The 60,948-nt window shown below is 34.1% G+C and overlaps 1 protein-coding gene across 1 annotated transcript; it reads right to left on the minus strand.

Annotated features, from left to right (window-relative positions):
* Positions 1-22,924: 22,924 nt before the first annotated feature.
* LOC134701177 (uncharacterized) lies at positions 22,925-59,627 on the minus strand. The gene is made up of 5 exons (XM_063562316.1): positions 59,399-59,627; positions 45,583-45,704; positions 38,312-39,499; positions 32,154-32,211; positions 22,925-23,736 (listed from the first exon to the last, which is right to left on the minus strand). The coding sequence occupies exons 1-5, from the start codon at positions 59,625-59,627 to the stop codon at positions 22,925-22,927; spliced, it is 2,409 nt and encodes an 802-aa protein (XP_063418386.1).
* Between the last annotated feature and the right edge of the window lie 1,321 nt (positions 59,628-60,948).

Genomic DNA, 60,948 nt, shown 5'->3' on the forward strand with positions numbered 1-60,948 from the left:
ATTATGTAACACCTTGTTGAAAAAGAGTGTACATTGTATAAACTATCAATATATTTCTGTATTATGTATTGTGAAATTGTGTATAAGTATATACTTATCGTATATGACATAGAAAGTAACTTTTACATTAGATATTATATCTTTGTTTTTTTACCCAGCTACTTTTGCATAGGAACTATTTCTGTACCAAAAATCAGTAGTACTGGAATTCTACTGTTGACATTCAGTATATCAGCGACATAATATTTGAACCGAGGTTGATAAATTTGACCCAAACTTATAAAGTCATCTTCTGGTTGCTGGTTAAAATAAGAAAACACTCACAAAAGATGCAAATACAGTCGAATAGGTCTTATATCAGGTTATCTGCATATTGGTATTATAAAATATTAGCTGTTCGACACAATGTGAAGGCTTTTGGATCTCGTTCGCTGCAATCACTCTACAAAACTCGCCATTTTGTGACTCACAGCTGATATTAACATTGTCAACATGATGACAACCTGATAATCGGTACTTACAAAAGTTATTATGTCAAAAAGCTTAATAAAAGAAGAAGATATTGTATGATTGCTTATCGTTCAAATATCCACCAGAGACCGAATGATGTAGATGTAGGCCTTCAATAGTCAGAAAATTCATTCTGTATATAGTAAGCAACAAAAAGCTCCAGCGTGACAAAATGTTAAATAATTCAAACTAGAACCAAAGGTTTCAAGTGGAAAAACAAAAGCAGAGATTCTATAATAAAATCAACGGTACCAATTTTGTTGCACCAGTTGCGCATTTCGACAATACATGTCTCTTCAGTGATGCTCGTGGCAAAAATATTTGAAATCCAAAGCATATATAAAAGATGAAGAGCTATAATCCAAAAGGTCCAAAAAGTATAGCAAAATTCGTGAAAGGAATCAGAGCTTTGCATGAGGGAGATACATTCCTTAATTTATAATAATTTCTAATATTTTGCAAAAGGAAATTTTAATAACACAAAACATTCGTATTTTCGTGCCAGTACCGAAGTACTGGCTACTGGGCTGGTGATACCCTCGGGGACTAATAGTCCACCAGCAGAGGCATCGACCCAGTGGTAGTAATAAAATCAACGGTACCAATTTTGTTGCACCAGATGCGCATTTCGACAATACATGTCTCTTCAGTGATGCTCGTGGCCAAAACATTTGAAATCCAAAGCATATATAAAAGATGAAGAGCTATAATCCAAAAGGTCCAAAAAGTATAGCCAAATTCGTGAAAGGAATCAGAGCTTTGCATGAGGGAGATACATTCCTTAATTTATAATAATTTCTAATATTTTGCAACAGGAAATTTCAATAACACAAAAAATCCGTATTTTCATGCCAGTACCGAAGTACTGGCTACTGGGCTGGTGATACCCTCGGGGACTAATAGTCCACCAGCAGAGGCATCGACCCAGTGGTAGTAATAAAATCAACGGTACCAATTTTGTTGCACCAGATGCGCATTTCGACAATACATGTCTCTTCAGTGATGCTCGTGGCCAAAATATTTGAAATCCAAAGCATATATAAAAGATGAAGAGCTATAATCCAAAAGATCCAAAAAGTATAGCCAAATACGTGAAAGGAATCAGAGCTTTGCATGAGGGAGATACATTCCTTAATTTATAATAATTTCTAATATTTTGCAACAGGAAATTTTAATAACACAAAAAATCCGTATTTTCATGCCAGTACCGAAGTACTGGCTACTGGGCTGGTGATACCCTCGGGGACTAATAGTCCACCAGCAGAGGCATCGACCCAGTGGTAGTAATAAAATCAACGGTACCAATTTTGTTGCGCATTTCTGCCACCAAAGACACACACTGCATCACTGCATACAAGTGAGGGATTTAGCTAGCTATAAAACCAGATCTAATCAACCATTGTTTACATAAGACAATCCCATTTCCAAGTCAGGAATATGACAGTTGTTTTCCATTTGTGTGATGTGTTTGAGCTTTTGAGTTTGTCCTTTGATTAGGAACTTTCCTTTTTTTTTTTTATTTAATGCGAAGTTCAGTACGTTTGTGATTCTACTTTGTACAGGCTCCTTGCTATCATTTTTCGACTCTCGTTGGTGCATTTTCTTTCAAATGTTATACATACAAATAGTTATAAAAGAAATGAACCAGTGACTCTTCTGATATGATTTTGTCTTTGTAAATAAAATATATTTTTTTTTTTAACTTATGTTTCAATTTATATTGAAAACTGCAGTTGATTTTGAAAACTGATAAGAAATAACTTACAGGAATAACGACGTATTTTATGATATCTAGCCTCTATAGCCACAACAAATATCATGAAAATTATACCAACAAATTTCCATGCAGACATATTGTAATACTGGAACATGACTGTATGTTCACATGTAACTCAGGGAAAAACATCAATTTATTTTAACATTATATGCTGATCAAGTTTTTTTTCGATCACGTGTCAATTTAAAAATTCTCAACTGAAACACATTAACATAACAACTAAAAAAATACAAATGACGTGACTAATTTAATGTATGCAAATGATACGCAACATATATTTTAAGAGGCACTTAAATGATTGATTTCGTATTTTGAAGAAATAATTTAAGGACCGGTTTGACAAGATGTTTTTAAACAACTGTATTTTTTTGCAGTTATTCAGGTATTGTAATTAAAAAAGTAAAATAACAAAAATTCCGAACTCCAAGCGGAATTAAAAAGTGGAAAGTTCTTTATAAAATTGTAAAATCCATCTAACGAATGGAAAATAATAGTAACAATTCTTACTTGGTACAGGCATTTCGTTAGGCAGAAAATATTGTATTAAACCGTTTATAATTAGAAAAACCTCTCACTTGTGTGCCATTAATTGTTATCATTATCTTATCGTATGTCGAAGAATTTGCAATAAATATTATCCGATATGCTTGGATTCTTGAAAAAAAATACCAAAACATTTTTTAAAACTTTTTTATTTTAATTGGATGCATTTCCTCTGTTTTAAAGATTAATACAATGTTCAGCCATATATTTTGAATTTACAAAATGTGTAGTGAGCATTAGATATGTACAGTTTATTCTGGTTATTTTAATTGATAACTTGTGCATAAACCCGATTGTTTTTTTCAAATAAATTGTTTGGTAGTTTTCACATTAAATTGAGCCAAAAGATTTAGCAGAGACACACTGAACTCATAGAAATAATCATAACGAAAAGTCCTTAATCAAATGTCAAAATCAAAAGCTCAAACAAAGTTACTGGATTCAAGTGATGGCCGAAAAATCAGTGATGGTATGGAAAATGAGGGACTTTTTTTAAATGACCTTTCCCAAGCAAGTTTGTCAGCACTTAACGAACTCTCATTTAGTACTGGACTCGTGTTTATACTGATGAAGGATATCTGTTAACCGAAATATTTTACATTTGTTTGTTTTATTGTTATTTTTTGGTAATATTGTACCCTTTTAAACTTGTGATCAATTTATTTGGCGATTGTCAATGGCAGTCACCATGGTTTTTTAAACGAACACCAGTTGTTTGACCTGTAAGTCAAATGCGTTTTGTTTAAATATACTTTTGCACTTTTTAAGCCTTTTGGAAAATGTTGTTTGTGCTGTATTTTGACTCCTCTACAACGAAATTTGTTTTACACGCACACGAATAAAATTTGCGGTTTTTTTCAAACGCAATCATAATTTAAAGAATAAATAGTATTGACTTCACTAGTATTTTTGATGATATTTGCAACTTTATGATAAATGTAGTTATAGCTGATTAAAAATATGAAAAGTAGCCAGTAGAAGATATACATAGAATTTAATGTGTGGATTAAAATGTCAAGCCTTTTTTTAAAAGTCACGTTACAAGTTTCAATTTCATTGCTTGTAAACATGCACTGGAATAATTATTATGTAACACCTTGTTGAAAAGGAGTGTAACATGTATAAATTATCAATAAATTTCTGTATTTTGTATTGTGAAATTTCGTATGAGTATATACTTCTCTTATTTCAGCTTTGTTTGCAGAGGAACTATTTCTGTACCAAAATCAGAAGTACTGGAATTCTACTTTTGATATTCAGTATATCAGCAACACAATACTTGAACCGACATTGATAAGCTTTACCCGAATTCATCAAGTCATCTCCCGGTTGTTGATTCAACAAAGAAATCACTCCCAAAAGATGCAAATACAACGATACGTCTTTTATCCGGTTATCTGTATATTTGCATCAATAAATATTAGCTGTTTGACAAAATCTGAAGGCCTTTTTTACTTAAGTACTTTGATTTCTATAGCCGACCAACACTATTGTTAGTTAAACACGAGTTATCTCCCGAAGATTTTGAACTTTTGGCGATATAATAATATTGATTTCACAAGTCTCTCTGATATATTTGCAACCGTATGAAAAATGCAGTTAGTATAGCCCTTATTAGATACCATATGTTAAGTATCTATCGGACATGGGATCCTGGGATACTTGGTGTCATAATTAATAATGCACACTATAAGGACATATCATTAACTATAAGAAATACATATCAAATTGCAACAAAAATAATAATTTAATGAATAGGTTGTCACAACACCACAAGTCCAGTTTCAACACTAAAACGTGTCTATTATAAGTATGGATCCTCTGAGTTCGTTATGCATGATACTGTTGTCATTTCACCTAGAAAACGTCCATTACAAGTCTGTTTACGTTCTCCATAGTTCAGTATTCTAAATCGGGTAAAACAACCAGACGAATTGATGCAGGCCTCAACCCTGCGTCTCATCCCTCCGGTTAGTCGTCGGATTTCCTACTGGGGTATTTGTCGCCATTCTAGGTGCAACGCTACTTTCAAGTGACGTAAATTTTATACAGGTGGTTCGGTTGCCTGTACCTAATGGCCTAAAGTGTCCTAAATATGCTCTTTCGGATTTAAATCAGGGCTCATTGCAGGCCATAAAAGAGCAGTTACTGCTTCGCTTTGCAGAAATGCAGTAACCACCCTTGAACGATGCGGCCTAGCGTTGTCATATTGAGTATGAGGCTATATGGGCGGTTGGTCTATTAATCGGGTTGGTTATACGTCTGTTAAGGGTAAAACGCTCAATTTTATGTTAAACTCTGTTAAATATACACATGTTTGCCATTTTATAAGAACCAAATCAAAAAAAGAAAAGTGTCTGACAATATGATAATGATTTTGACGTCACGAAGGTCTAATGGCTGCCTAAAAATTGCACGATCCTTCAATGCAGGATTATTATATATTTCCGTTGATCTCATGACTTTTAAAGTGTTGAAATTTTCTAAAGCATCGTTCAAAATTGTTCGAAGTTATTTGTTATTACTGGACACTCCTATAGTGTATTCTACATTTGAGACGAGTTACAGTGGTCCGTTGTGGATGTTTTTTTTTTTGGAAAACTCGATTCGTGATTTACGATGGATTTTACTGTTTGATGGACTTCAAAATGTATAACGGTACAGTCAATTATACTATTTGTTATCAATATTAACATTTTTATCGTAACAAAACACAAACAAAACAATATTTATAAATCAAAACCATGTCCACCACGTCATATAAGAAAGCCCGCGAAAACAACGTTAACGTTTTCCTGAACTGTTTGGACATTTAATAATGGAAGTATACATTGATGGAGCATGCAAGAATAACGGCAAGCCATTGGCAAAGGCCAGTTATGGTATATTTTGGGAACCAAATAATATCAAAAATATAAATGGTCCAGTTCCTGAATCTAACAAGCAAACAAACAATACAGGGGAACTGTATGCTGCCGTAAAATGCCTTCAACAAATACACGAACATCAAATATCAAACATTATCATTAAAACCGACAGTGAATATTTAGTTAGAGGTAAAATAAATGACATTGTTTATTGGAAAAGCAACCACTGGAAACTTAAATCTTCCGGAAATGATGTGAAAAACAAAGAACTCTGGTCAGACATAGACCATGTGTTATCAAATATAAAAGTAACGTGGGTGCACGTTGCTCGTGATTCTGAAATCGGTCAGATTGAAGCTGATAAACTCGCAAAACTTACACCGTTCAAGCAAATAATCATTGTGGCGTAAATGTGTGTAACAACATTGAATGGACCGACGATGAAGAAGAGACTATACCGATGAAGGTAACAACCCCGCGTCGAAGTATCTCCATCAATAAATTTCGCAAAAATTATAATAAGGCAAATTCTCCGACTTCCTGTACCATGTCAACACTCAGGAGAATTGAAAGTCTTTTATTGTCAACTTCTGAGGAAGTTTTAAATTTAAATGATGCCCTTAACTGTCATATTGACTCGTCAAACAATCAATTTCAAGAGATAAAAGACAAGTTTGCATCATTAACAAATACGGTCAAAGTTCAAACCAATTCAGCTTTAACCTCCGTCCAAGAAGTTTTTACACAAACAGAGCTCATTAAATCGGATATCGATGTAAACAATAAGGCATTTATAAATAAATCCAACAGTTTGTGGGACAAATTAAATGCCGTTTCAAATGAGATTGAATATGTAAATTTAAAATCATCTCACGTCAACGATTTGACAAAAAAAAGTGACCGAAACACCAAATCGTAAAAGAGAGGAAAACATTTTAGCTTCAAATAAATCAACACCTGGAACATACAGCAACACGTTCTGAGAATATCTCGGATTTTTCTGGACACTTATGGTGTTTAAAACTTTATAACATTCCGAAAGTTTTACTTTGTAGGACGAGGCGCGGAGATGATTGCCTGCGAATTTTTTAATGAACAACCGTTCACCATCACACGCTACAACAAGGTACCGATCTCGCGATCGGGTCTATGACCTATCGGTATTTAAAGGTAAATCAAATCCCATATTGTAATATCAGGGTCTGACGACGGGGTAGACTGCATTTAGAAATTGCGCTAAATCCGTGATTTTTATTTCGAGCCTCGTGCTGTGCGCCAATAAAGTTCATGTCAGAAATCGCCAATTGTGTATGCGTAGTACATGTAGTAGCAATAACTAGTGTATTTTCAGATCGAGGAGAATGATCGCGTTCCACACGAAGTAACTCGTTTTTGAGCACAGCGATGGCATTATCGGCAAATGGATTTTTGCTCCGATTTTTAACACGGCCAATTTCAATTGATATGTTGAGTTGCTTTAAATATGAATCGTCACATAAGGGGCGTAAACCCTGGGCCAGGTCAACTCGAACTACAACACTGGGACCGTTTAAAGGCTTTAAAGGTATCAATAAGTGTATTAGCCCATCTCGCAAGCTACCCAGTTTTACGTCTTTGATAAAGCATGTACTAGTGTACGACGTTACAGTATGAGGGAACCATTTTATAGACGCGCATGTCACGTGAATCTAACAATGTATTTATATTTTTAATATTTGGGCCCGGTTATCAATTGGTCCACATTGAGCATTATTTGATTTAAAAAAAAAATGAATTCTTGGGGTTCTATAAAAGTAAAAACACAGAATACTAAACTCCGAGGAAAATTCAAAAAGGAAAATCAAAAATCCAAACACATGAAACGAATGGATAACAACTGCCATATTCCAAATTTAACATACTAATTTTGTTATTCTTATACGTCTTAATTTATGTGTGTAAAGTCTACCCGTAAAGGATAGAAGGTTTTCAGTACTGGTGCGTTTGAAATTCGTACAGGTAGACATAAAACTAATTTTGTTGTTCAAAGTATGACGGCATACATACATGCAGAGTCACGTAAAGTAGATATAACAAAAACAGATTTAACAGTAAAAGTAATAATAATAAATAAAATAATTAAGTACAGTTTCACGTCAAATGTATATCATAAAAAAACAGACTTAACAGAAAAAGTAGTATTATTGAATAAAATAGTTTTGTCATTTATTCATAGTATTCAAGATTCATACGTAAAAGTAATATAAGTAAATGAAATAATTGTGTCGTTCAAAGTATGATGTTTTACATAACCACAGAGTCACTTCAAAAGAATATCACAAAAAACAGTACAAGTAAAAATTAATAAAGACAAATAAAAGAATGCTATAACACGTTATTAAGATGATAACCAAACGTCAGTACGCAAATTCTCTACTTCAAGACCATCTTGTATTATTTGTGAAGTTGATACGGAATATTTATCAACAAGTTCTGGTTATCTGCCGATGAACTTTTTTAGAAAAAGGATGAGACGTTCTTTGACATACCCATGGTTCATAAACTTTCTGCCTAGACACTGGTGACGTTTTACAAAGTCTGAATAGGAGCTGCAAGCTCTTGAATACCTAATAAGTTGGGAAATGTATATTCCATATGCAGGTGAAGTTGGTATATTACTACTAAGATGGGGAAAATTGATAATTTCAAAATCAAAATCGTCTCGTGTGTCATAGATTCTGGTACTGAGATGACTGTGTATGTCAAATTCGAGGTATACGTCTAAAAATGAGGCGGAGGCAGCCGTGTCTGTGGTCTCTTATTTTAAAAATTATCCAGAAATTTTATTTCTTTAGAGTTTTTCAGAATCCACATATAGTTAATACCACTACGTGAGTAAACAGTTTCACATCTTTTTATTATCAGTGTCGTAAGAGTATTGTCACATTGACGTATATTCCACATCTTTTTATTATCTGCGTCGTGAGGGTAAAGTCTCATTGACGTAAATTCCACATCTTTTTATTATCTGCGTCGTAAGAGTAAAGTCTCATTGACATATTCAACAAATCGTTTTATTATCCGCGTCGAAAGTGTATAGTCTCATCGACGTATATTCCACATAGGTTTATTATTTGCGTCGAAAGGGTATAGTCTCATTGATGTATATTCAATATCTTTTTATTATCTGTGTGGTAAGGGAATAGTCTAATTGACGTAAATTCGAAATCTTTTTATTATCTGCATCGTAAGGGAATAGTCTCATTGACGTATATTCCAAATCGTTTTATTATCTGCGTCGTAAGGGTATAGTCTCTTTTACGTATATTACATATGTTTTAATCATCTGCGTCGTAAGGGTATTGTCTAATTGACGATGTGGTACTAGTGCCAATTAGCCAAATCTCCATCAAAGCCATAATTTATAAAAGTAAACTTTATAGGTTAAAGTATGGTCTTCAACACGGAGCTGTGCCTCAAACTCAGAACATCAAACTATAAAGTGCCTCAGGAATTACTTGTTTAAAATCTTTAGTCACATTGACGTATTTCACACATCTTGTTATTATCTGCGTCGTACATGTTGTAAGGATATAGTCTAATCATAGTCTCATTGACGTATATCACACATATTTGTATTATCTGTGACGTAAGGGAAAAGTCATTGACGTATGGTCTTTATCTTTTTATTATCTGCGTCGTGAAGGTATAGTCTCATTGACGTATATCACACATCTTGTTATTATCTGTGTCCCGAGGGTAGAGTCTCATTGACGAATATTTCACATCTTTTTATTATCTGTGTCCCGAGGGTAGAGTCTCATTGACGAATATTTCACATCTTTTTATTATCTGCGTCGTACGGGAATAGTCTCATTGATGTATATTCCAAATCTTTTTATTATCTGCGTCGTAAGGGTATAGCCTCATTGACGTTCATTCCACATCTTTTTGTTATCTGCGTCGTAAGGGTATAGTCTCATTGACATATACTACACATCTTTTTGTTATCTGCGTCGTCAGAGTATAGCCTCATTGACGTACATTCCACATCTTTTTGTTATCTGCGTCGTCAGAGTATAGTCTCATTGACATATACTACACATCATTTTATTATTTGCGTCGTAAGGGTATAGTCTCATTGATGTATATTCCACATCGTTTTATTATTTGCGTCGTAAGGGAATTGTCTCATTGATGTAAATTCCAAATCTTTTTATTATCTGCGTCGTAAGGGTAAAGTCTTCTTGACGTACATTCACCATCTTTTTTATTATCTGCGTCCTAAGTGTTTAGTCTCTTTGAAGATATAGTATGAGTGCCAATTAGCCAAATCTCTCTCAAAGCTAGAATTTATGAAAGTAAACCTTTATATGTTAAAGTACGGTCTTCAACACGGAGCTTTGTTTCACATAGATCAGCAAGCTATAAAGTGCCTCAGATATTACTTGTTCAAAATCATTTAAACGGGAAAACCTTTATATGTTAAAGTACGGTCTCCAACACGGAGTTTTGTTTCACATAGATCGGCAAGCTATATAGTGCCTCAGATATTACTTGTTCAAAATCATTTAAATGGGAAAACTAACGGTCTTATCTTAAGAAGAAGCTATAAAGTGCCTCAGATATTACTTGTTCAAAATCATTTAAACGGGAAAACCAACGGTCTTATCTTAAGAAGAAATGAGAAACGCGTATGAACCACGACAACAATCGACAAATACTGAACATCAGATGATTCCTGACTAAGGAGAGGTGCAAACAATTGCATACTATAACATAATAATACCTATTAACTCAAGTGAAAACAAATAAATTCATTAAAGATACCAGGGCTAAATTATTATCTGCGTTGTAAGGGTATAGTCTGATCATAGTCTCATTGACGTATATCACACATCTATTTGTTATCTGCGTCGTAAGGGAAGTCATTGACGTATGTTCTATATCTTTTTATTATCTGCGTCGTGAAGGTATAGTCTCATTGACGTTTATCACACATCTTTTATTATCTGTGTTCCCAGGGTATAGTCTCATTGACGTATACGGCACATTGTTTTATTAGCTGCGTCGTTAAAGTATAGTTTCATTGACGCATATTCCACATCTTTTTATTATCTGCGTTGTAAGAGATCAGTCTCATTGGCATATTCTACACATCCCTTTTATTATCTGCGTCGAAAGTGTATATGTTAAAGTACGGTCTTCAACACAGAGCTTTGCCTCACATAAAACAGCAAGCTATAAAGTGCCTCATAAATTACTTCTTTAAACCCATTTAAACGGGAAAACCAACGGTCAATTTAAAAAGAAAAACGAGAAACGAGTATAAACTACGACAACAATCGACAAATACTGAACATCAGATGATTCCTGACCAAAAAGAGGTGCAAAAAATTGCACACTTTAACATATGAATTGACATGTCTTTACTCGATCAACAGACATACTAACTCAAGTGAACATACACTGAACGAATACAGATGATCGATGACAAACCTTTTTCCTTTTTTGTTGTTTTGTTACTGTTTCTTTCACATATATCACATCTTTTTAGGGTATAGTCTCATTGACGTATATTCCACATCTTTTTAATATGCGTCGTAAGAATGTATTCTTATTGCCATAATTCCACATATTTTTATTATCTGTGTCATTATGGTATAGTCTTTTAGACGAATATACCACATCTTTTTTATTATCTGTTCCAGGATATAGTCTCATTGACGTATATTCTACATCTTTTTATTATCTGCGTCGTAAGGGTATAGTCTCAGTGATATATATTCCACATCTTTTAATTATCTGCATCGCAAGGGCAAAGTCGCAGTGACGTATACTGTAAATTCAGAAATTATTGAGTGCATTTATTATAATGCGATTTGCCGACCACCGGCAAAAATGCGAGGTTTTATTTTTGCGACTTGCCGATTAAATTTTTTTTTTTTATGCTGAACATTATTGTAAATCACAGATGTTCACATATCTTTTCGCCAAGTAAACACGGGTAGTAAGGTCGTCATATCGAGGAGCGTTTAGTACAGTGATTTTGTCATAGTTTGGATAAGTTTGACATGGTTAATTTATGTTGCTTCCCCAAACTATTGCCTCAGATCTATTCACACGAGCAGATAAAAAGCAAATAAGATGCTTGAATTTGTATTGGAGGTCAAACGATCTATATTAGAATTTTGTTTCACGAAATGAACGCAGAATAAGCAAGATATCGGAATTGCTATGGTTTGGTTAAGCGATTGACATGGTTCGGTTAAGAGTCTAGAAATTCGTCATGGTTTTGGTCAAGATTGTAATGGTTTAGATAGAAATAAATATATATATGTGTTTCATTTTACTACTGAAAATTTGATTGATAGCGCCTGTTATTTAACGAAGTTACACTAGATATTAACTGCCTGAGAAGAAAACAAGCCTGTTTAACAAAATTTATTGGGTGTAATCGTCAAAGCGTAAAATAAACATGTCATGTTACTTTTTGTAAGTTTTCTACAATATAAATTTAAAAGTCACTGCTCTTTTAAACTAGCTTTCGATATAATTTTACAAAAAAGAAGACAAAGCGTTGCTTCTGTTTCACATATAAATTTTCTCCATATGTCCATGCTTGACTCTGCCGGGGATATCATGAGCGGCATCACTAGTCAAATAGCTAAAGACTTCTACTCAAAAGTGGCAGCCAGTCAAAAAGTAATTCTTGGTTTTTTTTCTTTTTTTTTCAAGAAAACTATACATGTGTTGGTTTTTCTTTATTTTAAATTTTGAACCAGTTTATGATGAATAAAAGGAGATGTGGGGTTATAGATCCATGATATAGTAACCCAACTACAAAACTAACCAAAAGATATTAAGAGGACATCATAAGTATTCAACCATTTACGAAACCGAATAGTTACGCGTGACATGGACAACAGTTTTAAAACTTATTGGTTTTAAAACTATAATAGGTGAAATTACAATAAAAAGTACTTTCAAAGTTCGAATTAAAAATATGAAAGATCACAACTCCAATGTTGGATTTAAGCCGATATAATGTTCAAGTTTATCAATTATTATTACGATTCAATTAAAATCTTTGTAATATTGTATAAATGCATCGTTTTCATTTAATATTGTATAAATGCACCATTCATTTTTTTACATAAATAAGGCCAAAAGTTTTCTCGTTTGAATTGTTTTACATTGTCTTATCGGGGACTTTTATAGCCAACTATGCGGTATGGGCTTTGCTCATTGTTGAAGGCCGTACGGTGACCTATAGTTGGTAATGTTTGTGTTATTTTGGTCTTTTGCATATATTTGTCTCATTGGCAATACTTCCACATCTTCTATTTTATATCGTGTATAGTATCATTAAATTATTTTAAATATTTTACTTTTTATGTAATATAGTTTCTATACTATATGAAAAAAACTCCTGCTATCTAGTTTTAAGTATGAGGTGGTATATTTTTAAATGTGATTGAAAAAAGGATTGAAAATCAAAGAAACACGTGTTATATTGTCTGCTACATGTACATTTAAACTGTTAATTTTGACCTGGCTAGACAAAAAAATCATTGTTTGTAATAGGACAGAACGCATTATAAGATGGACGAAGATGAAACAGATGGTAAGTTTGTTGATATCTATCACAAGTACACTTCATTTGAACTTTTTAGAACATTCAATGATATTTTTATGCTGTCTATATTTGCCGTTTATCATTTTTGCTTATTTAATTTTCAATTTACTAGGTCATATCAAATGTAAGATGACGCAGGAAATACATAAATGAGACAGCAAACCAACAACACAAACATGAATTCTTCAACAATAGGATATATTAAATAGGCCAAACTCTGTATCTGCCTGTTTCTATAAAATGGGTAAATGAATTGGACAGAGACATCCAGAGATCTGAAACCATCAAACTATTATCAGTATAGCGTAAAACAGTAAGGTATGACATAGGACAACTTGTCGCGTCACTAGGTTCTGAACATTTTTGGTGAGTCGCAACTTCGGAATTCAGTAAATATGTTTTTGAAATTAAATGTGTAAAACCCTTCCTTTCACAATAGTTAGCACTTCTAAATGCCTGTTTGGTGTCTGCGTTGAAAACTTATATTTTCATGATTTCGTAGTTTATGACTTCTTTTCAATTTGTGTAACTAAATATGTTTAGCATAAAAACAACGCAGTCAAATTCATAATTGTTTTTTTTTGTTATTTATTTGCACGATAAGGCTCCAAATTTTACAGACATGCATTGAATTGGACTCATACAATTTTTCAGAGGCAATTGCATCTATTGCTCCTCTAGACGGGTCATTTGAAGCTGTTGGTGATACTGATTCATTTCTTGCATTCATAAAGTTTAAATAATTTATTGTCTCATTTTCAAGATAATGACATTTTAAGATATCATAACATGCTCTTTTATGGTACTGACGAATTCCTGGAGCACCATGTGCAAATCCGTTATATGGGTTCACGATTGCACTTTTACATTTAGCAGTAGATCTTCGGGGTTGGTCAAACATTGCATGGCTGCTGACATAAATAAACGTAGTATTGTTTAATTAGTTCTTTAGGATTCAAGTTTATAATATGACTGCGGCAATAACAGATTTATAAATTAAGAAACAAATATTGAAAAATAGGATCCTCTCAATATTGTTTCATATAATGCTATTAAATGAAACTACAGTGTTAAATATATATCGTTTTTTATTGCTAGACATAATCCAAAGATGCTCACAATATTGGCAGCAGAATTCCATCCTGAAATTTGAAAGAAGCTATCTAAGAATCATGACTTTTTATCATTTGTTGTTCGTTTGAAACTAGGTGCCACTCAATATCAGTACTTTATTTGTGTTTTTAGTGATTTCTTGTTTAAACCCGATCTGGTGAGTTTTACATGTGTTGTATGGTTAAGGCGAAGAAGAGGTTGAGAAGCCCACAAACATGTTTTACTCCGCAACATTTTGTTTATAGTCTCAAGTTAAGTGTCTGTAATGCCGTGAATATCGTATGTTACTGTGTATCATATTTTGCTATTTATTTTGGACAGAAATTAGGCTGATGGTTTTCTAATTGGAATTCCAATACATTGAATTTTGTCGCAGCCTTTTATATCTTGCTAAGAAATATGGTTTTGCTCATTGTTGAATGCTGAAGGCCTCTTGATGACAAATAGCTTCTAACATCTACGTCATTTGATCTCAGGTGGATAGTTATATCATTGGCAATCATATTGCATCTACTTATAACATATAACTACATTGTATGTGCGTTCTTATGTCTTTTTGTGTTTCAAATGGAACGATTTTTGTTCATTTTGATACTAACTCTTCGTTATACACGACAAGAATTACATAACCGAACCATGTCGAACATAAACTTAACCATGACACGAATGAACCAAACCATGACACAGATATTTCAGAAATTTTGAATTGATTGCAAAAGTAGGTATTTTTCAGAATAATTGACCGCAGTGTTATATCACGAAGATATATGTGATGTAACAGACTGTAAGAAAATAACCTTTTTTATACACGATAAACCGATTAGCAAGTTTAAATTTTGACATACGCGAGCTTTGTTCTGTGTTATATCATTACCCATACGATACAACTTGTGATGTACTAACATATTTACTTTATACAAATGTACTTACAAGCTTGCATTAATGATCAGAAGTTCCGTTTACAAAATATCCCAATGTTTACATTTTTGCATTGATTGTCATCAAAAAGACTTAACACCGTCATGTCAAACTTACCCAAGCTATGACAAAATCACTGTACTAAACGCTCCTCGATATGACGACCTTACTACCCGTGGTAAAGGTTTGTTCAAATCTATGCATTTAGTTATGTTTTCTGTGATTGAATACACAATTCTTAACTGATGTAACTTGTAAAGGGGATCTAGAAACTAAGATTTATTATTAGAACTTATGTGTTGTGCATGCTGACTTTGGAGATCTAGGAACTTAATTGAACATCGACCACGTGCCGAAGATTAGTGTAGAACGAGGCCCGGCTTGGGTAATTATAGGATATTTTTGACTTAAAAAGAAAATAAATTACAATATTAAAAGTTGATAATCGCATGTTTGGCTTCTTAGTCCTTTTATGCATACACGCGAAGTTGAGAAAAATAAAAATAAATTCATCATAAAGGCTTGGCTTGTGGTATATTGTTAAAAATAAATTTAATTACACATCTTATAAATTAGCTTTGATTAGCAAAGACTCATTTGGTTATAAATAGGAATGATATTTTTTTTACGCCATTAAGTAAAAAAAATGTCAATTTGGAAGTTTGTCACAAAGAAACGCTCCCCTGTCGATATCGTCTCGAGGTTGCCCAATCCTGATAACGCTACCAACAAAGATGCAGCTAATAAAATTAAAGCCGTTAACACTGAAATTGTCAACTCTCTTGCTACTGATGAGTCAACTACCAGCACAAAACGGGGGGTCAAGAGAAAAGCCAGCAACAACCACTAAACACCAGAGACCCGTGCTAAAATAGCTAAATACGCCACTGAACATGGCAATCGTACCCGCGGGTTGTACTGGGAAACTTCAACCAATGGATCTCAGCGTGAATGGTGAGCTCAAAGCTGCCATGAAAAACGAATTCAAGAACTGGTACGCAGATATGGTTGCTGAAGTTCTTAAAGATTCATCCACCATCAACAAGGTTGACTTTAGACTTTCTGTTCTCAAGCCGTTACATGCTAAGTGGTTGAGTAAAGTGTTCCACGACTTGAAGTCAAGGAGAGACATTATCTTGCTAGGTTGGAAAAAGTCTGGTATAAGTGACTGTATAAAGTGTTAAATTGTATTTGTAATGAACTACATGTAATGTTGAACTTGTGTAAATTGACTCTTGAAAAAACTTTTGCCGTACTTTGCTTTATGAACAATATTATCTTATGATGATCTTTGTTATTTTGTTATTGCTTATTTATTTATTATAATAAATAGTATTATATAACTTGTTTTTATTTCAAAAGTTTTAAAAGGTTTACTTATACTGAAAATACTGATCAATTACAAACAATATTAACAAAATAAAATAACATCGTAATTTGTCACTTGATATAATAATCTAACAGCATTCAAAAGTAATTACTAGTACTAGTATCCCATTCATATAAGTTCCAGGCAGTATTGTTCAATCATAAACATATTAGACACATTACTAATTAAAAGTCGAGGTGTTATAAAAATGTCACCTGACTTCACTGATTTCACAGGTTAGCGGAAATAAGTTGTAAAAACATATTACCCTTAAATGCCCCAGGTGAAAGGTTAAAAATACATCACACCACTGAACAAAGGGAGATAAATCAATCACACATTTACATTGGAAAAATGAAAGGAAGAATGAGAGGTTTAATTATTGCGATCGTCCGACTCTCGCATTATTCGCATTAATAAAAACCTCGCAATAATTTCTGAATTTACAGTATTCCACATCTTTTTATTGTCTGCATCTTCAGGGTAGTCTCTGTGACATATATTCCACATCTTTTTTTTATTATCTGTGTCTTAAGGGAAAAGTCTCACTGACTTGTGTTCCATTTCTTTTTATTATCTGCGTCGTGATGATATAGTCTCTTTGACGTATATCACTATTCTTGTTTTTATCTGCGTTGTAAGGGTATAATCTGATCATAGTCTTATTAACGTATATCACACATCTTTTTATCATCTGCGTCGTAAGGAAAAGTCTCATTAACGTATTTTCTATATCTTTTATTATCTGTGAGTGTATAGTCTCATTGACGTATATCACACATCTTCTCAATATCTTCGTCGTAAGAGTATAGTCTCATTGACATACACTACATATCGGTTTATAATCTGCGTCGTAAGACTATAGTCTCATTGACATATACAACACATCGTTTTATTATCTGCGTCGAAAGTGTATAGTCTCATTGACGTATATTCCACATCTTTTTTATTATCTGCGATGTAAGGGTATAGTCTCATTGACGTAAATTTAATACTTTTTTTATTATCTGTGTCGTAAGGGTATAGTCTCATTGATGTATATTACATATGTTTTTATCATCTGCGTCGTAAGGGTATTGTCTCATTGACGTACATTCACCACCTTCTTTATTATCTGCGTCGTAAGGGTATAGTCTTTTTGAAGATGTGGTATGAGTGCCAATTAGCCAAAACTCCATCAAAACGAGACTTCAACACGGAGATTTGCCTCACATAGAACAGCAAGATATAAAGTGCATCAAACATAACTTGTTTAAAACATTAAAACGGTTAAAACAACGGTCTAATCTAAAGAAAAAACGGGAAACGCGTATGAACTAAGACAACAATCGACAAATATTGTACATCAGATGATTCCTGACTAAGGAGAGATTCAAACAATTGCACACTATAACAAATGAATTGACATGTCATAATGCAATCAAAAAACATATTACCTCAAGTGAACATACACTGAACGAATACATTTGATCGATGACAAACTTTTTTTACTTGTTTTTTCTCGTTTTGTTTCTGTCTCCGTCACATTTATCACATCTTTGTCTTATGTTTTGTGGTCATGACGTACTATATCATCACATATCATTTTTCGTTTGCAATTAATGTCATTGACGTATAAAGTAAAGGCAACAGTAGTATACCGCTGTTCAAAACTCATAAATCCATGGACAAAAACAAAATCGGGGTAACAAACTAAAACCGAGGGAAACGCATCAAATATAAAAGGAGAACAACGACACAACACCGAAACGGACCAAGCAACAGACAAAACACCACGAGAATAACAAATATAACATCAAAACCAAATACATGAATTTGGGTTAGACAAGTACCGTGCCACGTCTTATCTCAATAACTGAAAAATAAGAGAAAACATAAACGACTCAACGTTAAAATGCAACACACACAGAAACGAACAATATTATAACAATGGCCATCTTCCTGACTTGGTACAGGACACTTTTAAAGGGGAATAAAAGTGGGTGGTTGAACCTGGTTTTATGGCAAGCCAAAACCTCGCACTTTAATGTTAAATATAACATTGAAATGACAACCTAATATTACAGGACTACAATACAAATAAAAAGGAGAACATATTAGACAAAGAAAAGCATGATTAGTAGATAACAAAAAGCATCAGGTTTAAAATTCAATCACGTATACCACTTTGGCTTTCATTTTCTGGCCTTAGTTTTCGCAAAGATGTAAAATATTAAAGGTGGTTTCTACGACGTTAAGTGGCTAATATAGGACCAGACAGGAGAAAATTGAAGTTCTTCGTACATTTATGTCTACCAAAACAGATATGAGGTTGGGTTTGGTTGTTGTTAATGATATAAGGGACAATGAACTGAAGAATAATAATGACAAACTTTAATTTTAATTTTTGTTTTATATTGAGGTCAGTTGAAGATTAAAGACATACACACATATGATTAAACTTTCTACAATAATCTTTAATGCAAACGCGAAACACTCGCGGTGAGTTAAAATGCGAACATTACACATTGTGTTACATGAACAAAAAACATACAACATTTCAAAAAGTTCAAATTAATAATAAATACATACAACAATAGTTGCGGGTTCATAAAGGATGCTCTAAAATTAAGAAATAATTCATGAGCGATAGCGAGGGGTAAAATATCGGCATAAAGGGACAACCCGTGGTAAAATCTAGATATATTCAAGCCCCCATGAATTATTTCGATTCTAATAGGACAAATACGGCAATTATTTTGGATCGAAACGCTCTAGGTGATGGCATTATTTGCCGTTCCAATATATAAACGCACTATTAAATTGACGTCAAATAACGGAGCAAACTGAATAAATGATGATGCTTAAACTATTTATAATAACATATTTAGATAATTTTAGATTAATCTAATTATTATTGTACTTATATGTCTCATATGTATACAAAAACGGCTAATATAACTCATTTTAGCATCATTTGTTAACGTTTCCTTGTTGTGATGATTTTCCGTTTCACAAGCGTGTATTTTCCCGTAAATTGCTTATATTCTGACGTCATTGTTCTATGACGTCGAGTCGCTCATTCATTAAAAAACATATGACGTGGGGGTACAATGGGAACAGCCCATGAAATATATTCATATTTTACCACGGGTGTGTACTCAAAGCGTTTGAAGGACGTCATGTTAGAATGAGCCATTAACAATACATCCTTGACGTATACAAAATTTTCAACAAATTGCATGTATAGCTGTTTCTTTAAGCGGCAATCATGTATAACAAACACAAACAACTACATGCATTTAGTTATAACAAATTTTGAACCTTTAAGATCGTATTGTTGTAATTCTGTGATATAAATCATAATTCATTTAGTTGAATATTCGGGTGATAACACGAACCCATAAATTAATTTCGAATGACTCTGTGTACACAAATCTGAATCGAATGAACTTATTACAGCCGATTGTATTGAGAGTGTAGGTAAAGGTAATATAATTGGTTAATTTGCTTGCTAGGTGAACCGGGAAGTCATTATTAGGTAATGTATACAAACACACATTCATTGATCTACAATCTGTCGATACATGTTTCTTGACATTGCACTAGGTCATGTTTTTTACTGACTGTTTATGATGTCTTTACACTAAATCCATTGGATGTTGGATGTGTACAGATTGATAATTCAGTCTTAGATGCATGATTTTCTTTTATTAGTTGTTAGTGGCTTTGAACTAGCTGTCACTTAACTGCGAGTACTCTCAGATCTGTTCATTGTGTCTTTTTGCTGTTGGGATGTACAAGTACCCGGCCACGTCCACTTGTATTTTGTCTATCTGATGTTTTAAGCCTTTTTTCAACTGATTTTTATAGTTCTTATATTGTACTGGTGTACCACTGTCCCAGGTTAGGGGAGGGGTTTGGATCCCGCTAAAATGTTTAACCCCGCCACATTATAAAATTGAGAATGGAATATGTTTGAATGTGCCTGTCCCAAGTAAGGAGCCTGTAATTCAGTGGTTGTCGTTTGTTTATGTGTTACATATTTGTGTTTCGTTCATTTTTTTAATATATAATGAGGCCATTAGTTTTTTCGTTTGAATTGTTTTAAACTGTCATTTCGGGGCCTTTTATAGCTGACTAATCAGTTTAATTCAGGTCAGGAGCTGTCATGTCAGTTAACTGCTAGTAGTCTGTTGTTATTCATGTATAAATGTCATTTTGTTACATCTTCTGACATTGACTCGGACTTCCCTTCTGTTGTTATTCATGTATAAATGTCATTTTGTTACATCTTCTGATATTGACTCGGACTTCCCTTGAACGGAATTTTAATGTGCGTATTGTTATGCGTTAACTTTTCTAAATCGGCTAGAGGTATAGGGGAAGAGTTGAGATCTCATAAACATGTTTAACCCCGCCGCAATTTTGCACCTGTCCTAAGTCAGGAGCCTCTGGCCTTTGATAGTCTTGTATGATTTGCAATCTTAGTTTCTTGTGTATAATTCGGAGTTAAGTATGACGTCCATTATCACTGTACTAGTATACAAATTTTTCAAGGGCCCACCTGAAGGACTCTTAAGGGTGTGGGAGTTTCTCGCTACATTGAAGATCCATTGGTGGCCTTCTGTTGTTGTCTGCTCTATGGTCGAGTTGTTGTCGCTTTGACTCATTTCCCATTTCCTTTATCAATTTAATTTTATTTGTTCATTGTTGAAGGCCGTACGGTGACCTGTAATTGTTAATGTGTGTTTCATTTTGGTTTCTTGTGGAGAGTTGTCTCCTAAGCAATTATATCACATTCTCTTTTTTATATATACTTCCCTATTTTCTAAATATGAACACACGAATACATAGACAATAACTGTTTAGTGTCTTTAAATATCAGCTGTATTTGTACGAGGCTAGGAAACAAGGTGTATGCGAGCTTTTAGCGAGCTACTTCACCTGTTTCAAGCCGAGTACAAATACAGCTGATATTTAAAGACACTAAACAGTTATTGTCTTTATCCGGCAATTAATTCTGTAAATTGTTTGTGTTTTGAAAAACACAAAAACTTACATATTTAGCATTTATTTTCGATTTGTAATCCCTTGAGGCCCGCGTAGTAATATCAAAATCACACATTACGCTGAATATGGATTCGCAAAAAAAGAATCTCGAATGGTCAATAATAATACATCACTCAAGGTGAATAAATATCTATTTTAACCTAACAACTAATTTCAACAGTAAAAATTAAAAACAAAACATTGCCCAATTTGAAACAGAAGTGTACGAGTGTTCCTACGCTTCAGACTTGACTTTCACTAAACATGCATGCTGAAATTGACATGGCTGATTTTGTAACACAATCATACACATTCAAGTTTTGAAATCGACAATTGTCATCGTCATTGGAATGCAAGTGGAATACACATTCTGAGGTCACACATCAGTCCGGCAGTGGGCGGAGCTTAGAAGCGATATATGTATAGTATACAGATACAGCATAGCGATATATGTAGGGCTGTATCTGTATAGTAGGACACCCAATTGCAGGATAAACTTAAAACATGTCATACAGTTTAATATAAATAGAACTTCTAATAGCTTAATCTGTGGTTTGTCGTCAAGTGACAAATATGTCATGCCTATTCAGTACGAGAACAAATGAGCAGTCTATATTGAATGTAAGTTTTTCAGGATGAAAAATAAGAAATGAAATGAAAACCGGAAACAGTCAATGAGACAGCAAACCGACAACACCATACTATTTTTAATGTGTTTAGATTTTATTTTAAACCAACACATTCGTATAGAATATTTGTTTCGAATACTAAAAATAATGACTTAAATAAAAATGTCCTCTTAAACAATGTATAAATGGTTTTAAAAGATATCATGCAATATGATTTGAATTTTGTTTTCTTCTTCAAACATCAAACAGTTAGTGTATATGTATCAAAGAACAACACATCTTTACAGCATTACTTTACATTCCCATATAACGTTGATTTGTTGTCACACATAAAGCGTTGAGCACACCAAACATCTACATAACAAATGTGTTTATATTGTCTGTAACCTAAATACGGACTACAACTGTACAGATCCTGACAATCAGTTTAAAAAGGTAGATAGTAAAAAAAAACAAAAGTAAACAAAAGATTTTTTTTAATAACAAAATACACAAACAGATCCGAGTCCATATACACTCATTGTCTGAAAGAATAATTCATGTTTATTTCTATTGCTTTTTGACGTCAAAAAGAAAAGCATCACAATCATTACAAACAAGCAGAATATTTTCTTTTTTGTCAAAATAAATTCCCCGCGGATTATACAATCCATCTGATTGAGTAAGAAGTTCTCTATGATGTTTACCATCATCAGATACAACTAATACAATGTCTTTCCTATAATCAGTCACATAAACATTCTCCTCATCATCTGTTGTTACACGACGTAAACATTGAATTTCATCCTTTTTAAACTTCCACATTACTTTTCCTTCTAACGAGCAGCAGTATATTGATGTATCGTCTATACAGACCAACCTGTCTCTGTCTACTGTAATGTCGGTGATATCGTCTGAAGGTACCGGTATAGTACGTATTACTTTACCTGCCAGGTCCATCACATGTATTATACTCTCACCAACAACGTACAGGTTATTATCATTATATGATATTCCCCAGCAGTAACCACTGGTGTTGATTGTACTGGTGACAGAACGTGTAGATATATTTATTATCAGTATGGTTTTGTTGACACCACAGGAGACTGCTACAGTATTACTATCTATCTCTGTTATATCCCATGGTTCATAGGACAGAGACATGTGATGTTTATCAGTACCGTCTACATTACAAATAATAAGTCGCTTATTATCACAGTCGGTAAACACTAATGTATTGTCTATTTTGATACAGCTAGAAATGTACAGATTTTCATTATCATGCGTCTTGATATTTATCTGTTGGCGCAAATTGACAGAAACAGGAAGGTTGGTTTTGACAGATGCTTGATCCTGAGCTTCTTCTTTGTTTGGTTCATTTTCTGAAATAAATAATCAAGTATCAAAAAAGGTTTTTTCAACAAGCGGTTACCTTATTTATAATGCAGTTTACAAAAAAAATACCACTAAAAAGGATTTAATTTATAATTCAGTTTACCACTAAGAGTGACTGAATGTTGTAACATTTCTTATGTTTTACAAACTATATAATTTAATAAGTAACATTTCACGACCTCAAATTTTCTCTAAGATGTTATCGATTTATGTTTTTTTTTTCACTTACAAGATTGAAAACTCATTTAAATTTTATATCAAGCTCCGAATTATCAGACCACACAATATAAATTAAGAAAAATGAAAAATTGATATAAAGGTAAGATATTAAAATACAGTTCCATTATCTATTATATAGTCTAACAGTGGGAAGATATATCTGTTTCATGCTACCTTTAAATCATGCGCAAGACAAAAGATGAATTTATCTATTCATAGGCTACATTACACTAATCACGGATTTTGGGGTTCCTCCTTTATAAAGTTTACACAGACGTGTCGCTGGATTCCTGTTTCGTATGTCTTATATATCCATGGGTTGTAGTTTTAAAACGGTAAAAGTAAACTGGTCAACAATTTTGATCTTTCGGTTAGATATGTTTAAATATGCTGTGCTTGCTTTTAAATAAATAACTTCAATATATGAATAGAGGCGTTTTTGAAATCCCAGCTGCAGTTAACCTGGTCCTAATTGCCATAAACTTTATAAAGCATTTATTGTTTTTGTACAGTTATCCAAATGTTTAAACACCTGGTACACCTGGTCCTAATTGGCATAAACCTTATAAAGCATTTATTGTTTTTGTACAGAGAAAATACGAATTCAATGTTTTCTGTTCATCTTTTGTTTACCCACAGCTCTAAAATGGTAGAGGTAGTTGGAGAAAACTTGTCAAAATTCCTAAAGTAGAAACACATCAGCGATGTTGTTTTACAATATAAATTTGAATTGTCTCGTTCTTCAGTATTTACATTTTAAATGCATTCTCAGTAATTTCTCGTCTTGAAAATGAATGAAATATTTGCCACTGAACGTAAAGCAAACAAAAATGAAACAATCTATCGTTTATGAGCTTACACTTCAGACAACGGTTTCTCTGCCTATCGTAGTAATCTTGTTTAATGAAAGATTTATCATGAACACTGCTTTATTTTTATGAACGAGCGGAAACATGAATATAATGTCAAGTTATAGCTAAGCACAGGATGTCTTTTGGTTACATAAAAGAGCAGGTTTTGCAAGGGAGCTCCATGTCTAACCAAGATAGAATCGGTTCAAATCTCTCCGTTTAACATATTGGAGCGCTTATATTTGGCTTCAATGGTATGTTCGGTTTTGTAGGATGTATAAATACGCATCCACGTCCAACCAAATTTTGGACGCAAAATATATTGACCCCTAAAGTAAAATTGACACTTTCTGCAGTTGTATATTAAAACGGTTTCGGGGATCAATATATCTAATTCGAAGCACTTCTTTTGACTCTGTAACATGTGTTTTTATGTCTTTCAAACTCACTGAATACACCGCCTTTTATACTTCTCGAAAACTATTGGATTAGTTCCAAAATTGTGCCCTTTCGTGTGCTTATGTAATCAAGTAATCTGTGTCATTAAATCTTGTGTTATGTAGTAATACCTAATTGATATCATCTATGCCAATTTTCGGATGAATGGAATGTTTAATTACGCAATTCTGTAAAGGAGAGTCAGACCCGTAGCCAGGAATTTCCAAGGGGGGGGGGGGGGGGGGGGGGGGTTCGTTGGACTCGTGAACTCGACTTAAACAGTCACACTTTGAACAAAACGTTGACTTTATCAGTGCTTATTTGATTTCGAGAGGGGGGGGGGGGGGGGGGGGCGTCGTCCGAACCCTCCTGGCTACGGGTATGAGAGTATCAAGTTATCGATAAAGAAAAATCGGAAACCTCTTTGAGTCTAAATTTCTGCCTATATCCAACACACCTTTATTTCATGAAATAATTGCCACTTAACGTTAAGCTAGTACTAATTGAGCAATCAATCATATTTCTTTAAATTGATTGTTTTTTGCTAACCGTCCAGTTGCAAATGATTTCTGCATGTACTTGACGATATCAGTTGACAGTAAATATGGGTAAATCCGTGATATAAGTCTCGTACATTTTGACTGCAATTGATTGTGAATTGGAAAGTGACTGAATATATTGATGTGCAATAGGCAATTTTCTTACCCCGGTTAAGAGGTATTGCAAAGGTTCTAAGTAAAGAAAATATGGCATTCCCTCCATGAGACATCGGATTCAACATTCCAAATCTAAACGTACGTGGCTGTGTACTTGTACATCACTCTCAATCAAGGGGATATCCCGGTTTCTGCCAAGGTTGTATTGGCAGTCGGAAGGGGAACCTTAGTTTATTAGTTGTTGCACCATTGACCAACGTCGAATTTAATACATAACTATTTTTAAATCATGACAGCTCCGAAGCACCGCATAATGAGCTTGGGCTTTACATGGAGTATTGGTGTCATCCGAGTGCAAGTAAAATAACACTTTTGGCTTTACTATTATTTCCTAATCCTTATATCAGCTCTTTAATGTTTAGTATAATATTGTTGACTAACGGCAAGGAGCTTCACTGAAAAAACATTGTGTATTGCCAAAATGCATTTGGTGCAATAAAACAATACCGTTAAAGTTGTTGTTATCAGGGAATGTAATACTATGTTTGACCGTAAGCTTTAGTATTGTTTTAAGTCCAGCAGATAGGTGAATAATTGTGCACGTTGTGTTAAAAGCATAAAATTCGGTAGAAACCTAGTTTGGACAATTCTTAACAAATTTAGATATGGAGGCAAGCTTGATTTTATCCACTGACGGTTTTATCATCAAAATGGCGGACATGCATTTAATAACTGATAAAGGGTTATTTAATTCTCAATACTGGTAGCCAAAGTTTGCGTTGTAGACGATAATATTATTGCGTACTCGTGGTTTATTTAACATAATGTATCATTTCTTTGAAAACCTCGAGGTATTGTATTCCAAAAATGTCACTTCCGGTAAATGACAAAAAAACGTAATTTAAGGTCAAAATACATATGTTTAAAAAAAAATATGTAATGTCAAAAAAAGGTTGAATTACATTGTCCTTCTCTGGTATATGTGTTCGATCAGAATAACGAATCGTTCGATTAATGGCATAATAGTGGTTCCGACATTCAAGGTACTCGCCTGGTCTCTCATAACGGCGGATACTTTAGTGACACCATTCAATGCAATTCATGTATCCCATGCTCTTGTATCTTTTAACCAGCGATCGATTCCACAATGTCGAATCCAGTAAATGCATGGAAAGCAGGCAATACATATGCTTTTTCTTGTTCTAAAAAGTTAGCAATCTCATGAATTCAAATGTATCTGAAGTCCTAAAGCAACCCATATGTCAGCTGCATTTGTCGCATGAAAGCAGTACTACTTCATCGGTATCAACTGTAGCAATAATTTTCTTCCCAAAAATGTGTTCATCCATCAGTTTATGTGACAGAAAACTGAAAATGCTCTATTTTTTTTTTTAATCTACACACATGGGAAGCTCTACCAGTATCATGGTTAGCATGTCTTTGTCGTTGTCTTTGAACACGCTTCCTTGTGCCGTCAATCTTTATAGTGTCTACAATAGGTACTTCTCCTGTTGATGTGGTCAATGGTTCTAAACACTTCGTAAGTAATCAGACTGAATGCCAGTAGATGGATGTGATTTTGCTGTTAAAAGAACTCGTCCAAGTTTCCTCTTAGATAAATTTAAATACTGGTATTGTCCAACTACTTCTATTCAACGAACGACGAATAGTATCAACAATGCCGAGGGAGGTATATCTTTAACTGTTATACAGAACAAGCAGTTCAAGAAATTGATTTCCTAAGTCTTCTTCTAAAGAGGCTACATCATGGATATACGACACTTGAACACTTAGTTTCTGCTCATGATGAGTTATGTCCTCATCATAAAGAAATCAATCTCTATGACTGTCCCTCTTGCATCTTTCGCCCCTCTTCTCAAACTCTTTAGCAAGGTTTGCCATATCCAGTCAAGCTATCATCCATCGTCGTAGGGCAAATGCGTCTTCTGTTAACAGTGCCTCCATCTGACTTAACAACATATTTATTTTGTTCATGCGCATAGACAATAGCTATTACTGAAAAAAAATTGACTTATGAACTACAAACTGTTCATCTTCTTGTTATTGCTTGCAAAGCAGATTGGTAGGATTTGCGGATACTGAGAGCACTCATATAGCATCCACGAACCTAAATGAAAAATATATCCACTAATTTCCGACTTTTCTTGTCTGACTGTGAACTTTTATTCCTAGGTTCATATGTAAGGGGGTTACTTTAGATGCATGATGACGGAACTTTGGAGAGTTACAGATTCGTTTGTAGCTTTTAAATATTAGCACCTGACCAATCGTTAGTGTTTTTCCTGAGAATAAGAGTCGGTTGTTATATGTACCAATAAACATGTCGCTGCGAATGATTTTTACTGCTTTATTAATCTGCATTTAGTTTGAGTCAAAGTCATCATTACCTGCTTTCTGAAGAAAGTGTCCTTTATCATCTTTGAAATTATTTTCTGACCCTTGTTGTCATTCCTGAATATCAGGTAAATAAGCAAGTATTAGATATAAGAAGTTGTTGTATGAGTGCCATTTAGACAACTCTCCATCCAAGTAAAACATGTGAAAGCTCTCTCGCAGGCAAACAACCCATAACTGTGTATTCTTTTACCTTGTACTATCACTCTGTCTTCAATGTCAACACCTAGATTCCTTATTTACCTAGAATAAACCTGACATCTTGAAAACTCGTGCTTGATCTTCCTCAGTTACGGAATCTTTAATGTAACTGATGAATTCAGCTAATGCGATTCCATGGCTTATTCGTATGTCTCTTCCTTATTCAGTCTCGACTTTTGATGCCTTTTGATAAAGATTAGCAGGACATGGATATTTTGTTTCTTTTACAATAAGGTCCCCAGCACTGATCGTCTCTAATAAAGTTGTATCTTGAAGCTTTAGTACACTTGCCAAACAGGGATAACAACATTACTTGTTGTTTCTCTGTGAATGTTTTTTATCTGGTCTATACGAACCACAAAAGAAACATACACATTCTTTCATTACTATTTCACATGGTAAGCTGATGCGGGTGAGTTTCCAGCTCCGATTGGCTGTTTTTTTTTTTTTGTCTCTCTTTGGTTTTTTTTAATTGAACTTAAGATGGCAGGTGTTATGCCATGTGGCATTGTTTTTGTACATACTATGTGGAAGCCCACTGCCATCACATTTTGTATTCAGATTGGTCGTAGACAGTAAACATGGACGTTCTTTGCATTTTACGAGATTTTCCGCAAAATTTACATATTTGGTACCAATACTGAAACACTTTGCATCTATTCGTCTGTTATATTATGACAAACTATACAGTTCAAATTGAGAATGGACATGGGGAATATGTCAAAATGACAACTCCCGAACAGAGAGCAGACAACAGCTGAATTCCACCAATGGAGGTTAAATGCAGCGAGAAATTCTCGCACTAGGAGGTGGTCCTCCGCTGGCCCCTATATACATTTGTTTACTATAGTTCAGTGAAATTGGACGTCACACTAAACCCCAAAACATATAAATAAACTAAAATAAAGTCCAGTCAGCGGACAATACCCGAAGGTAACCAATGGGTGTTCAATGCAGCGAGAAATTCCCACACCCGGAGGTGGTCCTCAGTTGGCCCCTATATAAATTTGTATTCTTCAGTGAAAATGGACGTCACACTAAAAACAAAACATAGAAATGAACTAAAATAAAGTCCAGTCAACCTCTTTATCATTTGGGAAGATCTTCCTGGTCTTTGATCATCTGATGTCTCATTAAGTTTAAATCTTCAAGAGCTCATCTTTGAACTGTTTTTGAGACTCTTGAACTATAACGTGTATGTCTATCTTTATTAAAAAAAATGAAACAATATTATTCACCACAAATGAATTTTAACGATCTCCAAAGAAAATAAATGCATGAATTTATTACACCCTTCTTCAAACTTTTTTCAAATTAGTCGACTTTTTTCATGCTTGAATTTTAACACGAAATTTCGACCGGAAGTTGACCAAACGTTACCAAATGTTGCTTCAACTTTATAAACAACACTGAAAAACATTTTATTTTATTCAGATCAAATTAAAACATCAGTTCTTATACTTGTAGTTTAAACTAAAAATTGTGAAAGATAATTAAAAAAGTTGAAATTTAAACATACATCCGCCATTTTGGATTTTTACCGGAAGTTAACTATATTTCCAGCCTGCCTCCATATCTTAAATTGAAGAGTATAGATAGAAGTATTTTTGAGCAAAATTTTGTGCTTTTAACACGAAGTGCACAATTCCTTCATATATTTCACCTATCTGCTGGACTTATTGGACAAATTCCGTCTTTGCCTGATTCAGTTGGAATCTTAATTTTGTTATTAATTTCCTAATTTATCAAAAATCATGAAATGAGAATGTTTATAATATCCTTAAATTTCCATCTTTATTTTTAAAGCAGATTAAAAGTATTAAAGACATCATTTTTTAAAGACTTTAACATTTGTTTTTTGTATTCGCATCATAGCTGTAAACACATTACATTTAATGCGCAGTATGTCAACAAATAGTCTATTTTAGTCACTGATGAGTCTTATGTAGACGAAACGCGCGTCTGGCGTACTAAATTATAATCCTGGTACCTTTGATAACTAATTAGATTTTGTTATTAATCATGATAAAATATATAGAAGAAAGATATGTTGGTACTTATTATAAACATGCGCATTTGGCAGGCGCGTAGCTCCCTATACTCCCTATAGTTGCGTGCACATCGGTTCGGCATGCAATACAAATTATTGCAAATTATAAATTTATAATTCAAATTTTAAAGGAACACATATGATTGATGAAATGTCATTACAAACGATATTTGGTTTCAAAATAGAAGTTATATTGGAGATCATGCATGACAAAATCGGACACTGTAACTTGTATCTTTTACTAGATTTGAATTTGTTATACTCAGTCTACTACATGTAAATTTGGAGCTCATTTTACAGAGTACGGTTTATCTGTTTGGAATGAGATGAACCAATCGGAATTATAGCTTTAACCCCTTCGATATCGTTGAAATTATGCCACAGCGATGTGTTCGAGGGACTACCAGAGCCACTTATCCTGCAAACACGCCAACACAGTATTGGAAAGTCTCATTATGTTTTGCGTTTATTGACCATATGAAAATGGAACTGGAGAGTGGAGTCGCGTCTGGTATTATCGGAATATCGCTTCTTTGTGTCGTATCTACTTCCTCGTGTTGAAGGAAACATAACAAACGAACAAATCTCAACATTGTCTGAGACATACGAAACTGACCTGGTATGTATTTTGGAGAATTCAATTGGGAGGTCGCTCAATGGCAAACACGTACACTGGTTTATAACATATCGCGAGTGCTACCGTGGAGATCTATCAGTGTACTTCGTCTGTTGAAATCAAATGTACGATCAACAATGAAAATGACAGGTTATCATCGCTAGCAATACTGCATATTAATCTAGATTTCAGTGTGAATATTGACAAATAAATAGAGAAGCTTGTTTCTACCTAGACCCGAAGAGCAGATTATGGACAGTTTTGGATAAATTATGTATCAGAAAAATGTGTAGTTTATTTTTCAATTAACAATGATTTACTTTATTCAGAAGGTTTATGAATAGTTTTACATTCATAAATTGTTTATAAGTCCTATCTACATGTAGCTCCTCTTTCAACTGTCCTTTGACCGAAAACCCCCCAAAAAAAACATTTTCCTGCATAAAAGGGTCCCAACATTTTTTCGCATCGCTCTGCTCGGCGGTAGGTGCTTGTACATCGTGTCTTTCTAGCTACGCCCCTGTTTGGTAAAGCTGTGGTATTTGCATATACAAAAACATTATTGTTATAAGTTTACACGTTTTGCTATTGCTGGGGCCAAATAACGCCATCCACCAAACCTCACTTAAATGTATGTCTTGATTATTTCTGTGTTAATTGTCTTCTTAATTAACATTACGATAAATCTGACAGTAAACGTATGTGTAAACAATAATCAAAAGAGATATATTTGTGGAAAACGCATTAACTTGAAAAACTTTTAGTCATCAATCAAACTAATTCTTGTAAGTCTGAATAAAGGAATGCCACCCTTCCTAGTTGTTCCCTGGATATAAAGTAGAATATTCGAAAGACAAGACTATTGAGTTATAACACCATTTATACATGTTGTAGTAACAAACAAAAAACGATTAGACGATAAAGGTTCAAATGGAGAATATTTAAATATTCATACTACCTGGATTTTGGTCATCTTGTGTAGTGTTGATTTTCGCTTTGTCGGAAATCTCTTTAAGCTGAAAACAAAATAAAAGAAGTTTAATTGAATACTAAAACAACATAATTATAATATAGCTTTACTATTCATAATGTTTTACTGAACATCTAACAAGTATGATAGTTGGGGAGGTTAAGCAAAATTAAAACTGTATAGTCCATCAGCTGGTAGGGCAAAAAATCAGTTCTGTGTTACACCCCAGGGTACCGCAATTTTTTTGTATAAATTCAAAGAGTAATATCTGAAGAATATTTTAAGAGGTGTTAGACTTTTGAAAAAGTGTCCAAAAGGGGTTAAAAGGAGGCTTATTTGAGGGTATATAAAAAAATTGTTTTCCACATTATTACAGAAAAATGTAAAAATAACAAATTATTCAATACTATACTTTTTATTAAATGGAACACATCATATCATATTAAAACGAAGGCTAATTTTTATATCGTAGAGGATCAAGAAAAAAGGGGGAGGGTCAATTTCCAAAAGTCATGATTTTGTATGAAAGAAGCATACGTACTAATTTTCTTGATAAAATGGTATATTTTTTCACATTGAAACATCCAACATTAAGTATAGGAAGGCTGTTGAAAACAAATTTAAAGGTAAGAAACAAAAACATAGAATCAACGAAAAACACAAACATAACTGCAACCAGAAATGCACGATTCTGTCACAAATTTATACATCGCATTCATGAAATAGCACACATATAAAAACACACAAAACTGTCAGGGTTTCTAGATTTCTATTTTTTTTTAATTTAACAACCGCATCACCACATTTTAAGGTCACACAGAAGGTCAATCCATAAAATCATCATCAGTTTGGTCACCGGCATCTACCGAATTATCATTATCATCTTTTCCATCATCTGTGTCGTCATCTTTAGCAATATCAACGATTTGATAATGCTTATACCTACAAGCTTTCGAGCATTAACATACAGCTTTCTGTTCAGGATAAACCTTGTTGAACACATGAACATATTTTTTGGCACAACCAGCTTTACATGAACAGCACATCAAAATTACCAAAGCATCTAACGCTGGTGGTTGGTCTAGAAAATTGATACTGGTCAAAGCGCTCTAAACAATCCAACCATAGTTGTTTGACAACAGACCAGTGTTGTGTTTAAGAGCAGATTTCCAAACGTCTGAAAGTTGGCTCGTTTAATGTGCTTTAACATTGCATCTTTTGCATTTCAAAGCGTTCTGATCTTTATTTATCGATATTTTTAATTTCGTAGCCATATATAGAACACGAAAACCTCTCGAGTGCTTTGACAACTCCTCGCCAACCTCTTCCTAGGTTTCACCAAGATGAAATAGACCTTCTGAAAACTCCACATAACGTGTCAAAAAGCCGAATGCTTTGCTTTTTTTCTTTACCAGACAAAACACTTACTGAATCACAAAATCTGTATTGGCGCGAAATCCTGGTAATTTTCGACAAACATTCTCACCAAATGTGCACATATTGATTGCACATTTAATAATCTGCATTTGGGGGATGTATTTGTCAGACTTACAATGTTAGAATTGATATGCAACTGTGAAAATAGTAAGCCAATACTTCAACAACAGTGTCAGAAGGTTTTTTAACAATGGAGTCGTAACCTTTGTCAGCTGCATGTTTTTGCATTTTATTAAGATACATTTGTTCCTGTTTGATTATAAACAAAATCATTATACGCTATTTCATTTCAACATATATTTTGTGGCACATGCTTCCATGTGATACAAATAATTCCATACATTCAAGTGTAAATCTATAGGATTGTTTACTCTTTTCAAAACAAAAGAATTCAACAAAAGCAACTTTGTTTCCCCCAACAAACAAACATTTCTTCCATTCCCAATAACACGATTGTGATGGTTTAAAACTTATCGTAATGATTCGCCCTCCCAAGGACCTGCCGTTCTCATTTCGTTATGAATATCGTGCGATACTATTCAGTGACAAAATCAATGCGTGATCACTTTTCGAAACTAAAAGGATGGTTTTTAAAATAAAATTTTTTGCCAAATCGAAAAAAGTGCTTGGTATCCTAGTAATGGTTTGAATAACTGCCATGTCATCAAATATTCACATGATTTCCTTAGGAATGAGCCTTTTCTAAAAGACCACACAGGACAGGTTTTAATTTTTCATTACATGTGTACCTTCAAAGTTTGTCAAGAGACATTGGAAAAGGACAAAATTTAAACTGGAGAACCTATCGCATAACCAACTATCTTGTCTGGGCTATGACAAGCAGGCGACATTTTTTTTCACCTGCTCTCAATGTTTTGTTGTTCTTATCATCTATTAACTGCTTGCCTTTTATTTCCTTTTTTTTTAAATGTAAGCAATGATTTTCTTTTTTGAAGATATCGGTTGACTTTTGAATAAGCCGTCCCGTTATGAAAATTTCTCTTTCATACGCGTAAAGAAGGTCGCCCATTAATTCCGAAGACGCAACAGAACCCGAGAACAATCCATATAACTGTTCAGATGTTATAATGGAATTGCTTGCAGTGTCTGAAACAATTTCAAAACATCAGAAACTGACTCGCTTCATTCGAGTTTTTCTGAGTTCTTTTTGGGCGGATGTTTCAGGGTTAACAATTCCTACCAAGTCTCGACATTTTAATGATATTGAAGCTCTCATGTGCATTTAGCAACCAACGTTTATCAGAATCTTTATTTAAACTGAAACCAACAAAGCCATTTTTGTTTGTATCTCTAAGAAACCTATGAGAGTAAAGAGTATTGCCAAACCCCACAACTAACTATTTGACGTTCGTTCAAAGCGATGTTTGTCGATTGAATGACTTAACAATCTTAAGTCAATCACTTCATAGCTAAAACACAAAATGTTATCAAGCACACCTTTATTGAGTTCGATAGAGTGCACCTTTTCTGAACGCAAAAAAAATCACCTTTATTTGTTATTTGTTTATCATTATTTCGTTACACATTCACTTTATAAAATAATTTGTCTCACAAAAACATCATAAATCGACAATTAAATGTTTATTTTCAGTTGCAAATTGATAATGCTTATGTGTGAATACATTGTACATGTTGTATACTGAATCAAAGACGGTAATTTGATGATTTCCGGTATTTAACGAGTATTTGCAAGTACATATATTTTATTAAATAATTCATATTTTAGACGATATATAAATACTGCAAATGATTTAAACATTGCATAATAATTAATTCTCAAGTGTAATTAACTAAAACGGGTAATTGTATAACGAATTTCTGTATGAAAGGAGAAAATATGCCTTAATTTGAACCCAAAAAATCGGATTGTTTCTTATGTCAAAAACATTTTTTTAAAACAAAAAATCTTCCGAGTGACATTTAATATGATAAGTTGTATATCTGTTTTAGTTGTTTAAACCTATACTTTATTTTTTTTTAATCGCTTGATATTAAAAAAAGTAATTACAAATTACTTAGTCGTGATTGCTAAATGAGGGGACCATTGGAAGGGACGTTTTTAATCCTCTTTTGGACACTTTTTATTTAGTCTACCACCTTGTATTTTATCAATAAGATATTGAAGTTGAATTCTATCAAAAAAAATAAATCGCGGTACCCTGGGGTGTAACACAAACTCCTTAACTAGAGCGCTTTTGAGAACTAGCTGATGGACTAGTAAGGTTTCTTATAGAACTACATGTAAACTAGGTGCAAATATAGTTCCTGCATCCGTATGCTTTACTGTTTTGGTGATCAGTCAGAAGTCAGTAATCCGTCACTGACAAGTTAAGTTCATATCACCAATCTGTCAAACTTATAATGTCAAGACTGGCTGGTCGGTGTTTTTGGATTGAACTTTACTTATTACTGCCTCTGGATCGATACGTCTGCTGGGGGACTTTATGACCACGATTATAACATTAGCCTAGTAGCAAGTATTTTGATGCTCACATGAACATACGAATATTTTTAAAATTAAAATTGCTGTTATACAATTACGGAATAATTTTAAATAAAGGAATGTATCTCACTAGCTATATTTAGTGCTTTGCTATGGCCAGTTTTTGCTTCACTATTTTTTGTTTAGTCCCCTGTTTGCGTTTGTATAGGATTTTAAAATTACAAATTGTCTAGCATTAAATATCAATGAACACTCTAAATGCGATTCCGGTGTAGTAAAATGAGTATCGTTACTGTTTATGTTATTAGTAACCTAGTAACCACTCGATCTATACTTTTCCTGGTATCATTTGCCTAGTTCAGGCATAAAAATTCTTATATTAACTGATATTGTCTCTTTGAAGTTGCGTTTAACAATTTTGAAATATTTTTTGGAATATCATCCTAATGCATAGCTCCTTGTCCGAGTTTAACTGTACATTTAAGCCTTTTTGGTTATCAGCTGTTACACTTTTGTATTCGATTTTTGATAATCAAATATAAATTGGTCTCGAGCATCATTGATTGTCGAAATGCAGATCTGGTATAGTTAATTTGGTGCTGTTAATGTTAACTGGGTTACTACCACTGGATTGATACATCTAATGAACTTTGAGTTCCCAAAGAAATCACGAGTCCACTCGCCAGTACTTCAAAATGATTGATCGGTAGTAACAGATTGCAATCTATTTATTACTATTTTGATATATATGTCGTGTACAAGTTGCAAATTTGTACAGGTTTTAACATGTACAATATTTGTGTTCATGTTATAACCTGCACAAAATTGCAACTTGTACACGACATATATATCAAAATGATAATCAGACGTTGTTTTGTCTTTGAGACGACCCCTCCAATTTACTTGTAAACTGTAAACGGTAATTTGTATAATGCCAAAATACAGGTTATAACATGTACAAAAGGTATGTACATTTTGGGAGGGTTGAAAACATATTGATGTCAAAGGTCGAAGGAAAGATCAAATTGGTGTATTTCCTTCTTGTATCAACATTTAAGCAGTACATGCATGCGTATGGAACTAATAAGTTTACATACTAGTTAATATAGAGCTTTGTGATTGTAACTTCTTTTCGAATAGTGCTAATTCTAAGCAGGAGTTGGGTATCTAATGATTTATTTGTTTCTCTCATTTAATTATATGGTCGTCCTCACGAACTGATTGTCAAATATAATTGCCTTTGTTGTCCTTTTTATCGCAGAGCAATGTTTAGTTCTCGAAAATGACTGAGTATCTTTCAAAAAGCAGGAGTCACTTAGCAAAAGATTTTTACGGGGTCCATGTTGATTAAGTATCGTTGGTTTTTATGTTACACTCTCATTGCCATATTTAAGAGTGTGTTTTTTTGGGTGTGCAATTCTGGAGGTGTGTCTAGATTGTGAGAGGTTATAATTACAGATAATTAATTTTTGAAAGCGTTGTATAGGAACATTGTTTAGCAAATCAAATCGTGCATATTATAGATTGACAAGGGAAATAAACGTGTATTGGTAATTGATATTTCAATATTGAATTTCAGTGTGCAATATAATAAAACAAACATGAGTTAATGACAGTTGATCTGAACTGATATATACATAGTTAATTTTCTGGCTTTAAATGACTGATCTTGAACGAGAAAAGTATGTAATTCTTTATCTCATTTAAACCAATAACTGTTGCTGATTCTCAGCCGAATCATAACTAACCAATCAGATATCATTAATTATTTCTTGATGGCTTGTATGTCTACTGAAACTAATAGCTCCGCACCGTGATGTGAAGCAATTAACAAGAATGAATGACAAAGATAAAAAATACAATGACCGTAGCACAATGGCACAACGGCGGGATGTATAAAAACCGATCCCCGTCAAAAGAATATTACTAAAAATGGATATTAAAATTGTTTTAACCAAAACCATAATCATGATCATTTCATTATTATTACAAATACCATTTAAAACATACAGTATGCTTGTTAAATTTAGCTAGTTGGACTTGACATCTACAAATGAACTTTTTGAAAGCCTGGGATTTTGATTCGTGTACTTCAGAAAATATTTAGACAATTGAGAATAATGGTACCGAGATAGAGATAAGATTATATACAATGGGTACAGATTATATCGAACTATAAAAAGACTGTTTAGGAATCCGAATGATAATCTAACCAATTTATAATGATGCTGTTTTAAAAACATACCTCATTTTTCATCCAAGGAGAATACAGCTGTTCCGATTGATGCATTTGCTTATGCTGAATACAGAAACACTCCTTCTCATCTATCAAATTCTCATATTCAAAGGTGTCTTTAAAATAATAGCCGTCACTGCATTTAAAATGGAGTTTCAAAGATATATATTTCACTTTATATCTCTCTTTTATATCTTCAATAAGTTGTTTTACTTCTCTGTATATATTGCTACACATACTTCCGATCCCCTCCTGTTCTTTGGAAAATGACAAAACCTGAAGAGCAATGGTGTCAGTCGACATGGTAACCATAATCTTTGTACCTCCAGATTTATCAATGTCAAACATACAGATTCCACGGTATAAAGCAACACTATCATCTACTTTGCTAGGATTGTAGTTTCTGATAAACATTGCAGAAAGATGATTAAAGAAAGACGGTGGGAGAAATTCAAATTTAAAGCACAGCCAGGAGGTCCTTTTACATTTTCCGTCAATAATGCCAAATTTTTCACATAGACCGTCAAACGTGGTAGACGGCATTTGGCTTGGCATTATAGAGTAGCTTGAGTTCTCAATTTTGACCAATATATCTAGCTTTTCCATAACTTTATGTAAATTGATATTCTGTCCTGAAAACTGACGTCCTCCTTTTAATTCGAAGAGTTCTGTTATTAACGATTCACTTATTTTGCCTTGTTGTTTAAACAGTGTCCAGTCCCTCAGGTTGTACACTCTTGTGTTACCAATTCTATCTGAAACTAAACATCGATAAGCATCAGCTAACCACTGAGGTCTTAATATAATCAAGTCCTGTATATCTTCAAAGAAAATAATGTTCCCTACAGTATGCTGAAATCGAAGAAACAACAACAAATCCTCCTTTTCTAGAATATTGATATCAGGATGTTTAGCCAGTTCGAACATGTCAGTAAAATTGATGAAATGTTTTCCATTGTTCTTATTAATTTCAATCAAATGCTCTAAAAGAATCCATTTTAACGGAAAAGCTTTACCCCAATTATCCATTTTCCGTGCTGTCTCGTAAATTGCGTGTTGTAATTTCTCAAATTCATCGTCACTGTCTTCAGTATTTGACAGATAAAATGTGCTATGCAAGTGAAAATATTTGCTTTTTAATCCATAAATAGAGTTCATTTGAGCATTAAGTTCACTTTCTCTTTTCTTCAAATCTGCCTATAGAAAACAAACCAAAGAATTAACACTTATCATGTTTAAGACTGATGATATAAAAAGGAAGGTGTGGTTTGATTGTCAATGAGACAACTCGAGAGACCAAACAACCCATAACTTAACAATTATAGGTATATGAACGGTTTTCAACAATGAGCAAAACCCATATCACATATTGATAAGGTTCAAATCGTTTTGCTCATTGCTTTTATCTATCTATTTCTTACATTGTACATATTCAGCTATAAAAGGCCCCGAAATGAGAAACGTAAAACAATGCAAACATTTGTCAAAAGATAAAACTTATTGTTTTAGGCAGACAATTTAGTTAGTTTTTGATACAATTCGGCTGTTGTCTGCTCGTTGGTCGGGTTGTTGACTCTTTGACACGCTCTCAATTTTCAATGTCAATGTTATCTTGTTCATATTTCGACTCCCTGTCTCAAGTAATGAGTTAGCGACACCTCTCTGTGAGGGTTGAAATCAACAAGTAAAATTAATGTTCACAGAAACAAACTAAAAATGACCAGTGACCTTAACCCTATTATAAAAACAGTTTTTTTTTAAATCGTTAGTATTTATTGTTGAGGATATAAAGTGTATAGTGAATTGATTGTTCATGTTTAAATTCGAAAGTTTGAAAATTATTAAGATTAAATTTATATTGTCAATGATCATGATGATGTACAAACAGTTTTGACGAAAAGGATATATAAAGAAATATTGACTTCGATGTACCTGATGTATGACAGGTTTGTTCATTTAAGTTTGTGCCTACTCTGTACGGCAAATTTGTTACGTTAGTCATTTTCTTCTATTTAAAATTGTTGAACAGCTACAAACATACGGGTGGTTATTTTTTTTACCTGAAGGTCGTTTTTATTCTTCAGAATGAGCACGTGTCTTACCTGTTAAGGTACACATGTTTTGTTACAATAACTGATTTTGACAATACAGATGTTTTGCTTTATCGAGATGACGAAAATGCATGTTCAGGACAAGAACAAGTTAACAATAAATACAATATAAAGGTCATCTGGGATGAAGGTCGGGATTATTTTGATTGCAACTGGCCGTGAAAATGAGTATATATTGGATAGATGCAGGAAATTTGCCTTGTAACAGGCCACATACGGACCCATACAACTGTTGCAAGGGTTCGGAATGTGCTTCGAGCGTGGCACTCTCTGTATACGCTACATCGGATTAAACTTCCCCATTATGACCGGATATGGCCGTAAACGTGATACATCCCGAACATCCAAACGGATACCCACTTAGGCAAGCGTTGTACTGTCTGTCGACAGAAGACCAGATGATGAAATTTCGCATCCCATGGGGTTTGAAACTAATGAGGTGATGGCTAAGCATTTCATTATCTATTTGTTCCTGATAAAGTTGAAGATGATGAATGTAATTGAAAAAACAAGAGGTAGTTTGAATAAAACCCTATTCTTAAACAGTCAAAGAGCCTAGTAAACTATAAAAGGCATTGATATTACTAGTCAAAAATCAACAAAACCTGTGAAAAGGAAGTCCATGTGGAGTGGTAGTTCATCTGCAAAACCTCTTGATTCAACTCTAGAGAAAGAGGTAGTGTTGAAAAAATGGTGCAGAAGCTTGATGAACTGTTTCCGCATAAATTATAGAAAGCCCGTCCTTATTTCTTCCCTAAAATTTTGCTGACTGATATCCCTTTCGAAAATGACTTTTGCACAGAAGTGTGTTACTGTAAAAGAGGTACGAAACATATCGGAGGGAGAGTCAAACTCATAGATAGAATAAAAAACTGACAACGGTGGCTAAAAATAAAAAGACAAATATACAAATAATAGTAAAGAATACACAACATAGAAAAAAAAACTTTGTATCATTGATGTATCAAAAGAGAAGATGGGGTATGATTGCCAATGAGACAACTCTTAAAAAAAAAATACGCAGAAATTAATAACTATAGGTCACAACGGCTTACAACAATGTGCAAAGCCCATACCGCACAGTCAGTTTTAAAAGGCCGCAAAATGACAATGCAAAACAATTCAAACGAGAAAACAAACGGCCTTATCTACATAAAAAACACATATGTTACACATAAACAGACGACATACACTGAACCACAGGCACATACATACATAATGTGGCGGGGTTTAACCTGTTGGCAGGATCCCAACCCTCCCCCTTACCTGGAACAGTGGTATACCAATACAACATAAGAACGAACTATCAAATTTAGTTGAAAAAGGCTTAACTTTAATGCTTTTAATGGAATATCTGTAAGTAACTCGTGTTGTTTTCTCTCAATCGATTTATGACTTTCGAACAGTGGTATACTACTGTGCTTTTAATTTGGACCATTACATTACAAAAAATGTGAAGAGCTATAAGGTAAAAGCACTTATGTCATCAGGATTTTATTATCAAACGTGTATACAGGAATCCAAAGCTAAAACGATGATTAACAATTTAAAAATTTAATCAGCAAATGGAAAACTGATTAGACCCATACAAAAAAAGATTTTGATAGAAATAGATGCATCGGTAGAGGATGGGGATTCATATTTGAAGGAACATTTGCTGGATTGACCCTGTCAGAACGCTTGCGTCATATAGATTACTTGTCATTTTGCCGTGGCTCACACTTTACAGCAAGCTACAAAGGGCCCCAAAATGACTAGCGTAAACACCTTCTAACGTGAGAATCATTGGTCTTATCTATATACGAAAAAAAAACAAGAACAAGGAGGACTTATAAATCACGAAACCTACTGCACATCAGATTCCGGGATTAAGACAGGTGCAAACAATTGCAGTGGGTTTAAACGTTTCGATAGGTACCAACCTTCGTCCTTACCTGAAACAATAGTGTACCATCACAACATACAACCATAAATTTATTTGCTTCACGTTTTAAATTCCAAATTTGGTTTGTGGACGTTTGATCCACTTGCTACTTTTATAGATGCTTTCAGTTTGTCATGGTCTGAACTTGGACCATATCTTTTCCAACCATTTTTCTACGTGGGGTATATTGTAATGAAAATTTACAGGGCCAACATTAAAAGGGCTATTTTGATTATTCCGTGTTTTGCCTACTCAGAACTAATAGCAATATTAATTTATTTGCCCATTATATATCCTCAACACGAAGATTTAGGAACTATACCACATACAACCCAGAATCACTTATTAGTGGGAAATTGGTATGTGTTCAAATGCAAAAAGATTGCTTTCGATCATCAGAAAAGGATGTTATTAATTGTGTGATTGGAAAAAAAACCCACAGAAACTTTCCGTTTTTAGTGTTTAATACCACTCGGTAAAAGTTGACACAGACAGTATCATTTTTTACACTTCTCTACGAAATGTGTTATCGAAAGGTCCAAAATATCGTGAACCTAAATCCATCAATTGGAAATACAACTTTAAAATGTCCTTACAAACAGCGGTATATTGCTGAGTCTTCCAAGTGCTCCACGAAACCTCTCTCTCAATTATTAACATCTATTTTATCAGCAATCAAAGACTGGCTTCAAAGTCATTGTGAAACTGCCTATTCTAGAAGTGGCGTGAATCAGTACAAACAATCTAACTCTCTTTCATCTTGTAACAGTATTAAAATATTTGACTTTTTCTACTTTTTACACAAGTATTCCACATTCCAAACTAAAAGACAAATTGAAAGAGTTGGTATTACTTTGCTTCATAAAGAAGAATGGCCAACGTAGATACAAGTATCTTGTCTCAGGGAGGGATACATCCTACTTTGTAAAGAATCACTGATTCAAAGAAAAAATTATCTGAAACTGATATTATCAAGATTCTTGATTGACAACATATTGTTAGGTTCGGAGGACGTGTTTTTCAACAGACTGTCGGCATTCCAATGGGAACAAACTGTGCCCCTCTACTTGCCGACTTGTTTCTTTATTATTATGAGGCTGACTTTATGCAGGAACTTTTAGAAAGAAGGATAGAAGTTAACAATATCCTTTAACTCTACTTTCCGCTATATAGATGATGTTCTTTCACGAAACAAGTCAAAATTTGGTGACTATGTGAAACGCATCTATCCCATTGAACTAGAGATAAAGGATACTACAGATACAGATAAGTCGGCTCATATCTTGACTTATATCTAGAAATTGACAATAAGGGTCGCTTGAAAACAAAACTTACGACAAAAAAGATTATTTCAGCTTTCCAATTGTGAACTTTCCATTTTTATGTAGCAACATTCCTGCAGCACCATAATATTATGGACGCCATCACGAGTTGGTTGACCGTTATGGAATAACTGTTTCACAAATGATATCGGATATGTTCCTTACGTGGTAAATACAACCCCCTTCCCTTTCATGAATGTGACCTACCGGGTTAGACTATTTACCGGATTTGAAATCACATAAGCAACACGACGGGTGCCACATGTGAAGCAGGATCTGCTTACCCTTCCGGCGCACCTGAGATCACCCCTAGTTTTTGGTGGGGTTCGTGTTGTTTATTCTTTTGTTTTCTATGTTGTGTCATGTGTACTATTGTTTTTTCGTTTGTCTTTTTCATTTTTAGCCATGGCGTTGTCAGTTTGTTTTAGATTTATGAGTTTGGCTGTCCCTATGGTATCTTTCGTCCTTCTTTTTGTAAAGATGGTGGTGCTATTTTTTTTTTTTTTTACACATGTTGAAAGGTTGCGTTTACCTGAATCCACTAAGAGCAGGAGACCATCCACTTGGGATGTGAAGAATTTGACTTTTAAACTTTTCCTTTAGTAGCTTTAACTACAACCACCAGAGCACAATTTTTAGCAGCTGTAGATTTACATTACATGGCTTTTGAAAATATCTAGAGCTGGTGTTAGTCTGCCTAACGTAGTGTTCAAAGGTTTTGATATACCTGAACTTTGTGTTTTTATAAATTATGAGTCCTCACTGCTCTTCAATTTTGTACTTTTATGGTTTGATGACTTTTTCATCTTAGCTTCACTAATTAGTCTTATTTAAAAACAAATCGCGCGTCTGGCGTTATAACTTATAATCCTGGTACTTTTGATAACTATTTACACCACTGGGTCGATGCCACTGCCGGTGCACGTTTCTTCCATGGGAATTTCACCACCTATGGCCAGTAGTTATCACTTCTGTGTTTACATGACAATCAATTCAATGGTCGTTTTAAGCTCACCTGACCTGAAAGGTCAAGTGCGCTTTTCGCATCACTTGGCGTCTGTCGTCCGTCGTCCGTAAACTTTTACAAAAATCTTTTCGGCTGAAACGAAGTTAACAAAACTTGGCTACAATCATCATTGGGGTATCTAGTTTAAAAAAAAAATTTGGCGTGACCCTGCCAACCAACCAAGACCGCCATGGCTATAAATAGAACATAGGGGTAAAATGTAGATTTTGCCTTATAACTCTGAAAGCAATGCATTTAGAGCAAATCTGACATGGAGTAAAATTGTTGATCACAACAAGATCTATCTGCTCTAAATGTCCAAACAAATCGGACAACCCGTTGTTGGGTTGCTGCCCCCGAATTATAATTTTAAGGAAATTTTGCAGTTTTTTTGGTTATTATTTTGAATATTATTATAGATAGAGATAAACTGTAAACAGCATAATGTTTAGCAAAGTAAGATCTACAAATAAGTCAACTAAACCAAAATAGTCAGTTAACCCCTTGAGGAGTAATTGTCCTGTATAGTCATCTGTTATCAATTTTCATAATTTTTTGTAAATGTTTAGAAATATTTTCCTCTGTAATTACTGGGCCGAGTTCATTATAGATAAAGATAAATGTAGCAACAAGAATGTTCAGTAAAGTAAGATCTACAAACACATCACGATCACCAAAACACAATTTTGTCTTGAATTTTTCTGTGTCCATTGTTTAATATGCAGATAGACCAAGGTGAGCGACTCTCTAGTTGAAAAAAATACTGTTTGTACTGAAAATGTCAGGAAATTTACCCTATGAACTTCCAATATATATATTATAATTTGTATCTTCTTTCCAGCTCTCATGAAAATTATACAGAAACTGTGTGGGCTTTCAATATACAAATAAGGAGATGTTTTTTTTTACTGTATTACCTTTTTATATTTATCCTTTCCAGTGAACACTAATAAAATCGGAGGATCGATGTGTCCGTCAATAGTTTTTTCGTTGGTTGTTCGATGGCAATGTATAGAATCAAACCAAAAATCAACATACTCTGAAATATAACAACATTTTTCAATAAATAAAAGTCTGAGACCAAATTAGATACTTTGAATATGTATACATAACAGGGAAAAATAATAAAACTATGAATTATTTCCAATACTGTTTATATGTTATACCTCTAATTTCCCAGTTTGCTGTAACTTTCTTTGTAATGCTTGAACATTTAAAAAAAAAAATTATGGATAGCTACTAGATGTAAATGCAATGTTGGTATTATCCAACAATTATGTAATCAATTATAATGTTAACTGTGTCTACAAAATTTTACGAGAATTTCTTCTTTTAATTGAGATAAGCTTCTTCATAGATCCCATGCAAGGGTTGATGTTATCATATGTTGTTCCGGGAGCCATTATCTACAAAACTGTGTCTCAGATTTCGAATAGATTGTATAGATCAAATTTGTCACCTTAATAAACATTATCTACTTTTATGTGGTAAGGATGTTCACACTAATTACAAAGTTGTGAGAGAATGGAATAAGATAGCGATCAAAAGTGCAGTCATGGTCATTTAACTGTGTTTCTTAACATCAATTAATAAAATTTAAGATATGAAAATTTCATTTAGAATAATAAATGGTACTTTTGTGAGTTTCTACAGTGCTTACATTAGGCTATGCTATCTGCCAAGTACATAGTATGACGCAATGATATAAGGGATGAAAATAAAAAAATTTCATTAAATCTGCATGACAAAATTTGTTTGGGGTAGTAAACAACCCATGTTTTAATGTTTAACACCACAGAATAACTTTATGTGGATTTATAACATTATTTAAGATTTTTTTTTTTATATAAAAGCATATTGTCAGGATGGGAAACGCTAAAAATACCACAAACTCAAGTTTTAGGGTCTATATTTGTAATATGTGGCATTTTGCCCCCAAAAAGATTGACATGTTGCTATTTTTATCTCAAATGATCATTTAAGACACAAAAAAACCAATTATTTTCTGATTTTGATGTTTCATCGTTTTTTGCTTAAAGGTGTCATACCACCAATAAAAAGTCCATATCTGTTCAACCAAATTTTACAATTGTCACAGCTCCTTAAATATTTTACCTTCAGTTAAACTTTATAGAAACCAGGTATATCCTGAATTGTACATGTATCAGCTTTCTACATGCCAATTTTCAACATCTGTTTAAAATCATCAATAAAAAAGAAAAGGTCTTCCGAATAGAGGTACCACTAAACATAACCCCTGGTTTTATGGAAATCTTAAATAAGTATACTACGGAGTGCATAAATCCTCAATGTAGAATGCAAACTCATAAACAAGTAAATTTTAGCTCAAAATGGTCTTAATATATTTCTCTTTCACCAAAAGTTTCATTTCTGCCAATTTGTAGGTTAGTTTAAGTACACAATGACATCAAATGCACAATGTTTTGTCCGAGTAGGCCTACTTTCACATACGTTCTAAATTTTAACGAGTAATTGGTGGTATGACACCGATACTGATTCGGAGATTGCAAAACTAGTCATTATGAGCATCTCAATACTTGCATTTCTGTGTATGGAACGAAAGAAATAGGTCATGTCAAATTGAAATACACCGGTTTTGTCAATTTTGTAGATAATCATTTGGCCCTTTCGAATTTTCTATGTCTACGGCTGTTTTTAAATAATTGACATTATGCACATGCTAGTCCCCCTATGTTTATTTTTTAGCCATGAGGGCCATCTTGGTTGACAAGCGTGGTCACAGTAAACAATTAAAAACCAGGTACGCTAATTATAACCAAATAAGACATGATTTTAGATAAGGTTTGTTAAATGCAGCCTAGTAATTTTAGATATGAAAATTTATGTAATAAAATATATGAAAGACGGTCGACCGATGCCAAGTGATGAAAAAGAGTTACTTTTCCTTTTGAGTTAAGTAAACTAAAAACAACCAAGAATTCCAAACAAAATTGCACTGTTCTTGAATTTAAAACAAAATTGTGTAACAACTGAAAATTTCAAATTTCACGAACAAGATAACTTGATCGGACATAGCAAACAACTTCACTGGCGTTTCTTTTTAAAATAAATAAGACACATTATCTATACTTAAGTGTACACACTGACATGTCACAAATACTTAAATGATCGTAATTCATTTTATTATGAAGGTCTGTAAGATAAAAAAAAAATAGTCACAGAAAACTAACCGATTGTTTATGGAACCATTTAAGTCGATGACTAATAAATCCTGCCAGACGGACATGAACACATTCTTATTATTAAAACCATCAACACAAAACCCTAAACATTCACCAATTAATCATGGAAATAAGTGCACGGTCACATAAATCGTCATGTGGCCAAATGAAAAATAATTTAAAAATGAGGTCAAGGGCAATGGACATATGGCAAATAGAAAAAAAAAAATCGTGAGAATTGCGTTCCATACTTGTATATGTTGCAGTCAAACCTTCTAGCTTTTGACATATGCACTTTTATACAAATAGTTCAAAACGCTATACATTCGAATCACTTTGTCTCGCTTGTATAAAAATATCAATGGGAATATTTTTAATAAACATAATCAAACTCACATAATCCGATTTTTCGTAGGGTGTCCCTGTTTTCTTATTTTATACAATATTTGAAATCGGTATACACTTTAAAGGATTAGCCCCGACCCCACCTTTGATTGCCAAAATTGTATTGATTCATGTATTTAACGATTTTTTTAAAAACTAGTGAACATATTGTTTGACTCGCTACGCTCGATGATATGTAAAAGCTGTTCTAATTGACCCTGTTTGAACTTTCATTAAAGCATGCACATGTTGTTGGTAAACAATTTTTTTTTTAAAATGTATAAGCAAATACTTTGTTTAATCAGGTTGAAGCTAGAAACAAATGCAGCGTTTGTACTAATAGAGATTTCCAATAAATTGACATAGGTACCTAACTCGACGTACGCACGTAACGGGACCGGTTATTGTTTACCAATTCATTTTGTTAAATGCGTTACTCAGGTTTTAATTAAGTATCCTAAACGATGATACCCATTCATAATAAGTTTTATTATTATCAAATATTTCTAAGATGATGTAAAACGAAAGAAATAATGAGTTGTATGTATCACGTGATTATTGAGTTTCCCGCCACAACTTTACTGCCATAAGACCACGTATATAAACGTATCTTTTCCTATCATACGATTCATTTGACCATGACCTTGTTTTTCCCATATACTTTTGCAAAATTTGATGAACCTTTCTTTTTTTTATATTTGTAATTGCTTTTGTTTAATGTTCCTTCCTCTTTTCGTTTTTTAATGTTTCATAATATTTTAACTTCTGTGGGTATTTATTATAAGATCGATTGTAAACCCAATGTGTTAATCAGAATGCGTCTCTGTTAAAATTGATAATTGGGATGGCATTATACTTTATTAAGCATCATTTCAAACGCTCTGCAGTTAAATCTCCTTAATTTATCATCTCCGATTTTTTTTCGATAGGGAAAACATACGTCAACGGTAAGTGTATATCTAAAAAAAAACAAATAATACAGGTCTTGTACCTTTTTTTTTAAATTTTAAGAGTTGACATACACTTTTCTTTCAACGGAAAGTCAACGAACATAAATAAAAAAAAAGAATATTGTATTTGAAAATAATTTATGTCAATAAATATGTACATCACGTCGTTATATAGATTGTAACTTAGAAGGTGTACTTGATTCGCAGCTGATGACTAATAATCTGAAAATATAAACATTGACCGCTGTTGATAGTTAACTTTCAATTTATAGTACATAGTAAAAAATATCCTGTCCCAAAGTATCTCTGATTACAAACATACGTATGCTCATCCTCATAAGTATTATATCCTGAGGCTAAATCTCCGTCGTAGTACATGTATTATACATATAGCTTGAGGCTTCTTCGTCGTAAGTATTATAACTTAAGGCTTAATTATAATCTGATATTTCAGCCAATTTATGTCGAGAAGTTATTTTACGCATGCATCTCTATGCTACATAGCATTTTTAAATATCAAATTTAAAGCCAGTAGAGATCATTCAAGTATGTATAGCAAATGATCATGTTTCAATTAAAACAGTAAGAAAGGGCTGACTTGTGAGACTGAAACGAAGCATAACAACAGCAATTTCTAGTATTTCCAAATATACTATGTATCGATCTGATAGTATCCAGACTTGCTGAACACACTCTTAAAAACAACTACAACTTATAAATAAAGAATTATTATCAAGTTTATAATAATGATCAACTATGTCGTACTGTTACACCATTGACCTAGTAAGAATGTGTCTGTCCCAAGTCAGGAATCTGTAATTCTAAAGTTTCAAGCGAGAAGTCTAATATTCAGACATTTTTGTTTATGAAGTATTTATCAAAGTCGAACGAAAATCGTTTAAGTTTTGTTCTTGCAATACAATTTGTGATTATGATATTTGAAAGAGGTAACCCGTTGTAGTTGTCGATAATTGAATTCATGCTGACAAGCGGAGCGATGCGAAAAATATTGTGGACGATTAAGCGCTAAACATTTGTATAGTTGTTGTGGAAACATGAGATTTTCAGCGATCGAAAAGGGGGAAGGGGTACGACCTCTACCCTGTATCCTCGAATGCACGTTAAGGTATCCATTGACATATATGTGTATAAAAGACGAAAAAGTTCTATTTGATATATATATATATATATATATATAAGTACGTCTGAGTCAGTGACAACCCTACAACAGATGTATCCATCGGATCGCCATCAATGATGGTGATACATGGCTGTGTACATAATGTATATACAACTCGTCTAAACATCAACCCAACAATGTTAGATCTGTAAATTTGCTTTCGCAAATTTTTGGTTCTTCCCTCGCCGGGATTCGAACCCATGCTACTGTGATATCGTGACACCAAATCGCCTGCACTGCAGCCGTCCCGCTAGACCACACGACCACCTGGGCTCTCAAAAAAGAGCTTTCGGTGGCCATATGTTACCTTTCCACGTCAGTTTTAATCTAGCGGCGTACTACAGTACATGATATATAAGGCATGAAGATGTTATTGTTACAGATCAGCTAAATTATCTATAGTAAAGGATCCTACAAATTAATGTAAGATACAGTCACAGAAAATAATTATATTCATAAGTACGTCTGAGTCAGTGACAACCCTACAACAGATGTATCCATCGGATCGCCATCAATGATGGTGATACATGGCTGTGTACATAATGTATATACAACTCGTCTAAACATCAACCCAACAATGTTAGATCTGTAAATTTGCTTTCGCAAATTTTTGGTTCTTCCCTCGCCGGGATTCGAACCCATGCTACTGTGATATCGTGACACCAAATCGCCTGCACTGCAGCCGTCCCGCTAGACCACACGACCACCTGGGCTCTCAAAAAAGAGCTTTCGGTGGCCATATGTTACCTTTCCACGTCAGTTTTAATCTAGCGGCGTACTACAGTACATGATATATAAGGCATGAAGATGTTATTGTTACAGATCAGCTAAATTATCTATAGTAAAGGATCCTACAAATTAATGTAAGATACAGTCACAGAAAATAATTATATTCATAAGTACGTCTGAGTCAGTGACAACCCTACAACAGATGTATCCATCGGATCGCCATCAATGATGGTGATACATGGCTGTGTACATAATGTATATACAACTCGTCTAAACATCAACCCAACAATGTTAGATCTGTAAATTTGCTTTCGCAAATTTTTGGTTCTTCCCTCGCCGGGATTCGAACCCATGCTACTGTGATATCGTGACACCAAATCGCCTGCACTGCAGCCGTCCCGCTAGACCACACGACCACCTGGGCTCTCAAAAAAGAGCTTTCGGTGGCCATATGTTACCTTTCCACGTCAGTTTTAATCTAGCGGCGTACTACAGTACATGATATATAAGGCATGAAGATGTTATTGTTACAGATCAGCTAAATTATCTATAGTAAAGGATCCTACAAATTAATGTAAGATACAGTCACAGAAAATAATTATATTCATAAGTACGTCTGAGTCAGTGACAACCCTACAACAGATGTATCCATCGGATCGCCATCAATGATGGTGATACATGGCTGTGTACATAATGTATATACAACTCGTCTAAACATCAACCCAACAATGTTAGATCTGTAAATTTGCTTTCGCAAATTTTTGGTTCTTCCCTCGCCGGGATTCGAACCCATGCTACTGTGATATCGTGACACCAAATCGCCTGCACTGCAGCCGTCCCGCTAGACCACACGACCACCTGGGCTCTCAAAAAAGAGCTTTCGGTGGCCATATGTTACCTTTCCACGTCAGTTTTAATCTAGCGGCGTACTACAGTACATGATATATAAGGCATGAAGATGTTATTGTTACAGATCAGCTAAATTATCTATAGTAAAGGATCCTACAAATTAATGTAAGATACAGTCACAGAAAATAATTATATTCATAAGTACGTCTGAGTCAGTGACAACCCTACAACAGATGTATCCATCGGATCGCCATCAATGATGGTGATACATGGCTGTGTACATAATGTATATACAACTCGTCTAAACATCAACCCAACAATGTTAGATCTGTAAATTTGCTTTCGCAAATTTTTGGTTCTTCCCTCGCCGGGATTCGAACCCATGCTACTGTGATATCGTGACACCAAATCGCCTGCACTGCAGCCGTCCCGCTAGACCACACGACCACCTGGGCTCTCAAAAAAGAGCTTTCGGTGGCCATATGTTACCTTTCCACGTCAGTTTTAATCTAGCGGCGTACTACAGTACATGATATATAAGGCATGAAGATGTTATTGTTACAGATCAGCTAAATTATCTATAGTAAAGGATCCTACAAATTAATGTAAGATACAGTCACAGAAAATAATTATATTCATAAGTACGTCTGAGTCAGTGACAACCCTACAACAGATGTATCCATCGGATCGCCATCAATGATGGTGATACATGGCTGTGTACATAATGTATATACAACTCGTCTAAACATCAACCCAACAATGTTAGATCTGTAAATTTGCTTTCGCAAATTTTTGGTTCTTCCCTCGCCGGGATTCGAACCCATGCTACTGTGATATCGTGACACCAAATCGCCTGCACTGCAGCCGTCCCGCTAGACCACACGACCACCTGGGCTCTCAAAAAAGAGCTTTCGGTGGCCATATGTTACCTTTCCACGTCAGTTTTAATCTAGCGGCGTACTACAGTACATGATATATAAGGCATGAAGATGTTATTGTTACAGATCAGCTAAATTATCTATAGTAAAGGATCCTACAAATTAATGTAAGATACAGTCACAGAAAATAATTATATTCATAAGTACGTCTGAGTCAGTGACAACCCTACAACAGATGTATCCATCGGATCGCCATCAATGATGGTGATACATGGCTGTGTACATAATGTATATACAACTCGTCTAAACATCAACCCAACAATGTTAGATCTGTAAATTTGCTTTCGCAAATTTTTGGTTCTTCCCTCGCCGGGATTCGAACCCATGCTACTGTGATATCGTGACACCAAATCGCCTGCACTGCAGCCGTCCCGCTAGACCACACGACCACCTGGGCTCTCAAAAAAGAGCTTTCGGTGGCCATATGTTACCTTTCCACGTCAGTTTTAATCTAGCGGCGTACTACAGTACATGATATATAAGGCATGAAGATGTTATTGTTACAGATCAGCTAAATTATCTATAGTAAAGGATCCTACAAATTAATGTAAGATACAGTCACAGAAAATAATTATATTCATAAGTACGTCTGAGTCAGTGACAACCCTACAACAGATGTATCCATCGGATCGCCATCAATGATGGTGATACATGGCTGTGTACATAATGTATATACAACTCGTCTAAACATCAACCCAACAATGTTAGATAGATCTAACATTGTTGGGTTGATGTTTAGACGAGTTGTATATACATTATGTACACAGCCATGTATCACCATCATTGATGGCGATCCGATGGATACATCTGTTGTAGGGTTGTCACTGACTCAGACGTACTTATGAATATAATTATTTTCTGTGACTGTATCTTACATTAATTTGTAGGATCCTTTACTATAGATAATTTAGCTGATCTGTAACAATAACATCTTCATGCCTTATATATCATGTACTGTAGTACGCCGCTAGATTAAAACTGACGTGGAAAGGTAACATATGGCCACCGAAAGCTCTTTTTTGAGAGCCCAGGTGGTCGTGTGGTCTAGCGGGACGGCTGCAGTGCAGGCGATTTGGTGTCACGATATCACAGTAGCATGGGTTCGAATCCCGGCGAGGGAAGAACCAAAAATTTGCGAAAGCAAATTTACAGATCTAACATTGTTGGGTTGATGTTTAGACGAGTTGTATATACATTATGTACACAGCCATGTATCACCATCATTGATGGCGATCCGATGGATACATCTGTTGTAGGGTTGTCACTGACTCAGACGTACTTATGAATATAATTATTTTCTGTGACTGTATCTTACATTAATTTGTAGGATCCTTTACTATAGATAATTTAGCTGATCTGTAACAATAACATCTTCATGCCTTATATATCATGTACTGTAGTACGCCGCTAGATTAAAACTGACGTGGAAAGGTAACATATGGCCACCGAAAGCTCTTTTTTGAGAGCCCAGGTGGTCGTGTGGTCTAGCGGGACGGCTGCAGTGCAGGCGATTTGGTGTCACGATATCACAGTAGCATGGGTTCGAATCCCGGCGAGGGAAGAACCAAAAATTTGCGAAAGCAAATTTACAGATCTAACATTGTTGGGTTGATGTTTAGACGAGTTGTATATACATTATGTACACAGCCATGTATCACCATCATTGATGGCGATCCGATGGATACATCTGTTGTAGGGTTGTCACTGACTCAGACGTACTTATGAATATAATTATTTTCTGTGACTGTATCTTACATTAATTTGTAGGATCCTTTACTATAGATAATTTAGCTGATCTGTAACAATAACATCTTCATGCCTTATATATCATGTACTGTAGTACGCCGCTAGATTAAAACTGACGTGGAAAGGTAACATATGGCCACCGAAAGCTCTTTTTTGAGAGCCCAGGTGGTCGTGTGGTCTAGCGGGACGGCTGCAGTGCAGGCGATTTGGTGTCACGATATCACAGTAGCATGGGTTCGAATCCCGGCGAGGGAAGAACCAAAAATTTGCGAAAGCAAATTTACAGATCTAACATTGTTGGGTTGATGTTTAGACGAGTTGTATATACATTATGTACACAGCCATGTATCACCATCATTGATGGCGATCCGATGGATACATCTGTTGTAGGGTTGTCACTGACTCAGACGTACTTATGAATATAATTATTTTCTGTGACTGTATCTTACATTAATTTGTAGGATCCTTTACTATAGATAATTTAGCTGATCTGTAACAATAACATCTTCATGCCTTATATATCATGTACTGTAGTACGCCGCTAGATTAAAACTGACGTGGAAAGGTAACATATGGCCACCGAAAGCTCTTTTTTGAGAGCCCAGGTGGTCGTGTGGTCTAGCGGGACGGCTGCAGTGCAGGCGATTTGGTGTCACGATATCACAGTAGCATGGGTTCGAATCCCGGCGAGGGAAGAACCAAAAATTTGCGAAAGCAAATTTACAGATCTAACATTGTTGGGTTGATGTTTAGACGAGTTGTATATACATTATGTACACAGCCATGTATCACCATCATTGATGGCGATCCGATGGATACATCTGTTGTAGGGTTGTCACTGACTCAGACGTACTTATGAATATAATTATTTTCTGTGACTGTATCTTACATTAATTTGTAGGATCCTTTACTATAGATAATTTAGCTGATCTGTAACAATAACATCTTCATGCCTTATATATCATGTACTGTAGTACGCCGCTAGATTAAAACTGACGTGGAAAGGTAACATATGGCCACCGAAAGCTCTTTTTTGAGAGCCCAGGTGGTCGTGTGGTCTAGCGGGACGGCTGCAGTGCAGGCGATTTGGTGTCACGATATCACAGTAGCATGGGTTCGAATCCCGGCGAGGGAAGAACCAAAAATTTGCGAAAGCAAATTTACAGATCTAACATTGTTGGGTTGATGTTTAGACGAGTTGTATATACATTATGTACACAGCCATGTATCACCATCATTGATGGCGATCCGATGGATACATCTGTTGTAGGGTTGTCACTGACTCAGACGTACTTATGAATATAATTATTTTCTGTGACTGTATCTTACATTAATTTGTAGGATCCTTTACTATAGATAATTTAGCTGATCTGTAACAATAACATCTTCATGCCTTATATATCATGTACTGTAGTACGCCGCTAGATTAAAACTGACGTGGAAAGGTAACATATGGCCACCGAAAGCTCTTTTTTGAGAGCCCAGGTGGTCGTGTGGTCTAGCGGGACGGCTGCAGTGCAGGCGATTTGGTGTCACGATATCACAGTAGCATGGGTTCGAATCCCGGCGAGGGAAGAACCAAAAATTTGCGAAAGCAAATTTACAGATCTAACATTGTTGGGTTGATGTTTAGACGAGTTGTATATACATTATGTACACAGCCATGTATCACCATCATTGATGGCGATCCGATGGATACATCTGTTGTAGGGTTGTCACTGACTCAGACGTACTTATGAATATAATTATTTTCTGTGACTGTATCTTACATTAATTTGTAGGATCCTTTACTATAGATAATTTAGCTGATCTGTAACAATAACATCTTCATGCCTTATATATCATGTACTGTAGTACGCCGCTAGATTAAAACTGACGTGGAAAGGTAACATATGGCCACCGAAAGCTCTTTTTTGAGAGCCCAGGTGGTCGTGTGGTCTAGCGGGACGGCTGCAGTGCAGGCGATTTGGTGTCACGATATCACAGTAGCATGGGTTCGAATCCCGGCGAGGGAAGAACCAAAAATTTGCGAAAGCAAATTTACAGATCTAACATTGTTGGGTTGATGTTTAGACGAGTTGTATATACATTATGTACACAGCCATGTATCACCATCATTGATGGCGATCCGATGGATACATCTGTTGTAGGGTTGTCACTGACTCAGACGTACTTATGAATATAATTATTTTCTGTGACTGTATCTTACATTAATTTGTAGGATCCTTTACTATAGATAATTTAGCTGATCTGTAACAATAACATCTTCATGCCTTATATATCATGTACTGTAGTACGCCGCTAGATTAAAACTGACGTGGAAAGGTAACATATGGCCACCGAAAGCTCTTTTTTGAGAGCCCAGGTGGTCGTGTGGTCTAGCGGGACGGCTGCAGTGCAGGCGATTTGGTGTCACGATATCACAGTAGCATGGGTTCGAATCCCGGCGAGGGAAGAACCAAAAATTTGCGAAAGCAAATTTACAGATCTAACATTGTTGGGTTGATGTTTAGACGAGTTGTATATATATATATATATATATATATATATCAATGATGTGAATCGCTGCCCACATCAAATTAGCTTCAATTAAATTATAAATGGTCGAGTACACCTTTTACATTCGGGTGCGTTGGAATCTTCTTTGAATGTTAAAACTTGTTAAAACAATTAAAAGACAACCTTCTCGCTTCGGAATTAATTATTTTAATATTTTCATGCTAACTTTTGTCTTGGAAGATTTTAAAATTCATAATTGGAGAAGTATTAAAATATGGTTCAAGTGAAATGACAAGAAATGATGGGTGTATTTGGTTACAAGTTTCTAACTTACGTATTCCATTATAACATTTGTGTCAATAGAATCGTTAAAAGTTTAATGACAAAATATTTAAAGATAAAAAATATTAGTTAGGGTTGATTTCTACTTAAAATATATATTCCAGCAAACAATGCGTGTTCAAAGAGCCAAAAATATATGCAGTGTATTCTCCCCTCCGTCACGCTTCAATGCAATAGGATGAAACACGTTGATTAAAGTCATTTAATTGGAAATCTCTAATAAACGACAAACTGCAAACGCATTTTTTGCGTTTGCATAGTTTGTCAAAGTTTATGTATATGAATAAAAATTCTTCGATATCAGAAAAAAAAAATAAAAAAAAATAGGAGAAACCTTGGTTTCTTTTGTCTATTGATGTCCCGTCATTGTGCCGGATGTTAGATACCATCGAGTCCGAACAATTGTTGCCGAAGTGGTTTCGACACAGTGTGAATACAAGTTAAAGAATTTCAGTGAAGTAAATTTAACATATTTGCAATTATTATTAATTGTGAAATGTTACATTTAATTTTTAAGATTAATAGTACTGTTCTATTAACTTCATATTTTAATTATATGTCTTTTGAATAAAATGTATTCGAAAATTGTTTCATTTTTAATATTGTATATAGATATAGGAAGATGTGGTGTGAATGCCAATGAGACAACTCTCAATCCAAATAACAATTTAAAAAAAAGTAAACCATTATAGGTCAATGTACGGCCTTCAACATGAAGCCTTTGCTCATACCGAACAACAAGCTATAAAGGGCCCCAAAATTACTAGTGTGAAACCATTCAAACGGGGAAACCAACGGTCTAATCTATATAAAAAAAACCAAGAAACACGTATATATTACATAAACAAACGACAACTACTCTACATCAGATTATACACTTCAGCATGGTCAGGAATTAAAAAAGAAAGGAATGTTAATTTTCAATAAATTTATACAATGTGTTTGTTGTTTCGCTATTGTTAATCTACTTGGTGTATTAACACGCAATACTATTTTTGTTAATCCATTTAGAATCTTAATATTCACAATTACTAAATCTGTTCACTATTATTTTGCATTGGATTGATAATCAAATTCACAAGGATAAATAAAACTTAAAATATTTTCATTTCGATATCAGTAAAAATGTTCAATACATATTTAATGAAAAAATCTCAATAATTTATAAAATCAATTCGAAAGTATTTACATTTACATAATTTCATATACAAGGAAGTTTTATTCAGTCAATACACAACGGTACACGCATATATATTTTCTTTCATTCTTATGTTGTGGTTATTTACTACGACCAACGATCATCTGTGGGCTTTTATTTATGTTAAATTTCGATTAGCATTAAAAATTTTACAGATATTATTTATGCCAGCATTCATCAAATCGGGTGAAACGTCACAACCCACTCATCATGCTCATGTGGGTCAACCAAAAAAAAAATCTTGATTTACTGCGTTCTCTAGAAGGAAAATAAAAATTGAAAACTTTGTGAATGTGTTTTTCATGTTAAGATGAGCATATTTAGATAATAAGTAAAAAATCACAGATTTCTCCCTTAAATAAAAAGTTATCAAATGTACCAGGATTATAAATTAACACTCCAGACGCGCGTTTCGTCGTCATTAGACTCATCAGTGACGCTCAGATCAAAAAAGTTATCAAGCCAAACAAGTACAAAGTTGAAGAGCATTGAGGACCCAAAATTCAAAAAGTTTTGCCAAATACAGCTAAAGTAATTTATTCCTGGGATAAGAAAATCCTTATTTTTAAAAAAAAAATCTAAATTTTGTAAACAGGCAATTCATAAAAATTCACATAATTGATATTCATGTCAACACCGAAGGCTATCTTTGCCATATTTATATATATTTGAAGATCTACAATTTTTGGTTTTCTTATATTTAAAAAAAACATACCTCCAATGTTCTTAAAATCGTCAAAACACTGACTTAAACTTTGTTTACTTATGTCGTCCTTCATATCTGCAACTACAATGTATACTGCACAACTTGTTAAAAATGCTTGATGTGTAGCATAAAATTCTTTTTGTCCTGCAAAGTCCCATAATTCACATAATGCAAAAAGATTTGAGGGATTATCAATAGTTGACTTATAAAACACATTAGACATCAAATCATCAGGCATAACCAATGGTGTAGACTCATTCGTATTTTTATTATTATCAAGATCAGCCTTTGTGTCGGTAACTAAATCCTCAGGTATTACAAATGATGTCGATTCATTCGTATCGTTATTTTTATCAATATTAACATTTACTTCGGTAGCTAAATTCTGATGTAGTATCAATAAAGAAGACTCATTTTTATCATCGTCGGTTGCCGTTTCTTTGTTAACCGTAGGTATCTCATCAGTTTGACTTCTTTTTATATTCTGTGTCTCATTGACCTGCTTATGGTGAGTGTCTCTGTCCTCGGTATTTGTATTTAGTGCTCTCTTTATCCGGCCCATTTTATCATCGTAAATTTCTGACAGAAAAAAAAAAGCTCCCTTTTAACAACAAGTTTCAAGGTATATCAATTAGCAGAATAAAATTGAGAATGGAAATGGGGAATGTGTCAAAGAGACAACAACCCGACCAAAATAAAAAAACACAACAGCAGAAGGTCACCAACAGGTCTTCAATGTAGCGAGAAATGATTTACTACACCTGGTTTTATGTTTATTGTATAGGTTCATTAGGATAGTATCCTGTAGGTCATGTTACATTGTAAGAGAATATAATTATTAATGAAATTTATAGATTTTTTGTTTTTGTTCCGCATCAAACGTTGTATGACCCTAGATAGAAACTTTACTAAAATGTTCCTGTGAAAAGGAATTGGCAGTTATTTTGAACATTTGATAATTTTCAATTATCATGATTATGTTCATGTTTTTATGGATTAAATATACCATCCCTTTATGATTGCTGTAATTTATTTCAGATTTGGGAAACACAACTAAAAGCATATAAAGAATACAAAATGTTAAAGTAATATAAGCAGGATCAAATTCAGTTAGACCTAGGGTTATGTTTTTATTTTTTACGGTTTTTTAAAGAGAGAGAATAAAAAAGGGACATTGAAACACATGGGTCGAAAATAAACTGACATTTGCATTAATAATAATTCGACGCGGATATGAGATTGTAAAATAATACCAAGATATTTAATGGCCTATGAAACGAGTCTCTTGCACATATAATGTGAAGAGGATTATGGAACTACGACATTTACTAAACTAAGTCCCATATGGGCGTATTTTAACATTATCTACAAATCCAAAACATACACACTAGAAAAAAATTACTTAGTATTTTTCTTTTTTCATTTTGAGTAATTATATAACTTACATATTTACTTACTATTACTTATAATTACTTACTTTTACTTTGTTTTACTTGATGTTTTGAAGGAATTACTTGAAATTACTCAATTTATTTTTTTACTTGATTTAAGTAATCCAA

Source organism: Mytilus trossulus, unplaced genomic scaffold (assembly GCF_036588685.1).
Source record: "Mytilus trossulus isolate FHL-02 unplaced genomic scaffold, PNRI_Mtr1.1.1.hap1 h1tg000233l__unscaffolded, whole genome shotgun sequence".
In the NCBI taxonomy this organism is placed as follows: domain Eukaryota; kingdom Metazoa; phylum Mollusca; class Bivalvia; order Mytilida; family Mytilidae; genus Mytilus; species Mytilus trossulus.

What these genes read in the sequence shown, in the direction of transcription:
- LOC134701177 (XM_063562316.1), bottom strand. Translation starts at nt 59,627, where the DNA reads ATGCCTGATGATTTGATGTCTAATGTGTTTTATAAGTCAACTATTGAT. An exon ending in CGATTTTAAGAACATTGGAG is followed by an intron (nt 45,705 to 59,398) that starts GTATGTTTTTTT and finishes GTTATATTTCAG; the next exon opens with AGTATGTTGATTTTTGGTTT. An exon ending in CTCCTTGGATGAAAAATGAG is followed by an intron (nt 32,212 to 38,311) that starts GTATGTTTTTAA and finishes TTTTGTTTTCAG; the next exon opens with CTTAAAGAGATTTCCGACAA.